Consider the following 72,089-nt stretch of genomic DNA (forward strand, 5'->3'; position numbering starts at 1 on the left):
AGACAGCTTGTGGGAGGCAGTGCTTCCTTTCCCCTGTGTGGCTACAGGGGTTTCAACTCAGGTAGCCAGGCTTGGTGACAAGTGTCTTCACCTGCTGAGTCATTCCCCTGGTGTATGCTAGTTTAATTATTTTATGATTATCTGGTCATATAGGTAACATGGTAATTTTATATATCCTCATTAAGCAATAATGAGTAAGATTCTCAAAAAAGAGAATGCCCCATAGGTTGATTAAAGATATTCATCACTAAAGGGAAAAAATTTATTAATCAGCAAGCATATCTAATTGCAGTAGGCATCTATCATATCACTGAATAGTGTACAGATGGCACCTTAGGAGGATGACTTGATGCTTGTATAATTGATTTTATGATGGTATGAAAGGAATTTACATGCAGTGGAAACAATAAAACACACTGAATTTATTAACACTGGCTGTTTTCTGGGCTGAGGCTGCTCGGATCCTGTGATGTGATAAGGCAGCAGTTCTGAGTGGCAGCTTCCATCAGCCATGAGATCCTCCTATAGACATGGACTGTCTGCAAGGTATTGCTGCTCAGCCCTGGTGTATGGTAAGCTCCATGTGCAAATTGTACTTCTCAGCTATGATGCCCTCACAGTTGATGAGCTTAGCAGGGTGTGACTCTCATCTTAAGTGGAGGAACATCTGTGGATGCCTATGGTTGGGATAAGGGTGCTGGATGGGGGCTGGTAAAATGACCCTTATTTAGTATGTGGGACGGAAGCCAGGACTTTATCTACATTTTGGAAGTGTTACATAGTTGATCGACACTCAGTGATTTCTTTCTTAATCCTGTGTCAAATTCTAATCTAGGGGCATGGAGATGTGGCTCAGTTGATAGAGGATTTGCTTAATATGCTCACATCCCTGTGTTCAAACCCCACCAGCACATAAAACCGACTATGGGGGCTTACACATGTAATCCCAATATTCAGAAGGTGAAGATAGGTGGACTAGGAGGTCAAGCTCCTGCTTGAAACTTAGCAAATTTGAGACTAGCCTTTCTCCAAAATAAAAGTCTAATCTGTGGGTGAGATTCACACCCATTCATCATGTCTAGTCCATTCATTAGACACAGCATGTGGGAAGGACATTTGTCTAACTCCTATTAATAATCTCAAATTATCACCCAAGCGACACCCTGCTCTGATTTTGGTGGAAGACAAATTAGCTTAGCAAATTATTACTAATGTTTATTGCTTTTAAGTAATCACACTAAAATCTATTTGTGGCTTTCTCAGAAAAAAAAAAGTATCTGTTTGAACAAAGGGAATAGAAAGTACTTGCTTTCCATCTGGGATGTGGAGCAGACTAATGTATGGCTGATTTCTGTATTCGTACCCATAGGCCACTTTCTACAAAAATTACCAAGCCTCACAGGTGTACGAGGAGAAAACAAACATACATTGATTGTTGTCTGTCATTTCCCTTCAGCGTGAATACATGTGATGTATTACTTCTCTTGTTGCTTTAACAAAATACACAAGAAAAACAACTTTAAAAAGGGCCCACAGTTTCAGGCTACAGTCCATCTTGGTCTGGAAGTCATGGCAGCAGGAACGTGAGGCAACTGGCCATATTGTACTCACAGTCATGAGGCAGAGGGACATGAATGTTATTGCTGAGCTCGCTTTATCCCTTTTACTCAGTCTATGACCAAAGACCACAGGTCGTTCTGGCCATATCAGAAACAGTTTCCTAGGAAGTCCCAACTCTGTGTTTTCAGGCAATTCAGATCCAGTCAGGCAGACAATTAGTTTTTAGCATCATCCAGCTAAATCTTCCACTATTAAATTGTTTTGTTGTCAAGACTGCTGACTTTACCATTCTTAAAACTGGCCCTGTCTTTAAACTGCCAGATTTTATTGATAGCTTGAGTCTAATTTCTCACTAAATTTTGTCTCATATGACACACAAGAACAAACCATTCTCTTCCTCATGGATGAGAGCTTCAAATTCATTGGTAGTTGTGATAGGTAATAGGTTTCAACTTGACAAACCACAAAACCCCCCATAAGGCAAGCCTCTAGAAACACATATGAATGATAATCTAGGTTAGCCTTTATGCATGCCTGTGAGGGATTTTCTTATTAGGATGAAATATGTGGAAATATCCAGAGACAGTCCAGAAATAAAGACATCCAAGGGAAAAGCTTATACTTTTTGCCTGTTTGCCTTTTTATCTTTCTGGCAGTTTCCTCTACTTTTGCTGCTACTGCTCCTGCCTCTGCTGTCACTATTGTTGGCTAATATCAGAACCCAGATTCTCTAGCTTTCCAGTGGAAGACTGAAGACTAGTGGCTTTCTGGGAGTCCTCTAGGCCTCTGAATTGAGACTGATGAGGTACTGAGCCTTATTGACTGAGAAGATACCACATTCTTCAATATGGATGTGGAGACAGCCATTGTTAGCCTACTCAGATCATACCCTGTAAAGCGACCTAATAAATCTCACTTTAACATATATTCCTTCTGGAGGTTCTGTTTCTCCTGGTAATCCTGTCTAATGCAGTAGTCTTCATTACTACTGACACCACTCTCTATTTCTACTGCTTTGGACCTGACTTTGACCACTGGCCTGATCTCTATTTATAACACAAGGTGACTTTCATATCCCTAGATCTTACTTTCCAGTCCTCGCTAAGTGGGAAGCTCCTGCTGGACCTGTATGACTGCCACTGCCTCCCGAGATCACTGCTCCAGCCCTGTAGACCTAGACTGCAATTGCCAGTCTATCCAGGAAAGCTAACTAAAGTAAAGGATTCGTTTTTAGAAAACATAGAGCCATAGACAAAACATTGCCAGAAAAAATCAGACCCGATTGCTTTTCTAAAGCACATCTTATTGTTTGGATAAAGATACAGAGATTCAAATAAGGAATTTGGGGTGTAGCTCAACTGACTCAATGTTTGCCTAGGATATGTGAGACCCTGGGTTCAATCTACAGGAGCACATAGAGCTGGACCTGATAAGCTCTGCAGTTCAGAGGTTGACATAGGTCGTCTTTAACCCTATAGGGATTTCAAAGCCGGCATTGCTATAGAAGACCTTGTCTTAAAATAAAGCATGGAAAACAAGAAAAAAAAAAATGCTAGTAAGTTAAGAGGAATCCCAGCTAATAGGGTGTTGAGGTAGATTGGGTAAGAAATGTCCCTCATAAGACTCATGTATTTTTAATACTTGGTCCACAGTTGGTGGTAGTGGTTGTGGAATCTTTAGGAAGCAGAGCCTTGTTGGAGAAAGTACTTTACTAGGGGAGGGTTCTGAGTTGTTGTAGCCTGCACCCATTTCCTGTTCTGTTTCTCCGCTTCCTGGATGTGAGTCAAAAGGTGGAAATGAACTCTATCCTTCCAGGATGGTAAGGCACATGAATTCATTCCTCCCAAAGATGTTTTTTTGTCAGTGGGTTTTGTCATGGCAACAGAAGAGTAATGAATACTGTTGTTACATCCTGTGCTGGCTGTTCTAACAAAATATCTTTGTCTGATTAATTTATAAAAAGATGGAAATACAGTGTTCTAATTGGAGAGGCTGGGCTGTTCAGTAGCCAGGCATGGTACTGTCTGTTTAGAGATGGTACACTCTTATTGCATCCTTATGTAGCAGAAGGGCAATAGGGCAGAATGTGACATGCAGGCTCTTCAAAGCCCTTTATTTGAACAGTAATGCCATCATGAATTCCAAACTTTTGTTACTACCTCTTAAACGATCTACATCTTAAGACTATTTTTTTTAAAAAATCAGGGATGAATTTTCAACTTTGATTTTGGAAGAAATATATAATCAAATCTTATCAGTGGCCAAGTGTGATTGCTGTGTCCAATGATAGTTCGGGCACTGCTAGTGCTCACTATCAGTGACCAGCTTTTGATTGAACCATGATGATTGTCTCCCTTCCAATCCATGGTATAAAACTAAGAAGTTGAATGGGTTATATGGGCTCAGTATTAATATAAGTCCCTTCTATATTCTTAAAATAAGCAAATAAGCCAAATCTAGAAGAAAAGTCCTATGGCATTTCTTATCTCTTTTGAGTTCATAAACCAAAACGAGAGAAGAAACAGAAATGAAGATTTCAGACATTCCTGAAGGAAGGGCAATGGGTGGATCATGTGGCAGAGGTCATGTTCACCATAAATGGGCAAGGAAAGAGGTACAGATAAACCAAGCCCAGTTCTCTAGCTGTTCTAAGGACCCACTGATGTCTATAAACACCTATTTTATACCTCAGAAGCAGCATGGCTTCCTGCCCATGGCACACTAGAAGAGGCAATCACATTATTAGATCTGTCCCAGTTGAGGAAGGAAGTGATAAGAGAAGCTAAGGATATGATTAAAAGCATTTAGAATATGGAGAAAGAAAGAGTAATCTATACTTTGGCTGAAAAGTTTGGCATATAGTACAGCAAAGTAAAATCCTATGCCTCTTTCTAGAATTCATCAGGGAAGATTGCAATTCCTAAGACAGTTTGTTTTCTAAGCTTTTTAAAATTATGTTTATTTATGTATTTACATATTTATTGTTTTGGTGTATTATCATTGCTGTTGTGGTTGTATACATGCACATGCACTTAGGGAGCTCAGAGGACAAATACTGGAAATTGGTTCCCTCCTTCTATTGTGTGGACTCTGGGTCTCAAACTCAGGTAGTTAGACTTGACAGCGAGTACCTTTACCCAGTGAGCCATCTCTCCAGTCCAGAAGAAAGATTTTATAAGTAGTATTTTTTCAAATGCATGTGACTATAAGAATACCTTATGGTATTGATTGCTCTTTTGATAGCTCTTTTGCAAATACGTTTTTTTTTGTTTTTTTTGTTTTTTTTGTTTTTTTTTATCCACCACTTTCTCATAAAAGGTGGCTGGAATAAAATGTATGTTGGATTGTCATAACTCAATAGTAAAAGCTAATGTAAGATAATTAATTTATAATAACAGTATTTGAAGTCATTCTACCTGCATCACCTCTTGGGAGGATTTTACACCATCTACTATATCTTCATAGGCTTTACAAACTTTTAATGCCAACCACTGATATTATTAAGATCCTCTTATTTTTATTTTGTGCATATGAGTGTTTTGCTTGCACTTCTGTTCGTGCATTCATGCAGTGCCTGTGGGGCCCAGAAGTGGACATCAGATCTCCAGGAACTGGAGTTACAAATGATTGTGAGTCATCATGAGGGTACTGGGAATCAAAACCATGTCCTTGGGAAAAAGCAGCCAGTGCTATTAACTGCTGAACTATCTCTCCAGTTCCCAAACCACTATCTTAAAACCAATGAAACATATTTTTCTTCACAAAGGTATGAATGGGTTATTTAATTTGTTTGTGGGAGCTGATAAAACTCAAGACTCTAAATGACATAGCCTCTGGCAGTAAGAGCCCCAAGTGAAGGGTGATTGATGCCCTAATGGTGCACTTGAGGCATTTTTAACTTGTAAACAGTTTAGTTTTCAATTCTGATTCATTTAAAGCAGGTTTATTTGACAAAATCCTGAAAGAAAATTGATGCTGTTCATTGCAGTGTGAATCACAGAGAGGGAACTCACTGTAAACAAATGCTATATTATCGATTCCACTTTAGTTTGGTTTTATTAGAGTCCTAAATTGTTGTAAAAATTGGTGTTAGATGAAGTATGTATTTGTATTCACATATTTATTTCGCCTTAATATTTTCAGATTTAGAAGTTACTCGTAATAGTTTTTAAAAATGGTAAATGTTGGATTTTGAAATAATGAGTTGGGGCTGGTGAGATAGCTCAGCACATCCAAGAGCTTGCTGTAGATGCCTGATAACATGAGTTTCCTACCCCTGTCCCACGGCGGAAGGAGAGAACCAAAGCCCATCACTTGTCCTCTGACCTGCACATATTCATACATATTCACATCACACACACAGGCAAACAAGCACGCTCACACACGTACGTGAGCGCGCGCGCGCACACACACACACACACACACACACACACACACACACTCAGACACACATACAGAGGAGTAAAACTAAATGAATAAAATAAATATTTTTTTAAGTTCTTTACAGTTTGACTCTGCTGTACTGACATTGGAACTTTTAAATATCATCTATTTCATAGAATGAAGGGCAAAGGAAATAATTCAGGTATAGAGCAGTACAAGTGTAGGCACAAAAGCAATGTTACTCTTGGGCTTTAGATAGCACAGCTCTGGTCAACTGTGCAAAGAAAAGATCTCTACTCTCCTGTGTTTGCATAAAGACTTCACTTCCAAAGGTCATCATATGTGAAGTTCATTGTATGACTTTTTAAAAGAATTAATGTATTTGCCTATTGCTTTTTATCTTTGCATTGACTCTCTAAGATTAAAACTATAAAAGAATCAAAAGTAAAAGCATGCATTAATTACTTCAGTTAACTGCTGCTATTTTGGGGGCATTGCTAGTGTAGATGTTGCACATAGGTTTACATAAACTGCTCTCCATTTCACCATTCACTGGTCTCTCCTGGGCATTCACTTGCATGAACACCAATATATACATTCTCCATGACTATTTAGTTAACTATGTAGTGTCTATTCAATTTACTCATATTGAGCTCTAGTTTACAAATGTTCATTAATTTTAGTTTATCTCAGTATTAAATTTTTATTTTCTGTAATGTTATCTATTAAGCCAAAATTTGCGTTTTAACTTTGCAAACATATTATCAGACTGTAAAAGACTTAAAATGTTTCTTTACTCATGTGTATATATTGTACATGCATGCAGTGCTCCCATAGCCCAGAAGAGAGCATTGGATCTGAATTCAGGTCCACTGCAAGAACAGCAAGTGCTCTTGACCATTGAGCCATCTCTCCAGTCCAGGTAGAATTGTCTGATAAAGATGAGGTAGAGGTCTCAACAAAAATGCTAGCAATGTTTCTTAGCACCTATTCTTGATGTTCTCCTAGGGAGGTTAATTGTGTGGGAACTCTGGTCATTAGGCTTGGCAGCAAGTCCCTTCACCCACTGAGCCATCTCATAGCCCCACACCCATTTTTGAACCAAGCGACCCGAATCTTAGACCTTTCTTTCTCTTGCAGATATGTATTCAATGTGTAATTTTAAAGCATTGACTGTAGTACTTGATGGTTTTACCCTCTGTGATCATTAATCATTTCTATGGATGCATTAAGGATTCATGTAGTTCAGTTATCATTTATTGTGACAGCTCTGTTTGCACATGAAGATCTCTCTCCTGATTTTTATTTTCTTTCACCCATCTAACTTCTGCCCATCTGCTTTGGCATCCCTTAGGCATCTTTAAAACAACACATTCTTGACTAAACTCATTTTTTCTCACTCTAGCTGATCTGATTCTCTCCTAAGTAGCCATTATCATGATGAATGGGTACCATTGCCAACGTAGTTTTTGAAGTTAGAAACTTGGAGATAATTCCAACCCTAATAGCCATGTATAATCTCTTGGCACAGAAAATCAGTCGTATCTTCTAAATACCCAGAAGCCCATCTTTTACCTTCTGTCCCCATTATTACCACCCAAATATTGTTTCTTAAATTTAACTGCATGTAGCTAAATTTCTATGTTGTACAATCAGGATGGTACTCAAAAACATGTAGATGTGTCTCTTCTCCATGCATAAGCAAAACTAATTTTCTGTGTGTCCTATGAGTGTAAACTTGTTAGCATGCTGGCATGTAAAGATTGGTTTTTAATACAGCCCATCCATTGCAGCTTTGAGCAGAAGTCCCTTCTCATCTTTTTAATCCAACTTATATCTTTGGCAGATGCAGTTCTCAGTGAGCCTTGTGTTCTCTTATACACCCTCCTTTGATGAGTTCTTTGGGCTTTGTGTCTTTGTCATTTCCAATGTGCTCTGCTACTCAAATGATCCTCCTTCTAGGAAGATTACACACACACACACACACACACACACACACACACACACACACACACACACACACATCACATATATACAAATATATATCACATATATACACATATATGTGGTGGATGGCCTGTGGTCACTTCTGAGTGTAGTGCTATTTTCTAGGTCCAGGTTTTGAACTGTGTAAGAATGAAAAGAAGAAAAAAGAAGAGAAGAGAAGAGAAGAGAAGAGAAGAGAAAAGAAAAGAGAAGGAAAGAAAAGAAAGAGAGCTGAAGGCAGTCTGCACAAGGCATGCATGTATTTCTTTGTGCTCTTGCCTATGGATGTGATGTGACTAGCTGTTTGAAGTTTCCGATTTCTTAACTCCCCTGTGATGGAGATCTCCTGTAATCTGGTTTTGTGGGTTAAAAAAAAAAACCCTATTCTCCCCTGAATTGCTTTTTGTCAATATATTTTTATCACAGGAACAGGAACAGAGATGAAATTTAGACACACTCAACCTGGATTGGGCATATTGTATTGTATTCCATCCATCTCTCAAAATTATGGAAACAAAACCTATGTGTCATCTAATGAGAAGTTAACATTTTACAAATCTACCTTTATTGTGTTGGACATTTGGGGTCAGAAATTACAATTATTATCTTTGTTTTCTTATAGACTTACTAATAATACTTTGGACATATTGAGCTTAAAATATATTAGTCAAAGGGTGGTAATGTTTTATGTATTCACTGAGACATAAATGACATAGAAAATCACTTAGCCTATTTAAGCTGCTATGAGAAAAATGTCTTAGTCTGGCTTATGAACAACAAAATGTATTTCTCACAGGTTTGGAACTGGAGAGACCTAGGACCAGAGATTTGATAGGTTCATTTCCTGGAGAATCCATGACCTCTCTTCTCATTATGGCCTCCAGTGGCTGAAGACACAGGGATTGATTATAAAGGGATTAATTTCGTATAGGATGACTCCCCTTTCCTAACTTAATCACGGCCCTGAAGGCCTCGCCCTCTGTTACTGACACAGGAAGAGTTAAGATTTCAACACAGATTTTTGAAAAATACCAAACTTGTTAGCATGATATCACATACACACAATATCTTAGAAACTGTACAAATATAGTAGTTATAATATTGTGTGTGTGTGTGCGAGTGTGCATGTGTGTGCGCACGTATGTGTGTGCATGTGTGTGTCCCATGGATCCCCTTCGATCTTTCGATCTCTAGATCCTGTTTGGGATCCTGTCAGTGGTCTCACACCAGGGCAGTTCATAAGAAGCATGTACCTGATACTCATTTTTAAGCTCTAATATTTCTAAATTTCTTGATTTTTAAGAGCTACAAACTACCTTCAAGTTGTATGGAGGTGATATGATTTAGATAAACCAAAGCACTTGGAAACGTTTATTAAAATGGTAGTTCTCTGTACTCACTTTCAGTGTTGCTTCCAACTTCTTTCAACAGCCATCCTCCATTGCTGGTTTCTAATTTCACATCTCAGCAGTCGTCATGAGGTCCAGTGTCAATCACAGCTTGCTCTGTCCACCTAGGAGACTTGCTCTCAGGGTTAGTTACCAGCCATGCAGCAGGTCAGGGTTCTAGGACAGAAACTGAAACAGCTAACGTTTCTCACACAGGAACTCATCAAACGTGAGATGGAGAACATATTCAGTCCACGCAGGAACCTCATCTGAATGTTCATTTCTCTTTCATGGCTTCACTTTGCCCAGGTTTCATTTACCCTCAGATTTTGTTATTGAGGTTCTGAAAAAGAGAACACAAATATCGTGGGTGATACCTTGAACAGGCCATACTACGTTCATGATGCATGGTCTATTAGATATAGGCAAGGGGCTTTTAATGTTTAACATCGTTTTGGTGTGTGTGTGTGTGTGTGTGTGTGTGTATGTGTGTGAATATACACATAAATACCTGTCCTCTAATTAATTATTGAGTAAGCATCCATTTATGATTCAGCCAAGCAACATAATCAAATGACCATTATGACTTCATAATCTCTTTCTTAATTCATAGTTGATAAAACTATTTTGTTTTCTTAACTTTTTCCCAACATGGTTGTGGGCTCCAATGACAGACAACGCACAGGAGTGGAAAGAGATCCGTCTTCTTCGCTGTACCCTTATTAGCACACATATATTAATTATCCCCTAGGAATTGGATGAGGAGCATATTTCAAATACATTTATTGGAGAGTGAACAGAAAGACAGAGTCCTTCCTCTCATGGAGATTGTGTTCTTAATCAATAACGATATTGTTTTTTTCTTCTTTTTCTTTTTTTTACTGCAATTTTTAAAGATTTATGTTTAGATTTATTTATTCTATATATGTGAGTACACTGTTGCTATCTTCAGACATATGAGAAGAGAGCATCAGAACCCATTACAGATGGTTATGAGCCACTATGTGGTTGCTGGGAATAGAACTCAGGACCTCTGGAAGAGCAGTCAGTGCTCTTAACCACCGACCCATCTCTCATGTCACAACTATATTGTTTTAATGTAGAATATTGATAGAGCTATTTTAATTACATGTTTATGTGTATGAATTTGGGCATTAGTGCACTTGTCTTTGGAAGTGCTAGAAGGAGGCATCAGATACTGAGGAGCTGGAGTTATAAACTGGGCAGTTGTGAGCTGCGCAGTACATGTGTTTAGGACAGTTATGTGCTTTTAACATTTTTAGAGCCATTTCTCTAGTCCCAAAATATTTTTAGTTAAATACAAACAGAAATAAAAGTCACTCATGGTTCTACTTCTTGATGTTTGCATTAGTTTTCCTTGTTTATATTATTCTCTTCCTAGTTATTTTCTATCTTCGCCTTACACATGTAAATGTTGACCTGAATATGTGTGTACCACGTGAGAGCCAATGTCCTCCTCCGGCCTTTTCAGGCACTAGGCATGCATATGTACATATGTGGGAAACATATGTACATCCAGGCAAACACTCAAACATATAAAATAAATATATACAATAAAAAGGAAGACAATCGAAAGATGAAAACTAATATAAACATTTGCTTCAATCTTTATTCGTAATGCAGTTGTTACCTTTATTTATATTAATCATGCCACAATTAATAATATAACTATCAAATAGAAGTTAGAGCCACCCCTCTACTGGGTGTACTGGGGGTTGAACACAGGGTCTGTTGCATTCTGGGTCAATGTTCTAGCACTAAGCACCTCTCCAGCCACCCTCAGACATTTCTAGTAAACTCTATGCTATTGTTATTTTGGCAAGAGCTTGTGTTCTGTCCTTGTGATCTAGCTGTGATTTGGGGCAGTTTTCCTACATTTAAGTTATTTCTTAGGAATGAGTTTGTCTTCTGTGTTTTTATTGGTTTCCACTTAGTTTATAACCCTGTTCTATAGCACTCGTGGTGAGTGGCAGGCACAGGAACAAGTGTCCAGGGACTTCGCCCAGCATCATGAATTCCAAGAGGCTGATTTCTTCTCTAGTTAAAACAAAATGCTCATTAAGTTCAAGGTTGCCATAGTGATGACTTTGTTCCTACATTACTTTATCTTTTTTTTTTTTTTTTTTTTTTTTTTTTTTTTTTTTTGTGGAGGTAAAACATGCATAATTTACCTTTGTAAGAGTTTTAAAGTTTGCACATCAGGCCCATTTGTCCTTCAAAGGAACACTTAGTAAATGTAACTGATGTCTTCAGATCAGACAAGAGGAGTCAACACACTACAGAGAGGTCCTGACCACATGCATGGCTCTAGACTAGGCAACTGGATTGGTTGCTGTGACCAGCTTCAAAGATGTTCATTCTGAGAAGTCCAGCCCATAGGCCCCTTTACCTCAAAGAACACATGACATTTACAGCTAATTTTCTGGGGGTTCTCATCAGGTCACTCTATTGTATACATTTCCTGGGTTTTTCTTGTGACCCAGCTGTGATTTGATAACTGATTTAGTGCAGTTTAAAAGTCTTTCTTAGGAATAAAATTGCTTTCTAGTTGAATATGAGAGCTCTCTGTTAATTTTAGTATAATTTTTACCTGACTCCAAAGAAAAGCAGTGTCTATTTTTATTTAATGTACAGAGCTAATTCTGAGGATGCAATCAGACCTAGTAGAAATTATTCTGAGGTGGGTAATGACTTTGTGTTTACCAATTAAAAACTCACTCTGGTTCTGTGTTTGACAGGCAAGTTCAGGAAAATTTTACGTTATGTCTGTTCATAGTGCCATTCTGATATAACTATTTTTCATTGGCCACATAAAATGAATAAAGTAAATTAAATATCTAGACAGTTATATACATGAGGGAGCATGAGCCTGCTTTGAGAGTGGTACCTCCCCACCACATGTGTCTGCATGTGCATGAACATACATGTATATACATGTATCTAGTATACATTAAACAATAAAGTGAGTTCTTGGTGCCGTAGAATTCAATGCTTACTTAGATAAAATTTAAGATTGTCACACTTCGTCTACCAACAAAGTTTATTTCTAACTATTTAATAAGTCAATATCCTACCACATCTTTGAGGAAACCATTAAGTAGTTTTTTAAAGGGGCTGGGGAGGTTGTTCTGGCATCCCACATGGTGTCTCACAACCATCTGTAACTCTACTTCAAGGGATTCTGATACCCCTGTTGTTGGCCTTTACAGGCGGCAGGTATGCGCATGGTATACATACATGCAGGAAGTCAAAACACTCAAGGGAGTTCAAAAAAATTTTTTTTTATGTTTTGAGTGTTTTGCATGATGTTAATTAGTTGTTTGGAGAAAGCAAACAACAACAACCTGTATCCATTCATAAAGCTAACTGGATAAGCAAGCTTGCTCATCCACAGTGATGGTACCCTCCTGGCTCTGCTTAGACTCTTACGTGGCTGGATAGGGTACATATATTCTCTAGATTGTATCCCGTACAGTACATTCCTTTTAGAAATCCGAGCTAACATTGTAATGTAGCTATTGTCAATTACGTCATTACATATCCCTCCGTTTACATTGAGGCATTAGGACGGTAGGACACAGAGAGTGACAAGGGAAGATCGACTTATTTATAGTTCAGCCAAACCAGGGAGGGAAAGGACATATTTCTTCCCCATGGGGTTCATGACAGGTGACAGTCTTAAGATGTCTAAGAACCATAGAAGGAAACTTTGTTTTGAGTTCCTTTCCTGGTGGCAAGGGCTAAGGGCTGGGCAGAGGCCGGTCAGCCTCTGGAGGCCTTTTGTCTTTCTTCCCAGCAGTTGCCTTCAATCTCAGCAGGGAGGGGCGCAGGTGTCACTCCTTTGAATCCCGAGCCTTTCCTCTGTCCCAGCAGGGCTCCAGTCCATTGTCTCTCAGTGTGGGAGGAGAAACCACTAGGTCGAGACTATTGGTAGAAGGGAAAGAAATAACAGGTTATGAGGCGGTAGAGGGGGCTCTGCAGTCATTTCTTTTTCAAAATCTTCTAGCCTCACAGACTACGAATACTTGCTTTTTAGTAAACAGTGCCTTTGCATGGTCACATTGCCATTGTGATTTCCTTTCAGTGCAAAGCTCAGTTTTAGTCACTATTCAGAAAACCCATTGTGTGTCTGTGGTAAACACACAAGGGCCTTGAGTAAGGGTCAGTGTCTGCGAACTGCCTGTGGATCCAGTTGACTTGCGTTATCAGGTGGCTCTCTCCTTAGAAGCTATCTGTCCTGTCAGCACCTGCTGGCTTCCTTCCCCCTCACAATGCCCTTCGGCATGAAGGTGAGTAATGGCTACAGTAAGATTGTTGAATGTCTGAAATATTTTTCCATCAGTTCTGTAGATGAAACATCTTCAGAGAAACCAAATGGTCCTTGTGGAAGATTAAAAAAAAAAAAAAAAAAGGCCTCAGCCTGGGGTCTCCTTTGCACTCACCTATTGGCTGAGAGACAGCAGACTTCAACATAGTTGACAAAATCAAAATTGCCTACAAAGGTAGCTCAAGCAACGACCCCCTCAATAACATAAACATGAAGGCTCACATTCAGGGTGAGTGTATTTGGAGCATTTTGGTTTAACTGAATCTGCACTCCCACCATGACTCTAAATACTGTATCTTATAGAATAAATAAATAAATAAAGTAACTGATGCTTTCTAAATTTATATTTTCAACTTTGTATCATCTTTAAATCTTGTAATTTATATGCCTTAAGCAATATCACTTGAAAATCATATGATCTGTGTGAGTGTATACATGTCTGTCTGCCTGACTGCCAGACCAACCTCCTGCCCACCCACTTGCCTGCCTACCTACCTACCTACTACCTACCTACCTTCCTACCTACCTATAGAGAAAGGACACTATTTAGAAATTTAGAAACAACTCTTTCTTGAGAAGTCTACTTCTATATGCTCAGTATAAATTATCTTTTTTCTTTTTTAATAAAATCACTTTATTCTAATTAGCTTAAATAAAAATATCACATAAATAATTTAATGGAGCTATTCAGTCCCATGTTCTTTGTATCTCAGTGAACTTCTATAAAGCTAAAATGGCTATTCTGAAGCCATGGAGCTTTGCTTAGGGCTTTATATTGCTGTTACATGTATGTACTTTCCTACCATAGAAAGAAAACTTAATAAATAAAGGAAGGGAGAGAGAATGAAGAAGGACAGAAGGAAGATATTGTGGCTGAATTGAAATTAGAAAGAAGTTAGCTTTACATCCCTTTTCATGACTCTTCCTGCCTTTTGTCTGCATTTCATTGTTCCTTGTGACTTAATTTAATTTTTTGTGCCCCCTCCTTTCCTACTTCTTTAAATGACTATGCTTAAATCTTAAGCCTATGCTGACTCATGTCTATGTAATCAAGTTACTAACTTTCCTTAGGTCTGACTTGTCCTGGTCATTTTCTATGGATCAGTGAAGGAACTGGCATTAGATGAGCAGACCTACCTCAGGATGGGGACCTCTCAGGCCATGTCCAACAGTGGATTTCATCCCTTTGCTTCTACAGATGGATGTCAAGCTTTGCATTGAAATATTTGCTGTTTGCAGGAAGCCATGGAGTCAGAGCCAGGAGCAGCCTGGTGGAGGTATCTCTTACCAGGTGTGTGTCCAGGGGAAATAACATCTGTCTGCCATTTCCTCAGCTTTTCTGAGAGGCAAATGAATAACAGAGAAGCTGATAGCTCAGGAAGCTGTCAGGTGGTGCAGGGCCAATGCTTTGGGCCACTCATTACCCATAGAAGGGGGCAGTGACCAAACAAAGGGAAGGACAGTGTTGAACTATAGACCTCACATAGACTTCTGTATTCTAGTTATTCTGAAGACCCCCATACTCGGGAGACCCTTCCTCAAGTCTCAGGAAAGCACGACCACCCAAAGATCACAAGAAACCATACCTGGATGCAATCAGCAGAGGCTTTATTAGGGAAATTGGCCAAGAGTGACGGGTAAGGGGTCTTTTAAAGAGCAAAACCACAAACCAGGGGAGTGGGGAGGGGGGAAGGGGTTGCCAAGGATACATAACATAAGAATAGTGAAACATTCCAGAGAAACCCACCCTGAATGGTTAGTGTCATGTGGAAATCACCCTGCATTCTTCTCAAAAATGTGGTTTTTATCATGTCATTGTGTCCTATCCTGCCATTTACCAACTACTTCAGATTAACTATCTTCACTTCTTCCTGCTATAGCCCCACCTAGGTGGCTTGCATCTTTTATCTGTGGTCAGGAATGCCTTCCTGCCTTGGGCCTCTCCCACCCATAGGCAGGCCTACTGCCTGAGGCTTGATTCAGGGAATAATGTCCTCTACCCGGAAGGCCTGAAATCTTATTTTCAGTTCTTCGTTCTGGAATCTGCACTTTTCTGCCCAGGTCTAAAGGCAAAGAATCTACACATATTTCATAAAATGGCCTTTATAATTTTTCACTCTACAATTCTAGTTCAGGGCTCTGTAAACTCCTCCATTTGCACTTCCCCTTTGCCCCAGAGATTTTCTATGTAACTCTATGTGTGTAGATACATGAAATAGGTATATGCAGAAAGCATGAAGAATGAAGACATTTATTTTAAAATCATTTTTAATAAATCATTTTACCATTTTTATAGCTTCTTGAATATGAAATCAATTATTATACTGTTGACACAAAATGGCTTGCTTATTTTTATGTGAAGAATTAGATCGTCACTGAGTATTTGACTCTCCAAGACCTAAAAATCTTCAAAAAAATTTTCAGAGCTGATTAATATTTAAATTTTATTATCATCAATGTCAAGCACACAGAATCATGGGAACACATAGTACTGATGAATGCTTAAGACCTTTAAAAAAGCATGAGAAACCCTGTCTTAATCCTAAGCCTAAAATACATTTATTGACTTTTTAACATAGTATCTACACAAACTCCACAGAATCAAGGGTAGTTTATTCTGGAGCCATTTTGAGTGGGCACGATCCTGGAACAGAACTAGCTAACAGAAATTCCTTGTTCCAATGTGTAAGTAGTTTCAGGAAATTTTATAGTTTTACAGAACAAAGAATCTTAGTCATAAATCAAGGCATGTTTAAAACATATTTGTGGGTACATCAGAGAGGTAGTTATAGCAAGATAGGAGAAGCTTCTTTATAGGCCCAAGATGCCATCTGATGCCATCCTTAGCTTTGTGGTTGGTTGAAGCTAAGTTATTAAATTCCAAAAGGTTTTCATCTATTAGGAACAAGATGGTAGTCTTGACACAGAGGTGGGCAAGGCCTGGCTCTTCCAGAGGGGCTAGAACTAGCCCAAGATAAGGTAATTAGCCTGTAGATTTGCAACATTCCGATCTCCCCACATCACAGTAGATTCAATCATTCTCTCCATCTCCCCACATCACAGTAGATTCAATCATTCTCTCCAGACATAACAGCTCTTTACAGAAGTTTTCCCTCACAGAAGGCAGTAAGTAACTGGATCAGTCATTTTCAAAATCAAGCATCAAACACAATCCAATCCAAAGATACTCTATTTGATACATCCTGAAGAATGATACAAGGAAAATTTGGAAGATTTCTGTCCTCCAAAATTAAGTCTTTACGTTCTCATAGGAGCAGAAAGCCTTTATGGCCAGTCAAAACATCACAGTTCACAGTTTGAATCTGAGCCAGGTGTTTCAGTAGAGTCTTGGCATTGCTTGGCCTGACAGCATGCACAGTGCCAAGCACCCATGCTGTGTTCAGAACCATGGCTGCAGTGGAGTTGCTTGGCACACCATGGTAAGCACTGCCCAAAACACATCTATTACATGGCACGCAAAGAAACCAGATCCTTTCATTCTTTTCAGAAATTACCATCCCCTAGTTGAGGAATTACAGTTGTATCCCATTCAGAGGATCAGGAATTTAGCATGTTTGAGTGAGTATGTATGTATGTATGTATGTATGTATGTATGTATGTATTATGTTTATATGCATGCATGTGTGTTATGTATGTGGGCAACAACTTTGACTGTATTCCTTAGGAACCTGTCCACTTTTTTGAAACAGGGTTTCCCATGACCTGGAACTTGCATGTGTGCATAAACTGGCTGGCCATCAAGCCTTCGGGATTCTTGTTTCTCTCCTTGTCAGTGCTGGCATTCCTCATGTGCACTGTCAGAACTGATGTTTATTTTTGCATGGTTTGCGGTTGTCACACAGAGGCCCTCATGCAGAGCATTTTCAGACCGAACTATCCATATCTCTGCAATTCAGGATCATTTTAAAAAGAAAATAAATTGCATTTTAATCCACAATTTGCAATTTATTAGAAATTATAAATTTATGAGGAACCAATATAATTAAGTAGGGTTTTTTTTTTTTTTTTTGTCTGCATTGATTTTTTTTTTTACTTCCCCAAAACATGTGCAGGTGTCTAAATGAGACAGAAAGCAGGTGTGGGAAAAAAATGATTATCTGGAGTCTATAGCTGCCTAATCCCATCTCTGAGGATACCACAGAAGCCATCTGATGGGATTGTTTCTCAGGCGCAAGATAAAAAGGTTATAAAGGGCGAAAATCCTTGATTTGATTTTTGATTTTTTACAGTCTTCTCCCTTTTATTTTTTTGTGCAACAATAGAATCTCAGCTCTCTGAGCGCTTTTAATTTTGGAAGACAACTGCTCTGCAAATGCAGGGTGAGGGAAGGTTCTGGCAAGTGAGCATTGAAATGCTGGGCGTCAGCTGCCACTTGCCAGAGGGAACAAATATTGTAATTGCTTCCTTTAGAATGCTGTGCTGTTCGAATGCCAGCCAGGATAACAGCCGAAGTGGGTGACATTAGAAACAATCAACGCCATGCACCTGGTTGCCTCTGTGGTGCTCAGTAAGGATGGGAATGGCTGAGGGAAGGGAAGAAAAGCCATTTTTTGAGAATGATTGCCACATGGTTAACTGAAGGCAGAGATAGGCAATGTGAATCTGAGCAATATTGACGAGTATGTTGTAAGTTTTGCAGCTCAGTGACTATGTTGCTGGATGTACGATTTGACCTAATTTTATCTGGTACTTTCCTAGCAACACGTGGCCTGCTGGTTCTCATTGGTGCCACACAGCATGGATAGGGTATAGATTAAAAGATGTTGGGTCAGGGACCAATGTTCCTCTCAGCTTTGCTGTGAGAAAATTAGCAGCTGAGAGAGGTACGGGTCTCTCTCATTGCAGGTTGTTGTTCAGTGTAACAGGATTATTCAGCTGTGATTGAATGGTATAGTATGGGGATTTGCAGTCTTTCACAGGTTGATTATGGATGAGCCAAACATTCCGATTTGATAATAAGTACTTGACAATATCCATTTATGAGATGATATCTGGACTCCTAAGTACTGAGAACCAAAGTTCCCAGGGAGAAAAGAGCCACACACCTTTATAAAAACACTCTATGGTCTCAATGTCTCATGGTCTACCAATGCAAAACCTATAGCCTCCAACAGAGAATACCTCCCCCTCTATAACAGATATTTTTCTGCTTTTCTGTAACCTGCCTACCTATATATTTTTAAAGTTCTCCCTGATTTATGGTTTTCTTTATTAATATAAGAACTCATGGGATTGTTACAAAATTGAGACATGGTATTTTTGGTAATGTAAATCTGCTCCTGGGCTATGGGAATTCATACTAGAGTTCAGGATAAAGTGTTTCTTATTTCCTTTCAGTAAAAGCTGGGTGTTTGGATCAATGGTATCTAGCTAGTTCAATCTCCCATGACCTAGGTCACTCAGCACTAGACTGGTCATTCTCTGGGCATTGGGTGTCTTGTGGCCACATAGCTATATCCTTCTCTGCCCAGATGATACAGGCAGCATTCATCTCCTCAGAAACAGACATTCTGGGTGTGGCAACTTGTCCTCATTCCTTCACACAGCAACCTATCCTTCCATGGCTTGGGTTTGCTCTTCATCTTAGTTCCTCAGCACCTTTACTTACCATCATCAGAAAACTACAGTACATCTGGATGTCAACTGATTCCTAAAACATGAAGTTCCTTTAAAGACAGCATGCCTGCCCTGTCATTTGAGCCTAGGGTCTAGCACTTTATGTAAGATGGGTACTCAATAAATACTTGCTAAAAGAAAGAAGGAAAAAAATACCCGATACTTTTAACGCTCTTTAAAGCTCAGTCTCACAAGCTGAGTGGTTATGTTATATTCCTTGGGAGGAGCAATACCTCTGACTAATCTGAATGAGACAAAGACTTTATAGGAAGGTTGCAGAAGTTTTACAGAGGTGGTTAATGGCAGCTGAATTTGTACCAAACCAACATGCGACTTTAATCCAGTGACCGGTGTCCTTATAAGAAAAGGGAGTTTTAAAGATAGACAGTAGAGAGCCAGAGAGAGGAAATCCATGTAGAGATGGAGGCAGAGATGGAAGAGATGTATCTATAGGCCGAGACAGGTTGGTCATGGCAAGCACCCCACAAAAGCTAGGAGAGAATCCAGAAACGAGTCTGTTGGGGTCTCTAGAGGAAGCTCTACCTGCCAAACTTTGTGATCGTTGAGCATTCAAAACTGTGAGAGGATAAATTTCCATGGCATTAGCTTATAAATCTCACAGTCTTTTAGAGGAAGAAGTTATGTGACTGACACACAGTCTCAGGGAGATTCATTTTTATGGCCAAGTGAGCATTGCTGTGCTTGGCTGATGGATTGCACAACCCAAGTATATGATAAAATACTAGAAACAAATGGTATTTTGAGGAAAGTATAATATTTTAAGAAGAATCAAAGAAAATTGTTATAAGACTAAAGGATTTCAGGGCCACCATAAAAAATATAATATTCTAGATATTATGAATTTATGTTTTTTCATTGTACTTATGATGATGAGATAAACTCAGATGGTGCCTTTCTTCAGAACAGTAAAGATCAGCAGTTAAGGTGTTCCTTTGCCCAGTGAAAGCTCATTGAATGTAAAGTACAAGGTTAAGCAAGGAGAAAAAGTGACATAAATATTATTAAGCACAATCTTAGCTGGTGATAATTTGCTATGCTTTGAAAATTCCCTTCAAGTGCTTTCCGTTTGTTTTGAAGGGATCTGCTGTGTCTGTTGATTTGATAAATCACCACCTTTCTACCCCCTTCCCCGTCTCCTGTATTCTTCATGGATAATTAAGAAGGAAGGAAGGAAGGGCAATGTTCAGAAAAAGATGTTTCTTCAAGGATTCCAGGCTTAATTCTATATCCAACACTATGACCTACTTGTTGGGGGACAATCACATTTTAGGCAAAGCCAGGGGGGTAATTCATGCTGAGGTGTGTGCCAGACAACGCCTGGGGAAAATGTTAAAGTGGCTCATTGAACTCAACGTTTTGACTAATGTTCAGAGGCTTCTTCTTGACATAGCAGCCTGAGCTAACAAGAGAGACCATCTGTCATTGTCTGTGCCTAAGGCTGCTCCCCGAAATGTCAATAGCAGCAACTGCATTTCTCTGAATCCAATGTTGTGTTTCCTGGCAGGAAACCCAGGTTTCAGGTTCTGATGCCCTAGTTCCTTCTCTTTGAACATTTCAGACTCTATCCGCTGCAGAGTGCCTGTATGGTGTGTCCCAGGGATGGGAGCAGGCTTACTTTGTATAGGAGTCAGCAAGCTTTTCTCTGTTTTACTGTAATGTTGGTGTGTAGAAGGAATGATGACAAGTTCTCTGGTACCAATAACTTTTCACCATTACTATGTGTTGCCATACATTATTTTATTAAGACAGGGCTCATTAATTAGCCCTGACTGGCCTAGAGTACATTGTGTAGACCAGGCTAGCCTGCAACTTCTAGGAATTTTTCTGCATCTGTCTCCTAAGAATTATATGTTTTGAAGATTATCTTTATGTGTATGTGTGTGGGTATATGCACATACATGCAGAAGCCCAAGGAGGCCAGACAGGGTGTCAGATCCTTTGGAGCTGGAGTTAGTAGGAGATTCTATGTGAGAATGGTATGTGTTCTTAATTGCTCAGCCATATCTCCTGCCCCAATAAAAGTAATTATAGAATAAAGCAAATAAATACATAGATAGACAGATAGATGATAGACAGACAGACAGACAGACAGACAGACAGACAGAGTTGAGAAGAGGTATGGAGGTAGTCTGGAGAATCAACACAAGCTTTATTGCCTATCTCTGTGGTCTTAACAGGCTATTGAAAACCTTGGCCTCAGCTTCTATGATAAAACCTTGGGTTTCTAATTAGCAGGATGCTATAAACCTCAAAATGTCTTAACAGACAGTTTTAAGATCAATTATAGGAGCTTGAGCCATGGCTTAAAGGGGTCAGATGTGAGGCAATCCAGAGAACTGTAGCTGTGCCTTAGTAGCTATGTCTCCTGAGGGTCAGAGTGCCCCATTATGAGCAAGTATCTTTGCGCATAGGTTGTGCCTTCTTTATGAAAATGAAGGTGCCAGATACTTTCCCATACACTTGCACTACTATGGGGTCTGCATCCTCAGATGATATCAGCCTCATTATAATACCACTTGCACTGTGATTTTGAGCCCTCTCATCTCTGCTTTTATGGACTTTGGGGGGGAGAACCAAGGATAGAAAGACTCTAAAAGAGAAATCTAACTCTCCATAAGAGTTTTAATTGTCAACCGGACACAATATAGAATCACATCAGAAGAGTCTCAGGAGACATTGTCTGGGTTTGGTTGATCTGTGAGTACATCCATGTGTGTGTTGAGGGGATTGTTTTGATTATGTTTATTATGTGGGAAGACACAGCCCACTGTGGGCAGCACCATTCCCTGAGCCTGGGCCTTAGACTATATGAAGACAAAGCAAGGCTAGCACTAGAAAGAATGCATTTTTTTTCATTTATTTCTATTGACTGTGAGTGTGATATTCTGTGATTAAATATGCTGTGATGTGACTAGCTGTTTTAAGTTCCCATCACTTCGACTTTCTGGCTATGATGAACTGTAAGCTGGATTGTGAGCTAAAATAAACCCTTTCTGCCATAAAGTGCCTTGTGTCTGAATATTTTATCACATTAACGCAAATGAAACTAGAATGCCCACCATGATTTGGGAGGAGAGATGCTAATTCTCTGTTTCTTGCTCCTGTTACTATGTCTGCTGCTTGCTGCCACACCTCCCATCAAGGTGGATTTATGAGTGGAATAAACCCTTCCTTCTCCTTGGTCATGGTATTTTAGCACAGCAACAGAAAAGTAACTAATACAAATACCAGATATGTGATTTGGTTTAGAAAGCAAATAAAATTTTAAGATGATGAATTCTGGATATTTCTGGACTCTCCCATCTTCAGTTTCTAAGAAGCAGAGATTTTGATAGGTTCAATTATTTAAGGGTGGGCAAAGAACACTTAGATTATCTTAACTTACCTTAGCATATTTTAACCCCTAAACTTCTAGTCTCTTGAAAGTATCCGTTCATTCATTCCTTTACTTGAGACAAGATCTTTCTTCATATCCCAGATTGGCCTTGATCATGTAATCCTCCTGCCTCTGCCTCTCAAGTGTTTGAATTACAGGTGTAGACCACCATACTCAGCTAGAAAATTCCCAAGTCTTTTTCTCTCTCTCCTTTGAGATAGTATCCCATGTGGGCCAGGCTCAGGCTGGCACTTGGTATGTAGCAGGAAAGGATGATCATTAATATCTGTTTCTCCTGTCTGTACCTTCTGAATGTTGGAATCCCTAGTGTGCATAGTCACACCCAGTTTAAGCAGTGCTGAGGATCACACCCAAGACTTCCTTCTATGCTAGAGCTCTATCAACTGAGCCTTACCTCTAGCTTTGAAAGCTTTAAAACAATGGTAACTGCTGAGACAAACCCTTGTTTCTTTTCCAAAGAATTAGGGACCAAACCTAAGCTAATGTAGGTGCACAGTGACTCTGCCTCTTCTCTCCAGAAGAGGCAGTGGAGTCTTCATCCAAATATAACCCCTGTAGCTTTTTGCCAGACTGCATCTCTCATTGAAAAGAGATAAGAACTTCATATATTCCTTTTATCCTAAAATCCCAAGTACAATGCTATCATCATGATCAATTCTATACCATACAGATTGAAAGAAATTGACTGTTCAGTGGGCATACTGTCTTTCTTTTAAATGAGTTTTCCAAAGTTATCTCTTCCCAAATACTCAAAGATACTGGCTTATCTCTTCCCAAACCTCAAAGAGTTTCTGAAAGTCAGCCTCAAAGGCACTGTTAACTGTGACATTTCTGGTCTCTTGTGCATCCCACTTTCATTCCAGCCAGTACCCAACCCCATTGTGATCTCTAATAACACATGCTTGGAAGGTCTTTATGTTTTCTTCTGGTTGCCTCTTTGGTTGCCCTGAAGAAGATACATCATTACTGCTGAAGCGGGAGTGTTGCCTGATGAAATTGCATTGCCACTTTATTTCATTTTGCATTTGTTGTTAAGCACACTGCTTAACCAGAACACTATAATTAGTATCTTACATTTAAATGTCCGTTTGTTCCCCTTCACTGTTGCCTTCAAATTTCCAGCACTCATTATTGTTCCTTGGATGTAAGTACATTCTCCTGCAATATGTTTCTGGATAAATTTGAGCAGAATTGATTTTGAGTATTCATTTTATATCTAGTTCTTTTCAGCCCAAAAAGTAAAATAAGATTTAAAGGATGTTAACAAGCCAGTCCCATCCATGGCTTTTTACTCAGGCTTCAGTATAAGTAAACATACACCACACATACACACACACACACAGAAACCCCAAAAACTTAATTAATTGAGAACAAGAATGTCAAACTTAAGGAAGCATTAGGTCATGAAACATATCAATGAAACTGATCATATACTAAGACTGCTCCTCTATAAAATCATTGCACAGATACATTTGTGATGCTATATGCTATATATGATTCACAGTCATACATAAATAGAAAAATATCAGTCATGTGATTTGTACAAAGGAAAAATAATCTAAGCCTGCACTCTCAGCTATTTGGGAGGCCAAGACAGGAGGGTTTCAGGTTCAAGGATTCATTGGGGTGTAGACAGATTTTAAGTCCAGTCTTGGTGACTTAATTTGACCATTTCAAAAGTAAAAAAGTAAATATTCCACAAAATACAGCAATAAGAAAGGACTCACCACGGTAGGGCAGGTGAAGTTCAGTGGGTAAGGACACTGGCTGCTCTTGCAGAGGACCTGGATTTAGTTCCCAGCACTCACAGGTGGCTTATAGCCATCCATAACCAGTTTCAGGGGATGTGACTTCCTCGATTGACCTCCATGGGCAATGTAGAACTTGCCACATTTAAATGCCTGCAGACAAAACATTCCTTTACACTAAATAAAAATCTACTAAAATGAATTTTAAAAGAAAATAACAAAAGGGGCCTGGGATACAGCTCCATGGCAGAGCACTTCCTGCTCATTTGTGAGACTCTAGGATCAGAAGACACAGGATGAGGCAGCCACAGTAGAGAAAGGACTCCTAAGTTCAACTCCTTAGTTCTTTAAATTTGTTTGAAATGTAAAAGGTTTGTAACATTACCACTAAGAGTACATATTTATTGGAAATGTCACATACTTACTTAACATAAAATTTACCGATTCTTAAATATTTGCTTTAAGACTTAGCTAAACCATAATCACTTCAGTACTTCCAGAATGCAATTTGATGTGAGCAAATGTTTAGCTCAGATGTGTATGTGCTGCCAAGGTGTCTCAGTGCAGGGAAAGTTCTATTTTGAGCAGACACCTGGCTTCAGGCTTAACATTTTTCTTTTTTTTTTCATTTTATTCCACTGGTACACCTTGGGAAATGTTACAGCTTAATGAATAGCACGATTCTCTGGCTTTTTCATTTTTTTGTCCCAGAGTTCATGAATATTAACCACACCACATCATCATCACTGAGGTCAGGAGCACATGTCCAGTGGGAAGTGACTCACCATTGAGCAGTCCTTAAGCTTGCCTTTTGTCCGGAGCATGGATAACCTCTGACCCTTATGGAAAGTCTGCATTCTCCATCTTGCCCTTGGGAGTTGAGATGGTCAGTTTTAGACATGTTTCTCCCTTCTTCAGCTGCTACCAGTCATTTCCATTATCTCTACTCTCTGAGAAGCCAGTGTATGTGTCAAAATGTCTTCAGACATTTGGTGCAAGAAGGAAAGGGAACCAAAACTAGAGAGACATTGTAACAGGGTTCCCAGTAGGTGATAAAACAGAAACAACATGTTACATGTTTAAGACCACAGGCATACATTCAACCTTTTTGCTCCCAGCATCATCGTATTACTGCTTATTTTTTTGAAAGCTTGTAATAAAATATATAGACAACAGTTAAAACCTTTAAGAACCACTGTCAAGAACTATTTATTGAATGACGAAAAAAACTTCTGATTTAGAAAGTTGGAAAACCTAAAATATTTATCTTTCAGGTATATATATATATATATATATATATATATATATATATATATATATATATATATTGGAGCTAGAGTTTTACTTTTGTGAGTTACCTAATGTGGGTGCTGGAAACCAAACCTGGGACATCTGCAAGACCAACAATTGCTTTTAAACACTGAGCAATCTCTCCAGCTCCAATAAGAAGATCTTTTAAAAGTCTTTTTGGTCTTTGCAATGAGATCCATCTGGGATGTCGCCCTTTAAATTGCTACCTTACAAGAAGTACCACCTCCTGCCCAATCGCTCCAAAACTGATATAGGTGGAGAACGATGACCATGAACCAAATCTGTAAATATTTGCTTAGACTTGCAGACTGACTGTAGACACTGTGGTGCACTGGGGTTTGTCACAACTAGTATGTAATTGGTAAGTAAGTAGAAGGCTAATGTTACCTATGGTCTGATTGGATGAGGTCACACATTCTGAAAGGTTCCCTAGTGTTGATTGGACAAAGCTACACATTCTGAAATGTTCGCTATTGTTGATTGGATGAGGCCACACATTCTGAAATGTCCCCTATTGTTGATTGGAGGAGTTCACAGGCCTGAAAGGTTCCCTACTGTTGATTGGATGAGGCCACACATTCTGAAAGGATTGTAATCATTTCAACCATGCTTTACCTTTTCATTTACAAAGAATCAGTCACATGTTCTTTAACTGATGTTCACATTATATTTCAGCACATTAAAAACGTACACTCAAGTTCTGAGTTGGAAGTGGTCCAGCAAGTTTTTCTCATGGTCTCCTCAACATTAGATAAAAATAAAAACAATAATGTTCTAGATATTCCATGTGGTTGTTTCTATAGAGTTATTTGATAATAAATAAATACAAAGGCACAGTAGATATTTATTATTACTCCACATTCAAAAGGAGCTTTAAAGAAGAAACTATTGGGAAAATGACAGTGCCAGTATTTGTTTTGTTTTTCCTTTTTCTGTAAGGATAGTTTCCATGATCAGTCTTCCATTACACTGATTTTTTTTCTTACATTGACTGTTTCTAATGTGCTGTCAAGACTACACATTAAAAACCAAAGTTTCAGTAGTCCCATTTCACTTCTAAAGTGCCTACCTAGGCACTACACTGTTTTGAAAATAATTTCATCCTGTCATGAACTTCCCTATCTTTTAACACAAGAAATCACTCTTATTTAATCAAAAGTATAAGTATGACAGTGCCATTGTGTATATAACCTGTGGGAAGGATTTTTTTTTATCTTGAGATTATCCTATTCTATCTTTTTATTATGTTAGAAATTTTTCATTATGCTTTGATACTGTACATCAAAAATAACAAAGACAGGAAAAAAAAAAAACAACCAAAGACAGTTGGAGAGTATAGAAAGACACTCTTACCTTCCAGATAATTTTATTTTGATATTGACAGTCTAGCAGTCTAGAGGAAGATTGTAAAATTCATGCATTTAATTGTTCAATGCCTGTTTTCATTTCTTTTAGAAAACATGTTTATTTCAAATTCAGCCTGTTCTATCAGGACTTAACTGGAATTTGTTTTTAAAATTGATAGGGGTTGTGCTTCTTAGCAGGCTTTCAACTATTATGTTTTGTCTCAAGGAGTATAAAAAAAATATTAAATATTCAGGTCAGCAACCAACACTCGTATGTGAGATTTCACAGGTTCATAAATTTCTAACCCTGAACTCCAGCCAAACAAATTAAAAATGGCAGAAAAGAAGCTGAAGTTCATCTTGGTCTATTTTCACTCTCTGAGATCTGATTCTTTCAGTATGACAAACTGAACCTAAAGGCACAAAGCTGATTAGAACCCTTGGCCACACTGTGAGAGCAGTGGATAATGCCAAAGTCATTTGAGTGTGTCAGCAATTGTGAGGAGAAAGAAAAAGACAGGTAGTTTTAATATATATATATATATATATATATATATATATATATATATATATATATATATATAATCAACAAAAGACACAAAACCCTCCAGGCCTAAAGAGATGGCTCGATTAGATTCCATGTAGAGCTACCCATGTTTAACTGTAAACTCTGCTCTAGGGGTTTACCTGCCATCATCTGGAATCTGGGTAACTGCATGCACACATGTACATTCTATTTTCCCCAACATATGATATCATTTATATCATATGAAATAAATGTTGAAAAGCTACATCTTACAGCAAGTCTGTTTATGATATAGCAATCCTGATTTTGAAAGCATTTTCCAAAATTGTGACAACTATAACTAGTATAATTATATAATTTATTATAATATATAATTATAATAATATAATTTCTTAACTTGTGACAGATAATATCTGTATCAGATATTAGCCTTTATTACCTTAGAATCCTTCCTTGTAAGACAGAGTAATACAAAGGACCCTGCTATTATTTCTTGTCTCTAACATCCTGCTAGACATCTTAAATACTGGAAATAAAAAGAGGAATTAATATATTGTTTTTTTGAAATGACCAAATGAAGAAAACTAAATCGACCTTTAAAATAAAGTGGTGTAAATAGAAAATGAGTGCAAAAAGATTGCCAGATTTGAATCTACAAAATTGATATTTTACCAATACCAGAAAGCATCAACTTCAAATTATAACATGACAGAAAAAATCCTTCACAATAGTTACAAATAATAAAAGATACCTAGGAATCAGCTTACAATAGAGAAGTATACCTCTGGGAAAAATGCTAACCCCCTAATCAGAATTCATTAGATAGATAAGTTGAGAATTGTTTATTCTAAGGAAAATTATGGCATTGTATTATAAAAGATAAAGATTTAGTTCAGATAAGTGCACACATGTAATTCAACTTGAGTCAAAATTTCAGTTATGTTATTTAAAGAGTTTCACATGCAAACATTTTACAATCTCACTAAGAATGAGATCTGAGAATCAGTCACTGGAACTTAAAGAAACTGTCATCCAGCCCAGTGGGTCCCTCTGCTGAATTTTCTAAAGTCTTAGCAGATACACTGGAGAAGCTGGGACTAGAACCAGGAACATTGTGTCCTTACCACTGATGAAGAGATATGGAGCAGACAGAGAATTGCACAGATCAAACAAACACGTAAGGACTGAATAAATAACTCCATGGTACATCACTTGCTTAGCATTAGACAGGCTCTGGTTGTATCTCAAGCAATCTCTGTCTGTCTGTCTGTCTGTCTGTCTGTCTGTCTCTCCTTCTCTCTCTGAAAATCTAAGATATTTTCTGGCATAAAGCATGTTAGCCATTTAGCACGAGTCTCATTTCCTTCATCCTGGTTGTTTCCTTTTTCCATTTAATGTGTCCCTTCTGTTGCCCTGGGTAGGCTGACTGAAGTCTCTTTCCACTCTCTCAGACTTTAGGATGCCCATTACTTCAGAAATTTATGAGTTTATTTGAGTAGCTTAAAACCAAAAGTAGTTTGGTATTCAACTAAGGCATGTCAACATATAAAATAAATTCTATAGATTTACAGGAATTGGTTAGGCAGCTCCAGTTTATACACAGTTGGAAATAAATCTCAAGGCTGTGTTGTTAATGACTTTTCCACAGGTTCAGAGGGCTTTCCTTGGCTATGTCTGAGACTTACACAGACAAAAAAAAAATTATTGTTGATCAATCACATGTTTTCTAAATTCATTCTAAATTGTTTTGATGTGTATGTATGTGTGTCCAAGCATGTGTATGAGTGATTACATGTGTGCAGACATATGTGTACATGTATGTGCATATGTGTGGACAGCCCAGAAGACAACCTTTAATTGTTATTCCTTGAGTGCAGCTCACCTTTGTTTTTGAAACAGGGTCTCTTACTGGCCTGGAATTCACTCTATGTTAATTGGCCAGCAAGTCCCAGACATTGTACTATGTTTGTTCTCTAGTGACAGAGCTATCTTCCCAGCCCTGGGAAGTTATTATTATTATTGTTGTTGTTATTGTTATATTATTATTATTATTATTATTATTATTATTATTATTATTATTATTATTGCTACTACTACTATTTAATAGTTAGGCACATGGCTAGATGGATGATTCAGTTGTTAAGAGCACTTGCTGCTCTTCTGGTAGATCTGATAATTCAGCACCCACATCAGGTCAGGCAGATCATAACCAACTATTACTTTTATCTCCATGGCATTTGACAGCTCCAGCCTCTGTGACACCTGCACTCAAGTGCACATGCACACCTACACACACACACACACACACACACACACACACACACATGCACACACATACACACATATACACACATATACACATGCAGACACACAGACACATAGACATACATATACACACATAAACATACATACACATACAGACAGACACACAGATGTATACACCCACACAAACATACACATGAATGCATACATGCATATATACAGACACAAACAGACACACACACAGACAGACAAATATGCAGATACACAGACACATAAACATTCACACACATGCATACACACACATATAGATACACACACATGCATCCACACATGTAGTCACACAGACAGTCACACACACATATACATGCACACAGACAAATGCATGCATATATATACACACATATGCATGAATGCACACACACAGAGAGCTAATTAAAAATTAATTAAATTTAAAAGGAAGTTGGTCTTACTGAGGAGCATTGGTGTTGCCAAGGAAAGGATTTCCCAGGGGTGTGAAACCTCCCAGCTCCTTTCCTTCCTTTGTATTTGTTTTCACAGCCGACATTTTCTTAGGTGTTTGAAGAGGATTTGTGGGTAGAGTTATTATTTTATATCCAAATATGAATAGAGGATTTAAAGGGCAACACCTGGCCCTTTCTGTTTTTAAAATGATTATTTTTTCAGAAAGGTTCGTTGAGACCTTAATCATAAAGCCAATGGCTCTGGTGATAGAGCTGAAGGATGAGACAGCTCCAACAGAGGCAGACGAGAAAGGGAGGGACCAACTCTGAACACTGACGTCACTCTTTGGAGATCAGCATACTCTCATGGGCACAGCCTTTTCTCCTGGAACTTAAAGGAATTAGAATGAGCTGTCCAAGGGAGATGCTTTGGCTCTAGTGTTTGATGACGAAACTCAGCTGAAAACAGTGAACTAATTTTAGATATTATAGTGGGGGTTGTACATGAAAACAAATACCCCCTGACATTATCCACTGGCTTCTTAATTCATTTATATAGAGTTTCAAGTAAAACTAAATCAAATCTTCACTATAATTTTGTTCATGTGACTGTCTCAGTGTTGCCTGTGTCTCACATTTATGATAGGAAAATAGGCAAACAAGTAACTGGTCCTTTATCCAGTTTCTAGGGTAAGGTTAGAACTGGGACACCAGAGACAGTTTAAAAAGATAGGCAAAGTCTACTCCCACACATTTGCACTTGGTCTTTTCCCAACCTCTTGTTTGGATTCCTTTGAAACAAATGTTGGAGATTTGAATCTACACAGGCGAGACTGGAAAATGATCACTGAAAAGTCATTAAACAGGAATCTATGGTTTTATTTACTGGGAAATAAAAGTTCCTTGAAGACGTGCAGTTAAATTCAAAGCTCTAGATTTGAAAAAAAAATGTCCTGGACTGCCTGGCTATTCATTATTACCATCGCCACCATCACCACCATCACCACCATCACCACCACCACCACCACCACCACTAGAACCACTAGAACCACTAGAACCACTACCACCTCTACCATCACCACCACTACCACCACCACCGCCACTACCACCTCTAGAACCACTAGAACCACTACCACCACCGCCACTACCACCACCACCACCACCACCACCACCACCACCACCACTAGAACCACTAGAACCACTACCACTACCACCACCACCATCACCACCACCACCACCACCACCACCACCATCTTCTTCATCTTCATTAGACAAGTAGATATGCTGGCACCTGACATATTTTTAGCTCCTTCATCTACACTTGAGTCAACAGGAACCTGGGACTTACTTGAAGATAAAAGCAAGCACACTAATAGCCTGTGATGGCCCATTCTAGTGACAATTAGGCTGCCAGTCATGTTTCTGAAAGGTTCCAACCATTGGAAGAGCTCTCTGTAGAGGAAATTGTATCAGGAGTTGCAATCCAAATGATGAGTTTCGAGGTTGTAAGGCTGGAACTAGAGAAAACTGCATATGAACAACAGTTTGGAAAACTAAAATGTATTGACTGTATTCACATGAATCTATGTGCCTGTGTATGTTTGTGTATGTGTGTGTGCACTTATACACATGTGTGCCATGGTATATGTAGAAGTCAGAGGACAAGTTTAAGGAGTCAGGATTATTCTTCCAAGGTGGGGTTCTGAGGATCAGCCTTAGGCCATTGAGCTTATATGGCAAATGTCCACTGAGCCCTTGGAATGCTTCATAAACTATATTTTAGAAAAAAAGATCCAAATGAAGATTTTTTTAAAAAAAAATATATATAAGATCTGTTTTTTTTTCCATGCATCTATGTTTGGAGCATTATGGAATACCTGCAAATAGTTTCACTTTGGCAGAGTTAAGTTTTCTATACAAGCTGAAAGAAATAAACGACATAAACAAGTGAATAAAACATTGGGTATTGTTTCCCAGAGACCGTTAGGTGTTAATCAGAGATAAAATCAAGAAAAATCTCCTTCTCTGTGTGCCTAGTCATCAGCTCCCTCCACTTGCTAATATTAAGTGTGAGATGCAGTACCTGCTGCAGACTTCTGTGCAACCAAACAGGAGATGACAAACATTGTTCCATGTTTCTTTCCCTCGTTCCTTTCTTTCTTCCCAGTTGGACAGATCAGAATGTGCAAGGTGGGTAGGCCATTGACAGATAACCCAATCTATATCAGATAGTTTGGAGACTATGGTTCTATTGTTAGAAGTTACACTTGTGGTCTAGGTCTATTGGTGACCTCAATGATATCTACTCTGTTTCCTGTTGGCAACTGCAGTGTTATCTACTCTGTTTAACACAGAAGCAGACATTAAATTACTCAAATAATGACTAAGTGAGCTGCAGCCATACTCTTTCAGGTATCTGAAAGTTTAGCTAGGACACCAGACTCTGAGAAGTTGGCTAAGTGCTGGAGTCTAGTCAAACAGCTCCCTGTAGGCATTACGAAGCCACATATATGACTGCTTGGAGCTCCAAATGTGACTGGCTTTTGAAAGTATGACATAAGGCAAGGGCAAACATGTGAAGTGAAGAGTAGAAACATTCAAGGCCTTAGAAATCTGTGAAAATGTGTGATCTCGAGTCTTAAACAGTGGGGGAGTTGGGCTGGTGCCTACACCATGTCAGAAGGCTTTCTGGAAGCTCTCATTAGAGAAGAACTGGGCAAAAAAAAAAAAATCAGAAAAGTAAAGGAGCAGTGTGGTCTATTTCAGGAAAGATAACTTGACTAGTAAAACCCTAACTAGAACAATTGACATCAAGGGCACAAGCCTTGCCTTCAATTTGTAAGTGTACCCAGGCACACATACACAAACATGTAAATACATACATCATCTGCCTGTCTGGGTAGCACTTTAATCACACATCCCTGTCATTCTATCTTCATGTTGACTCATACTAGACTTTCTGGTGGGAGGTTCCACTTTATGGACTGATGACTGATTGACTGACTGATTGATCGATTGACTGGGGGCAGGTGAGGAAAGCACATCTCTGCTACGGTATGTGTGTTAATGTCAGAGGACATTTTGGAGTTGTCCCTCCATACTATGTTGGTCCTAGTAATCAAATGCAGATCATCAGGTTTAGTGCCAAGTGCCTTTACCCACTGTGGCATCCAGTTGGCCACATGAACGGTTTGGCTCCACAAGGCTGTGGTTCTAGTCTTCACTAGAGGAAGCCTTTTATAGACAGCTGAGTCAGTGCTCTTCAGGAATCTGTGAGGCACAGCTTTTCATGTCAGTGAAGCCTTTTACAGACAGCTGGATCAAATCTCCTCAGGAACCTGTGGGATTTTCATGTCAGTCTGGAGGACTGAACCTTCAACAACACATTTAAGATGCTCTGACATCAGTTGCCCACTCCACCTACCTACCTCTTCATGTATCTAACTATGTAGCTGGCATTACAGCCAAACTTGAAGACTATAGAGTTTAACCCAGATTTCCATTTTGATTTAATTTCATTTTACATAGCCATTTACTCTTATTAAATGCCTAGCCTTTCCCCCCTAATTGTTGGAGTTTTGATCTATCCTTTTTTTTAAAAACAATGATTTATTTATTTTCATTTTCTGTGTATGACTCTTTGCGCCTGCATGCATGTAGTTGCATACATGGAGAGGTTACTAACACAAAAAGAGGGTATCTGATCCCCTGGAACTAGAGAATTAGGTGGTTGTGAGTTGGCACATCAGTGCTGGGAATTGAATCTAGGTCCTGTGAAGAGCAATCAGCCCTTGAAGCCACTGAGCCATTCCTCGAGCCACTGGAACACTGCAAAGATCCAGCTGAGTGTAGCATGCTCAATGGTGATTTCCTGACCTCCTTTTATCTGAAAGCACAAGGGTCCCTAGGCATCAGTTGATTGACATTCTCTGACTCCTGCTTCTGGGGAAGTTGTCTGAGTAATTGGTTTTGCTATTTTAGTGGGTTGTAACCACCTTTTGAACAAGTGCCAGTCTTAATTTTTTTTTAAGACCATTAGTGGGCTTGATGATTTATACAGGAAGCTTGATATATACTTGTTGAATAAATTAATAACTGGATTAGTAAATGAACAAATATATTAATAGATTGAATAGAGGCTGGAATTTTGTACAAAATGCCAGTTTTTATGATTCTCAAGGTACCTCTGTGTAAGTATATTACCTATACTTGTAGAGATAGATATATTTATAAGTGTGATATATATATATACCATATATGTACTTGACCACATATGCATCTATGTATTAATTTACAAATATATGCATATATACTTACATATATATGAAAATATATTGATATAAAACTGAAAACTATATAAATAAGACATTAAGTAATAGTCATTTTGAGAGGGTCTTTTAAGCCTTTCACTAAGGAATCATCAAGGGAGGCTTTGGAATCTAGTACATGCTATAGAACACTTCTCTTAAGGTTGTAGCTTACCATGTCTAGATAGCTCTTAGAGTTCTGCGCAGAGTGAAGGACTTCCCTTTCTCTAACTTTACTTGGGAGAGTGTCTCTGAGCACAGATGCCTGACATGACTCAGCACATTAGTCCCTCTCTAGTTTCTTGCCCATATGATAATTAGGTGCTGTGTGATGACCAATCAGCCCTTTTCACCGATACTCTTAAGAGCCCTTATGTACCCTACCCCTGGAACAATAAAATAGAGCTGTTTCACTGAAGCTGTCTTTGGAAGTCCTTCTGTCATACTCAAGGCTGTCTGAACCCTGCTTGCTGTTTCTACTCCCTCCACCCTTGTGGGCTGGTGGCCAATGACCCCCAAGGAGAAGGAAGGTCCACAAAAACATATTACCTCTCTCTCTCTCTGTCTCTGTCTCTCTCTGTCTCTCTCTGTCTCTCTCTGTCTCTCTCTCTCTGTCTCTCTCTCTCTCTCTCTCTCTCTCTCTCTCTCCCTCCCTCCCTCTGTCCCCTTGCTTTGATTAGAAATGAGAACAATTTTTAACAACCTTTCTCTTCCTTTTGTGGGAAGTGCAGTGTTGGTAACAAAGACTGTTATTTCATCCAAGCAACTGAAGCTGAAGCCAGGCAAAATAGCCCTTGGTGGCTGTGATGTTCTGAGGTGATAATGTAGTCCTCACAGAATAAAGATCAGTGGACTACTACTCTTCTCTTCTCTGTCCCACTGAACACTAAGTCCCCTTCCTCCATCAGACCTATAGTCTTATCTCCTTGTTCATTTTTCCATTGACTATTTGATGAACCTCTAACATAATACAACAGAAAAATCTTTCCATGCTATCCCCTTGCTCTTTCCAAGGACAAAATAGGACCTGAGTCAATTACTAACACAAAGTGGCACTGTTACATATTGGAAGATGGTAGCTATAAGAGAATTTCTTTCCTTTATGTAAGTTGCAGCACATAACCACAGACTTGGTCCCAGCAGGGTGATTTCCATATTCATCCCTCAAGGTTTGCCCTCAATCCTCTGGCCTGATTGCAAACAGACTGCCTATCAACAAAATGACTTATCAGAGAGCTAATCTGTGTTGTGATTAAGTAGAAACAGAAACATGGAGATCCACAATGGATCTTCTTCTATCCCTCAGATGTACAGCAACTTTATATTTTGTAACATGGAGAAGTCTGAGCTCTTTGCTTTTCTGTAACCGATTTTCTCAGGCATAAGCAATTCTGGTACCCACAGGCCATTTACACATTTTGCCAACCTGATCCAAGCAGGACTCAAATCCCTCATACAGCATCCCTTAGCATCAGAAATTGGCCAGCTATTTAATTTTTCATTGTTATTTATTTGTATTTTAGTTTTTCTTTACTCTGAAAGTAACTCAAAAATAGCTTCTCATATAAACATATTAATGGAAGTTAAAAAGACTAAAACAATGGAAAAATTATTAAAGTTTCCTTTTTAGTGTTTTGTACATAGTTGCTCTACCAGTGAGCTAAATCCTCAAACCCAAGGAAATGCTGGGGTAAAAAATATAAAATAAATTCCAGTGCTTCTTATGTTTTACTGAGAAGTAAGAAATAGATGGCGCAGTGGGTAATAATACTTCCTGACCAATCTGGGACCTACGTTCAAATCTTTGCCCTCCACATAAAAAGCAAGGCATAGCTGCAAGTGCCTAAAAGCTCGATATTGGAGAGTAGAGATAGGCAGATCCCAAGAGCTCAGTGACAAGCCTTTCTAGCCATTTGAAGATTTTATTTTTAAATTTAAATATATATGGGTGTATCTGTATGTGGGCTTGTACCTGCACCCAGGGAGATCAGAAGAGGCTAACAGATTCCTCTAACTAGAATTATAGGTTGTTGTGAGTTGCCTAGACTCATAAGAGTGTTGAGAACTGAATTCGGGTTCTCTGTAAGATCAGTGCATGCTCTTAACCTCTGAGCCCTCTCTCCAAGCCCTTTAATTTCATTTCTAGCATATAGAGTCTAGAGTCATATTATGCTCAGTCATTTGTTACTCTACTGTCTTCTATGGTTATTGAATATGTCTTAGGTAGATTACCTTGTCCAGGGCCATGCATGTTTAGCATGGAGTTTTAGTTCTTTTCTGAAGTACTAAGTATTCTCCACAATGCAATGAGACAGCCTTATTTCTAAGTTACTGGAGAAATACAATCTTTCTTCGTTCTTGTAAAGAATACACATGAAAAGGTATAGGAGGAAATGGGAGAAAGAGAGGCCAGTACAAAGCTGGTTCTGCTAGCATTTAAATGTTTGCTTACCATGCAGCAGATGCATTTTTCATATCTGTTACTTTCTGTGTGAGGTGTCCCTGGTATGCCATAGATGAAGAAAGATCAAGATTATTATAATCCCATTAACTGATTTCCAGCCATTAATGAACAGCATAGACCTGTGATAAGCATTGGCTATTTCTAAGTGGAGACTTTATTATTTCCTTTGTTTCTAGCAGTTTATTCAAATTTTATTTCAATCCATAGTTTTACGTGATGTTTCCTCAAGCAGCTGCATTGAAATCTAACAATCCTAGCATGCCCAGAGCCTCTAAAGAGAAGCATAAAAGGTCAACTTAAAAGGCTACTCTTAAAAGAGCTGGAGAAATGCTTCTACTGTTAAGAACACATACTTCAGGGTTCTCAAACTCAGTTCCTAGTACTCATATCAGGTAGCTCACAATCACCTGTAACTCCAGTTCTAGGATATCTTCTGTCCTCTGCAGTACTGAACTTACGTGCACACAATTTTAAAAATTAAAATTAATAACTATAGGGCAGTTTAAATGAATATAAGCATAGCTGACTATATCTCATCTTTTTATTTCTTAAGCATCATGGCGACTGACACTATCATTTCCTGCTCCACATATTTTTTTTTTTTTTGCTTTTTAAATAGGACAGGATTTCTGTCAACAGGATGCCGAAAGCACCAAGAAAGAAAACATTTTTGTCAGAGTTGGCTCTCTGATCAACAGGCTTTCTCATCAGTGCAGGCACTTTTCCCCATGGTGGTGAGCGATGGGATACTAATTTCATGCTAATTTTGGCTTTGATTCCTTTATGCCATTAATATATTCATCAGCAGTGACATGCCCTGAACTTCACAGTTAAGTCGGGGATCTCTAGAGATGGATTAATTGGGTCAATGGGAAGGAGACAGTGTGAAGCTCGGTTTTAGATGGTGAAAAGCTCATAATTAACCCCAATTATTTTGAAGATACCAGTATCTGTTTACCTTGTAGGATAGCTGCAGTGAGTGGCCTAGGAAGATTTGTAGTCATTTCTACCTCTTTGGAAAGACTCCCAGTAAAGGAGAATATTGACAACAGCTATCATCAGTGTCTGAGGCGGTTTCTTTTATCCTAGTAAAGATTCAATCTGAGTCTCTGCATGTAGTAAATGTTATACATGGTAAGGTATAGTTTTTGTTCTCAAATCTGGGAGATCACCTCCATAGCCTCAGAGCATCATTCCTGAGACAGCAACAGGGGTTGGGGTAGGAATGAGCCAGGCTATTCTAACCAAGTGTTATGCTGCAGTAATAGCCTGATAGCTACTAGTGTTGAGACTGAGATTAGCCTCTTGGGGAATCACCCATACATGGGGATACACATCAGCCCTACAGGCCGTGTCCCACATGTAGCTCACCGGTTCTGTATGGGCTGCAATAGTGACAGGCATGGTTCAACACAAGATTGTAAACTTGTTCAAAAGAGGCTAAGAATGCAGTTTCTGGGCAGAAAGTTTTTAGATAATTGGTGCCAAATGTTAAAAGGATAGACATGCTTGCAAGGTGTAGGCAGGCATCCCTGGAAGACAGCATACACCAGAGTTATCATTATGCTTTAATCTAACACTGCTCCTGACTCCTGTAGGACGGGGCATATGAAGACTGTTCTTTGAGCCTTCTTTGGCTTTGAGCCCATGTGTCTCTTGGCTCCTTCATAATAGTGTCTTTTAGGTGTTTTTACACTGTAAGCAGAGCGTAACAGCTGTTCGCAGGCAAGAAGTGCTGTCTGAGGATCTCACTTTCTAAACTCCAGGGTGTTTCTTTCTCAATGAGGGATCATTAAGCAGTGCTGGGCCTCCGAATTCACTAACAATGTTTGAAATCTATGACCTTCCTCATTCTCATATGGTTGTTATTTCTGCTCAAGACAAGGCCTCATGTGACATAGGCTGCCCTCAGAGTTGCTGCATAGATGAGGATGACCTTCAAGTTTTGATCCTATTGATTCCAACTGTGGAGTGCTGTGTTAGGATTATAGACATGAACCAAATACCCAATTAATACTTAGGAGCAAAACCAGGATTTCATATATGCTAGGCATGTGCTCTACCAACTCCCTAGTCTCTTGATCTTAATTTTTGATGATTACCAAGAATGGGTTTTAACAGACACCAGCTCAGCACATCTCACTGTGGTGTGCCCTGAGAGAAACAGAGCTGCCTTTTAAAAGAGTAGGATCATGGAGTCACAGACCTTAGCAGAAAGTGCAAAGTGATTGCTCTCAGTGTTTGTTTTTTCTCTTCTTTCTTTCTACTTTATGTATTATGTGGAGTAGCAATTCTATATAACCAAGACCTTTTTGTGGGGAGGTGTCTACAAGATCAAAACCTTGGCCTTTGGTTGCCAAGGACCAGCCTCTATTTGGAGGGGGGGGGGAGCTGAGGAAGGAGTGTTTGGAAGAGGTAGAAAAATGACTCAAAGTCAGTGATAGGTACAAGCTGACAGCTCTGTCTTCTGCTCAAGATAGCTCTCTAGACAGCTCATCTAGACAACTCAGCTCTTGCAGACCAAAGCCCAGTCTTTTATTTACGTATCAATTCAGTCTTTACCCCAGGTTCCCTTTTGATTATTCCACAAATCAACATTTTTATGACCTTAGCCTCTTGATTCTTAGAAAAGATGGCAAATACATTTTTTTCTTTTTTAAAAAAACAGCACATGAATTCAGAGATCTGCCTGCCTTGGTAAGCACAAACAATAAGCTAGATGGTTGGGATCTTGCTTTGAGATCACCATTCCCACCATGGCTGGACTAAATTCACTCTATTCCAGGCTGACCTTTAACTCAGAAACTGCCTGCCTTTGTATCTTTCTGACAAGCTGGCTCAATAGAGCATTCCCCCTTTGTTCTTTTAGGATCCTGAAGCTCCTTATACAATTCATATTGCATTCTTATATTTTGCATTGTTGAGGGATTATACATTCTTGAACAAATGTTTCACAGTTCTTTCCCACAGCCTTAATGACTTTCCTGAAGGCCACACAGTATTTGCCATTTTGCTGAGGTACATTAGACAAACCCTCACCTCTCAGACTCATGCTGCTTCTAATTATCATGGAGTCATTAACCTTGGCAGAGAGAACACTCCCCAATAACTTTGGCATGAAGAACATTTACCAAAGGAAGAACATAAAGTAAAAATATATACATCATTATACAAAAAAGCCTTACACTTAGGCATCATCAACACTCATGGAGAGCCACACTCTGCTAGTTTGGCACCCACACCACAACAAGCCAGTGTATTCTTTTTCTCATTCTTGAATTTACAGAAATAAACAAAAGAACCTAGGAATACTTGATGCAATGCTCAAACAATAGAAATTGTTAATTTTATTATATCTTGATGCCTAAATGCATGTTTTAAAAAGCATATTGTTTCTTTAAGACTAACTTTTAGGAGCTGGAGAGGTCAATGGAAAAGTACTGTATGCTCTTCAAGAGGACCTGGATTTGATTCCTAGCACCAACATGGAGACTAACAACTGGCTATACTTTCAGTTCTGGGAGATCCAATGTCATTTTCTGGTCTTTGTGGACATTGACTACATGTGATACACAGACATGTATGCAGTCAAAATATTCATACATACTTTGAAAAGTAGTTACTAAAATATCTACTTTTAATTTTAATGATATGTTTGCATATGTGTGTGTGCACATCAGTGTAGGTGTCCATAAAAGTCAGAAGAAGACATCAACAGATCCCCTGGAGCTAGAGGTGTAGGTGGCTGGGTGCTGCCTGACATGAATACTGCGAACTGAACTCAGGTCCTCAGTAAGAGAAATGAGCACTCTTAACAGCTAAGCCACTCTGGAGGCCACTTTCTATATGCTTTTGCCAGAGTAAGGGAAGTACACTCAGCTAAGGAGTCATACCAACTACAGGGACATTGCTAATAAAGTTAAGCTATAAACTGTGCCTGTGTTTGTTTCTCATGCTTACCATTTTCACTTGAAAGAATGTGGAACAGACCAAATACTACTATTCAGATATGATTAGTAGTTTGAAGACAAGGAACCGAGAATACTTAAGCATTCAAACCAAAAATAGCCTATTCAAAAAAAACTGTATTCACCACTGTAAAGTTGAAAGGCTTTTCCAGTGAGATTAACAAATATCCTCATTTGTGTATTATATCAAACATGCCAGTGTGTAGAAATTTTGTGTAAGTGAGTGAGCCAATGTCTTCCCAATGGTCAATTATAAGATATAACATAGATCATAGTGGAAAAAAAAATCTTCACAACCCAGGACAACCAATAGATTAAAAATCATCTCTCTCTCTCTCTCTCTCTCTCTCTCTCTCTCTCTCTCTCTCTCTCTCTCTCTCTCTCTCTCTCTCTCTCTCTCTGTATTATGTGCATGTGTGCCCCAGTGTCAGAAGAGTATGTCAGAGTTATGAGTGGCTGTGAGCCTGTGATATGAGTGCTGGGATCTAAACTTGAGTCCTCTGGAAGAATAGAAAGTAGTCTCAGTCACTGAGCCAATTCTCCATCCCCCATCAATAGATTATAGTGCAATTGAGTAAGAGGTTTCTAATTTTTATTTTGAGGGCCTTGAAGAGCTCACAATGATTCTGGTCACCAACAGGTGCAAAGCCAGATTTCTTTTTCCCATACAAATACCAAAATAGCACATTGCAAGTGCTTGGTTCTAGAAGCATGAATGGAAACTTTGATGTGTTTATTAAGCCAGAAATCACAGGTATTTCAAATATGTAAATCCATTGTATTATTTGGCCAATGGTATTATCAACTATGTTATTTGCTTAAGCAATGAAATTATCACAAAAAGTACGATGTTTGTTCAACATGTATTTGCCTTATTAAATAAGCTGATAAGTTAAATATTTTTAAATATCTGTTTGATATCTATTTATCAAATATATCTATTTGATCACAGATCAAGAAGTCCCTGGTTCAAATTCTTGATACTCCCTGTTGATTTCTACTTGGTGAACTTGGACTAGAGTGGTGGTTCATCAGTTAAGAATACTCACTGCTTAATTATGATAACAGGAGTCTGTTCTCATCACCCATGTGAGGTGGCTCACAAATACCTGTAACTCCAGCTCCAAAAAATTTGATACTCTCTTCTTGCTTCTGTGGGTACCTGAACACATATGTGCACATACATCCCTTCCCCCTAATACACATGTACAGAGACCTTCATGAACCCATACATACATTTGTTTCTGTCTGAACTGGCACTCTTTTATTATTAATTAATTATTTTATTTATTTACATCCCAAATGTTACCTCCTCCTGCCCTTTTGCAGAGTTCTTTCCCTCCTTTTGGCTTTGAGAGGGTGCCCCATGAAACCCCTAGCATCTCTCTTTCCTGGGGCAACAAATCTCTACAAGATTAGGCACATCCTCTCCCACTGAGGCCAGACAAGACGGTCTTCTGCTACACATGTGCTGGGGACCTCGGATCAGCCCATGTATGCTCTTTGGTTGATGGCTTAGTCTCTGGAACATCCCAAGGGTCCAGATTAGTTGACACTGTTGGTTGTCATCCCCTTCAGGTCCTTCAATCCTTCCCCTAACTCTTGCATAGGGTTCCTGACCTCAGTCCAATGCTTGGCTGTGAGTATCTGCATCTGCCTCAGTCAGCTGTTGGTAGAGCTTCTTAGAGGACAGCCATGCTAGACTCCTGTCTGGAAGTACAACATAGCATCAGTAACTGTGTCAGGGGTTGGTGTCTGCCTATGGAATGGATCCCAAGTTGGGTCTGTCACTGGCCATCTATTTCTTCAGTCTTGGTTCCATTTTTGTCCCTGTATTTCTTTTAGACAAGAACAATTTTGGGTCAAAAATTTTGAAGGTAAGTTGGTGTCCCTCCACTGAAGGTCTCTGTTTCACTACTGGAGGTGGTCTCTTCAGGTCTATATCCCCACTATTGAGGATTTAAGCTAAGGTCATCCACATTGAGTCCTAGGAGCCTCCCCCATCCTAGGTCTGTGGGACTTTCTAGAGGTTCCCCCTTCTCTCTCCCACCCTGGCAGCTGCATATTTCTGTTCATTCTCCTGGTCCTCTGGGATTCTCTCTTGTCTTTGCAGGCAAACAGATGGAACTAGAAAATATCCTAAGTAAGTTGACCTAGACCCCAAAGGACATGCATGGTATTACTCACTGATAAATGAATACTAGCCTAAAAGTACAGAATACCCACGATACACCACACAGACCCTAAGGATTTTAACAAGAAGGAAGTCTAAGTAAGGATGCTTAAATCTCACTTAGAAGAGGGAACAAAATAATCATGGGAGACAGAGAGAGGGAGGGATCTGAGTGGGAGAGGGGAGGTGGAGGAGAACAGGAGGCAGGATCCTTCACTCTTATATCAAAATAGTTCTTTTGATGGTAAAAACTCCACTAATCGCTAGCTTCTCAGATTTCCTTCTTTTACTCTTTAGTTATCAATTGTCTCAATTTCAGTTATGCAGTCTCTTAATTTAATGATTTGTTTAGCTATGTGGTGACTTGATAGACTCTGAGATTTGTTTTACCTTCTTGTACTTTGAGACAGTTTTAGACAATTTACTTCAGGCTGGTCTTGAACTCAGATCTTTCTGCCCCTGTCTTCCAGGTACTTGGATTGAGGTATATATTTCTTTAACATACTCAAGATTATAGGATTGCACAGGGCAGGTGTTTTCCTTCCATTATTAAAGTATCTGTAGTTACATACAGTGGTCCATGTACTGTTGTCCAAAGCACTGACATTTTAGGCTTGCAAATGCCATGTTATCCTGTTGCTTGACACTGTACCCAGCTGACGACTGTGACATTGTCACTGACCTATATGCTAGAAACTGAATCTTTTGGTAAGACATCACTGAGAAGCCAACCATCTCCTGGTTTCAGGAGTGCTGCAAACCCTTCTGGAGTCCTAGCTTTTCTCTATCACTTGCAATCAGACACCTGAACTTTTTGTTGACAGTGTTTACTCTCAAAGAAATTATAGCACAACCAAGTTATTTTGAAATAGTCAGACTAGTTAATGAAAATTGGAGTTATTCTAACAGTCTTGGGCCAGTTAATGAATGGAGGGAGACCTGCCAGCTGGCAGTATCTGTTGGAAGCCACACAGACACATGGCAACAGGGCTTTTCCAAAACTTTTGTAATTGGATGGAAGTGGGAATGTTTCTCAAGATTAATAAAGGTGTCGCATCATGTCCAGCTGGCAGCCCCAGTGTCTCAGCCACTGTTTAATCACATTCTGTATGAGTGCTTGGGCAACCTGGAGCAACAGCCAGAGCCAATGCATGAGAGGCAGCACCTCTTCTGGATGCCAAGGCTTCTTTCCCCTGTCATTGCTGACCTCTGCCTGAGGCCACTTCCAGAGGTTCTTTCCTGCAGAAATCCTTGTCTTAAAAAAGCAAACATTACTTACAGCCCAGGCTGGCCTGACATCCTTCATGCAGTGCCCGTCTGTTTCAGACATTCATATTGGAAAGTTTTCAAATGACAGCAGATGTCTCAGCAAGAAAAAAAAATTAATCAGCTCAAAGTATGTCATTACCTACCTAATTTTATAGTTGCAGAGGCCAGAAATTATGTTACTTTGGGTCATCATGCTGATATCCTCATTAAAATGAAGTGTTAGTTGTACTGCCAAAAGCTTATTACATAAAGATACATTTAAACCCGAGTGTCTAAATAAAAAGGTTACATTCAGGTTGGGTTCTTTAAATATGCTTTGGAGAATATTCTTTGGAGCCACAAGAATTCTGAATAGCAACAAAAGAGGGCAGTGTCAACTATAAGGGATGTTTGTGAGTCTTTATTGTGTGCCACATCTGAAGAACAACTTGAGACACACTCTAGTGTGTCCATCCTCTGTTAGCCAGCTTGTAAGTTGCAAAAGGCAGAGGATCAGGCAGTTTTCTGTGAGATTGTGTCTCTTCATAACAGAATAAGCTACACCTGTAAAGTCTTACCAAGATGGCTGTCCAAACATGAGCTGAACAGGGATGACACAATGGACATGTGTGTGTGACACATGTGTGTCTACTGTCTACTTTGTCCCTGTCTACTTTGGCATGTCCATTGGTGTCATTCTTGTTTAGTTCATGTTTGGGCAGCCATCTTGGTGAGACCTTACAGATGTAGCTTATTCTGCTATACATATACATATGTGTGTGTGTGTGTGTCTGTGTATGTGTATGAGAACCATTGTATTAGAAAATCCCACATCTACCTGAGAACATATGTAGGCATGAACTTCAAGGTGTAGCCTGGACCATCTCATACATTGGTCTAGGTTAAAGTAGAAGAACAATGCAGTCAATGGTAGAGAGCTGTTGTGGGAGATATTTAAAATGGTGTTTTCTTGGGCCAACTATCTAAACGGTGGTGGCTCTGCTTAGCTCTGGCTGGCCTGAAGCCAAGTGCTCCATAACTGGAAGTGGCCAGAGGCCACGGGTGTGCCACAGCTAGGAACAGTCAACCAGAAACACTGGCCCTGCCACCCACAAGATGCCAGCATGGGAGATGGCTCTGCCCATCTTTCAAGCTGTCTCCACAAGGCTGGGCTGGGCCCAGGCCATTCCACCATTCATGTGGACACGGTAAGAAATGAGACTCTAATGCTTAAATATTAATCAAAGGCTTTATATATTTGGTAATGCTCAATCAACAAGATGTCCACATAATTATAGATATTTCCCAATTAACTAACCTAGATATAAATTGTTACCCAGGACTGCTCTCAGTACATGTGTGGTCATCCATAGTGCTATATCTCTGCCTCTTCCCCGCCTCATTCCTCCTCTTCCTTCTCCTTACTCCTCCTGCCTTAGCTCCTTCTACAGAGATCCATACTTGTGGATAGGATTTATTAGAGCTGACCATGTACTTTCCAAGTTTATACTTGTTTATTTGGTTTCCATTTATCAAAGGACAGATTTTATTAAGTATATTTTCTGTATTCTTGATGCTCAGGTGGTCTGGGGTCTTCAAAATTAAAGAAAGAATCAACCTTACAGGAAAAAATGGTCCTGAAAGTAACAAACCACTTAAGAAAACCTCTTTTCTATTTTAACAGTTTTGAGTCTGTGATATTGATGATCCATTTACCTAATTTTCACAAACCAAAAAAGAACTCTCAAATACTTCAGAGACAGGTATCAGTCCATGAGAGATTACATGTATCCCCAAAAGGTACCTCAATTATTTGAATCATCCTGCATTGCCTTGCCCTCCATGCTAAAACCCCAATAAGATCATAATCTGGTCTTTTACTTTCCTGATTCTCTCACCAGATCAAAGGTTAGTGATCCTGTTATGACTCTGTGTGGTACAGTGGATCTTCTCTTTAGGACCCAAATGGAAAATTTCTCTTGCATCTAATTCTTGTTTCTTTCTGTAACTTCTTCAATGACTTTTCTGTATCTAATATTTGCATTCTTACATTAAGACAAGCAAATGGGTGTTCACTTTTAATGAGCCCAATGCACCATGCCTGTTCTTTCATTCTCATTTGCGTGCAAAACCAAAGTCTGTGCACTGATCCCTGGGACACAGAACATGCTACACTATGGGGAGATATTGATTTAGAGAATGTCCCTAATATCAAGACCTGATAATAGAAAGATGACCCTGGTCCAGATAGGTCACATTTATCCCTGTTAGTCATCATCCACAGAGAAATACAGTTTTTTTTGTGTGTGTGTGTAAAATTCTACAGAAAAAGAAAGTGAAAGAATTCTGAAGCCAAAAAGAATTCAGCCATAGGAATAGGAGAGTCTATTGTGACAGGGAATGCCGATGTCCATCAGAGCTAAAAGAAGCTCTCAATTGATAGCAGACAAGAAGGGAACTGTTTTCCCTTAGCTTTAAGTTATAGGAGCTTCATGCATCTCTTCATGAATATTTAGAAAGTGAATTCTCCTCCCAAACAAAAGTGCTGACTTACTAATTAACAGATTAACATTAGCCCTAAGAAAGCTGAAGTAGGTGAAACAGTTCCATTCATGAAGCCTTCTGAATTGAGATACTATGAAATGATACATTAGTGCTGACTTAAGTGCCTAAATTTGTGGTAATTTATATAGCCCCAGTAGATAGTGATGTACATGTAGCTGTCATAGGTCAAACCCACCCAAAGGAAATAAATATGATTTCTCTTAGGGGGAATGCATTATTTGGGCATGATTCGTTAAACATCATGTAGACAGATCATCTTGTTTTTTTTCCCTAAGTACCTGTGATGGCTTGAATAAGAATGGCCCTCATAGGCTAATATATTTGACTGCTTAGTCATAAGAGAATGGGATTACTTAAAAAGGATTAGATTAGGTGGGGTGGCCTTGTTTTAGTGCATAAAACCTTGTTGGAGGAAGTATGTCACTATGGTTTGAAGTTTCAAAAGTCCAAGCAGGTACAGCCTTTCTCTCTCTCTCTCTCTCTCTCTCTCTCTCTCTCTCTCTCTCTCTCTCTCTCTCTCTCTCCCTCCCTCCCTCCCTCTTCTGTCTCTGTATCTCTCTGTGTCTTTCTCTGTCTGTCTGTCTGTCTGTCTGTCTGTCTGTCTATCATTCTATGGGCATAAGGATGTAAACCCACAATTAAATTCTTTCTTTTATGAGTTGCCTTGGTCACAGTGTATAGCAATAGAACAGTAACTAAGATATTAACATTTGTGCACATTTAGAAGGAAAGTGTCTAGCTGTGAGTTTAGTTATACCACTTTGGCTCCCAGTGGGTTGCATGTGCACATGCGCCCAGGAACTATCTGAATTTTTGCATGAAAGACACACACACACACACACACACACACACACACACACACACACACTCATGTCAGTTAATTTTTTACATGCTGAGACTAGCTCAAAGGTTGGGCACTCCTAAACCTTTCTCTGATAGCAAACATTCCTCTCTGGTATTCCTGAGAATCCTAAACCTTCTCCTGCTACTTGTGGCCCAATGGGGAAGTGGTCAGTAGCCACTTACCAAATTCTCACATGGCTGGTTGTTTTTCTCTTCTGAAGCTCTTTCATCCCATCCCTCACCCCCAAGTCACAGTGATTCCCTGTCTTCCTTTCTCCCAGTTCCTAGCCTACACAAATCTAAAAGTCCTGCCTTAGTCTATCAGCCAAGCCACTGGCCGTTGGCTCTTTATTGATCAATCAAAAACCAATTGGGGACAAGGACCTTCAGTGTTTGGACATGCAGATTCCTGATTTTGGGGATCAGATTAATTCTAAGCATTGGAACCAATCCCCAACAAAAGTGAATGTCTATGAGATACTAATACAGTCAGTGACAATGTACATTAGTAACAGGATCTTTTTCCAGGCAGAATTGTGGAACATGTCTTGAGATAACAAGACTCAGTTTAGTGTATGAGTCTTTGCATGACAGTTATCTTGAATGCATGATTCAAGATATTGTGTTTTAAAGAAGCTGGACTCTGTTCCACTACACAGAGATGAGATATGGGCTCCCAGCTCTGATATCTTTTGGTGTCAGACACAAACATCTCATCTAACTTCTCTACAGGAAAAAGGAAAGATCCAGAATCAGTAAGAAGACATTATGGAAGGAATTTTCAGGCAGAAATTAGGAGGCTCAGTGTCTCTTCCTAAGTTGCTGACAGGAGATGGAGCTATCCAGGGAAAAGCTGGAGAGGTAGACAGAACAATTATATACCATAATCCTCTTTGGCAAGAATGAATTACAGATGGACTTTCAAGATCTGCTTTGGTAATTCTTTGTGAATAATGTTTGTGCTCTGTAATGGTTTTCTTTTCCCTTTCTCTCTTGTAATTAATGAGTTTTCCTTTTGAAAATGCCAATCGTTTGTTAAGGTCTAAAAGAAAAGCAAGAAAAGGGACATGTAGATTTTGCTGTGTTAAAAATTTAAAAGGATATAATTATATCTTAGAAAGTATGTTCATTCTATGTCACACATATGAGCCCCAAAACTGATGGACACTTGGGAAAGTGGTTATGGAAAGAAATAACAGCTTGTCTTAAGGCAAGAATTATTGAAGTTGATGAATTATCACCAGAAGATGACCATGAGAGTATACATTCTTATTTGGACAGAATATTTGCGTTAGTTAGTTAGTGTTTATAGTCAGTGTTCTTGAAATGGAGGAATGAATGGCCATTAAGAATAACTAGGGATCCTTAGGTTACAGCTCATTTCTTTTGTATTTAAAGAAATCTAGATAACTTTTTACTATTATTTTAAAAAAATTTTGTGAATATGTATATTTGAGCTTATGCATATGGGTGCCTGCAGTGGAAAGAATAGGGAATTGGTCCTCGGGAGCTGGACTCACAGATGTTTGTAAGATACCAGATGCAGGTGCTGGGAACCAAATGTGGGTCATTTGCAAGAGCACCAAGTGTTCATAACCTTTGAACCATCCTTCCAGCTCCACAGTCTACTTCTGATTCACATAAGCTGGGAAAAGATGTCCAGAAAGAAGTGGGTCCCCAAATTTGGAAGCTCTCATCGAGTTGGTAATGACTTGTGTTTTTATCATGATTAAAAAGACTTTCTACTTCTTGAACCATTGGGAAAAGTCTTGAGAGGGGCTAATTTTCTAGTGAGGCTGCATTAACTTAAAAATAAAAGTTACTCTAGACAAAGCTAATAAATCTTATAAATAAGCACTGGAAATATAAAATTTATCACAATTAACTGTGAACCCGAACATAGTCTGGTGCTCTTTAAGACACGCAGCAGTGAACAATATGAAATTTGAAATTTCTAACATCTAGTTAAAACTTACCAAGCATGTAACGAGGTAGGAAACTAAGAACTGTAACTCAGAGATTAATCAATAGAATCAGAAACAGCAGGGGCAATGGAGGAGGAGACAGCAAGCTTTAAAGAGCCCGTGTTGATTTAATCTTCTCAAGGAAGGAGAGATCAGGTGAAGACAAAATAAATTATGTGGGATTTATAGGTTATGAAGTAAACTATCTGTGGGGAGCAATGGGACTCAGTTGGTAGAGGGCTTCCTAGCACATACAGAGCACCAGATTTGATTCCCAGCACTGTGGAACCTGTATATGATGGGGCACTTAACAGTCATGAGGTAAAGGCCAAAGGATCAAGAATTCATAGTCCTCTTTAGTTATGTAGTGTGTTCAAGCTTGATCTAGACAGCATAGGAATGAATGATCACTAAGGAAATAATAAATAAATTTTCCAAAATGAAATGTACTAAATAGGATCAACAACACACCAAGCACTGCAGATGACCATCAAGCATTTTCATGTAGCATGAAGATGGTCAGTGAGATGGTCCAAGGAGTGGGTGTTGCCAAGCCTGATGACCCAAGATTGATCCTCAGATCCAATATGATGAAAACAAAAAATTTATTCTCAGAAGTTGTCCTCTCACCTCCAACTCACTCACTCACTCACTCACTCACTCACTCACTCACTCACTCACTATCTAAATACCTATTGGAAAGAAAAGATGTTCCAAGATAAACTATTCAGATAAAACTCAAAAAAAAAAAAAAAAACCCATAAGAGAGAGATAGCATGAAGAAAACTTTATTAAATTTTGAAAGTGACAAACTTATTCATAAAAAACTATTAAATGTGGCTCAAGGGGAAAAAAATTCCTGTCACCTGAAATGCACATGAATAGTGAATGAGAACATACTTCTCCCTAAATCTGTCCAAGCCATAGGAAGATGGAGAGGCACCTTTAGAGACTTAAAGAAAAAAAAAATAGAGCATTAAAGGAAAAACAATAACACAGTTGGGGCTGAATGACATATGTGGAAGTAGACATGAAAATGAGACAGAAGACAGGAAAATCCACATGGAAGTCTGCTCCTGAAAGGTCTCGAAGAAGCGCAATGTTATTTGGATGTGGAATCAAATTAGAAGCATATGTTGCAAAACTATAGTGCAGCTCTAAAAGTTAAAATATGAACTTCTAATCCCACAGTGGAAGTAAAGTTAAATCACAAAATGCACTCTACTGAAGCCAGAGATGATGGCCAATGCATATCATCTCAGTATTTGAGAAACAGAGACATGGAAATGAAGAGTTCAAAGCCATCCTTGGCTATATGTTGAGTTCAATACCATCCTGAAATACATGAGACATTGTCTCCAAAATAACACACTGAGCCAAACAGCAACAGAAATCAATTAATTGATCCAAAGAAAGGAAGAATGAATAAAAAAATAATTGTAATAAATAAAAGCAAAACATATTAATATGAATTAAGCTATATTAAAAAGTAAATTACATAATTAATTCTAGATATATTAAAAAGTAAGTTCCAAAGAGTATACTTGGATGGGTTAATGGCTCCAGCTACATATGTAGCAGAGGATGGCCTTATCTGGCATCAATGGGAGGGGAGGCCCTTGGTCCTATGGAGGCTTGATGCCCCAGCACAGTGGGATACTAGGGCAGTAAGGCGGGAGTGGGTGGGTAGGTGGAGGAGCACCCTCATAGAGGCAAAGGGGAGGGGGAGAGAGGGAAGTGGTGGTTTTGCAGAGGGGAGACCGGAAAGGGGACAACATGATATGTAAATAAATAACCAATTAAAACAAACAAACAAATAAATAGAATAAATTACAAACTCACACGAGGAAAAGTTAGAACTGTATCTTATCTCCAAGAGACTTAATTTATTTTATTTTTATTTTGTTGTTGTTGTTGTTGCTGTTTGAGATAGGGTTTCTCTGTATAGCCTTGGCTGTCCTGGAACTCACTCTGTAGACCAGGCTGGCCTCGAACTCAGAAATCCACCTGCCTCTGCCTCCCAAGTGCTGGGATTAAAGGCATGTGCCACCACTGCCCGGCGAGACTTAATTTATAATTATAATAATCATAGTATTATAAAAACTACCAAAGATTTTAATTTTGATTTGATGTGCATGTGTCTGTGTAGGGATTTGTAAATGAATGTTAATACCTACAGAGGCTAAAAGAAAGCATATGATCCCTTGGAGTTACTTGTGGTTGTGATTCACCAAATGTGGGTGCTGGGAAATGAACTTGGACCCTCTACAAGAACAGTATGAGTTCTTAACTGCTGGTCTGCTCTTCTGACTCTGTTTCCCATTGGCAGCCCAGCAGATCCTAGAGGGAAAGTGAGGCAAGTCTGGAACAGCCAGAAGTAGAAGAGAACTCAGATATCTGTGATCATAATGAGAACAGACGCTTGGGGGACAGCTTCAGCAAGACACCTCATTTAATGAGAGTACCAAAGGCTGCTTAAACACTTGGAGGGCAGCTAGAGGGACTTTTGGGATGAGTGTGAATAATTGTCTGGGACCAGGGTGCTGGGAGTGCCTCATTTCTATGAGAAGGAATCCCAGGAGCTGCCAAACATGAACTTATAAGGGGAGATGAAGTTTAAACTGGCTACCAGCCTATATTACCTACTGGGATGGAGCAAAATTGGGGACATGTGGCTACAAGTTCCAGGGAGATGCAGACCTGGGGCAAGGAGGGAGCGATCCTATTCCTGCAAATCTCAGTGTGAGATTTCCAGGGTTTAGACATGCCTTGTTCCTACTTTTTCTCTGGGCTGGCTCCTCCCAACCCCACAGCTCACTGGGCCCTCACCGAGCCACCTATCAAGCCTGACAAAAGACTCAATTTAGATGTAAATAAAGTAAGCTAAAAAATGAATGGCAAAAAAAAAAAAAATGATATAGTTGGATATACTAATGAAAAGAGCAGGCCAGCTGCATTTTTATACACAAACATTTCTCTGTTGTATTTTCTCTATTTAGTCTTGAAGTCTCTATGGAGCTCAGCAAATAACTTTTGTTCTGCTCTGATAGGAAGCCAGAATTTGGGTCCTAGAGATAAGCAAAGTGCCTTTCATGGGATTTGCCTTTGTCCTTTGCAGATGGTCTATCACCATGTGTCCAGCATATGGACAGTTGCCCCACTTCTAGGCAATTTGTTTATATTATTGTTGCCATCTTTCCCCTCAAAACTGTGGAGAACTTTGACTGACAAGAGAGAATTATGCAGGCATTGCTCAGAAAAGGCAAGAAGGACAACTAACAAAAGCAATACGATACAAGTCTAAGAGGTCAGGGGCAGTGTGGCTTATCACACCAAGTGGGAAAGATCTTCCAGGAATCCTGTCCTCAACTTATGGTTGGGGAGTTAGAGAAAGTGGGAGATCTTAGTGTCAAGTGATGGTTAAGGCTGTATGTTGCCTTTATTGTGTTTAGATATGTGCCTTTTATTCCTGATCTCTCAAAGCCTTTTGTCATGAAAGGGTGTTGGATTTTGTCAAAGGCTTTTTCAGCATCTAATGAGATAATCATGTGATTTTTTTCTTTTACTTTGTTTATATGTTGGATTACATTGATTTTTTTTTTTATATGTTTACATTGAACTATCTAGCCCTGTGTCCCTATATCCCTAGAATGAAGCCTAATTAATCATGGAAGATGATGTTTTTGATATGCTTTAAATTTGGTTTGCAAGTAGTTTATTGAGCATGTTTGCATCAATGTTCATAAGGGAAATTGGTCTGAAATTCTCTTTCTGGGTTGAGTCTTTGTGTGGGTTACATATCAGGGTGACTGTGGCCTCATATAATAAATTTGGCTGTGTTCCCTCTGTTTCTATTTTGTGAAATAATTTGAGGAGTATTAGTATTAGCTCTTTTTTTCTTTTTATTTATTTTTTTTATATTTTATTTACATTTCAGATGCTATCCCCTTTCCCCATTTCCCCTCCCTAGAAAACCCCTATTCCATGCCCCCTTTTCCTTTTTGCTTTTACATATTTTTAAAAAATGTTAATCAAAGGCTTTATAAGTTTGGTATTGCTCAATCAGAAGTGTAACCCAATACCCAACCTAGATATATCAACTATCTTTGACTGGTGGAGACACGTGAACATCTGCCTCCATGCCCCCCCCCTTCTCTCTCTTTCTCTTTCTCATCACCTAGCTTCTCTCCTTCTTCTTCTCCTCCTCTCCTTACTCCTTCTCTCCCTCTCAGTACTCCTTCCCCCTTAGCTCCTCCTACATATCACCCTTCCTGTTAAAATAAAACTTTTCTCTCAAAATACAGTTAGAGCATAGTTATTCCTAATTGTATCAGTGAGGTACAAGATAGTCCTAATACCCAGTCCATCATTTTGTTGACTAACCAGAACCTCTGTCATCTGTCCTAACTAAAGTACTTAGTTTTGAACCTGGCTTTTTTTCTTGGCTTTAGAATGAATGTCAGCTGAAAACCATCCACTCAGATCTTTTCTCTTAAAGTAAATAGCCAGGATTGGCTATGAGACTATAGGTCTTCAACCCCATCAGAAATCCAGAATGACTGAGTTAACTGAAATTATGGGAAGCACTAAGCATAGCTTCTAAAACTTAGCCAATTTATAGAGACTGCTGAACACCTGGAAAGCCCCTATACTACTGAACGTTGGAGCATCAAATCGTCAGCTTTCTGGCCCAGGATCATCTGACAGAACTTAGTGATGCAGAATTATTAAGGGCTGATTAATCTGTCTAGGCAGATATAATCAATCGACTATTTTGCAAGTGTGTCCTTTTCTGGACAGTAATTTGTCTGTAGATGGAAAGAGGCATTTCTTGCTTAGTGGCTGTCACCGCACAACTGGAGTAACTCCAAGGATGCTCAATTTCTTCTTAGAATCCACGACAGGAAGCTGTCAGGAGCAGACAGGTCTCTAATCAAAATGAACATTAATATAGAAATATTTGTAACGTCAATTCTATGGACTTCTGATGTTTTGAAAACCAACTATCCATGTAAGGTAACCTGGACTGTTGTCTGTTCACTCCTCTCAGCTATTTCTAAATAAAATATGGAAAACACCCTAACAATAAACTCAGAGCCATGAATTTGCTATAGTCCCTTAACTCACAGGCTAACCATCCTAAATCAGTTAGAAAAGTTAAAGAAGGACTGGGTCTAAGCCTTGTATTCCTAAATGTGTTATACAGGCACAATGCCCATGTGAGTATCAATATTCATCTCACTTTTACATCAATAAGAAGCTCATACCAATGAAAACCTTAAATTTGAAATCAAAGTAAATTTTGTACCATTTAAGAAATTATAACTTCATCTTGATATTAATTATACAGATTTCTACCAATAGGTTATGGCTATGCAATAAATCCTAGCTAATCCTCCCTGTTCCAACAAAACCACTACTTTTCCCTAGAAAGACAGCCCAATATTAACCACCTTAGTCCCCAAGCCCAGGGAATAGGGGCACTGACTCTTCTTTAACTTCTTCAAGCTGATTAAGGGTGTTGAGATATTAGAAGAGGGGTGGGGGGAAGAGTAAATTGATAAGCCTCTGAGGCTGTGTATTCATTGTATCCAGATGGAATTCCAGGACATCGGAAGTTTGGGCAGGTCTGCTCAGTATGCTTGATGAGTAGATACACCAAGGCTGTGTATTCTGCAATATACAATTCTCAGAACAAGTTTTAGTATCAAGAAAAAAAAAATTTTTTTTCCTAGAGGGCTGACACTTTTTTAAAGATGTTGGTTCTAAACTTTTCTTTTTTTTCCCTTTTTAAAATTGGTTGTAATATTTACATTTCAAATTTTATCCCCTTATCCCATTCCCCCCATCACCCAGGAACCCCTTATCCCATCCCCCCTCCTGGTGCTTCTATGAGGGTGTGATTTTCCAGTTTCTATGATGCTGTTTCCATTAACATAAAGTGCCTCCTAAATTTCTAAATCCTTCCCTTTGTGCTATTAAATCTCCTAGTTTTCGTTTTTTTCTTTCTTTTTCTTTTTTTCTCCTTTCCCCCCTTTTTTCATCTTTCTTTTTTAAAATTGGGTATTATATTTACCTTTCAGATTTTATACCCTTACCCCACTTCCTCCCACCACCCAGAAACCTCCTATCCCATTCCCCCTCCTCATGCTTCTATGAGGCAGTGCCCATATCTACCCCCCCCACTATCCCCTCCCTACCCTCATATTCCCCCCCCCCACTTTGTGTTCATTTTTATTTTGTGAAATAATTTGAGGAGTATTAGTAGTAGCTCTTTTTTAAAGTTCTGGTAGAATTCTTCAATAAAATTTTTCTGGTTGGGAGAATTTTAATGATTGCTTATTTTTCCTTAGGGGTTATAGGTCTATGTAGATTGTATACCTGGTCTTGAGTTAGCTTTGGTAAGTGATATGTATCAAGAAAATCATCCATTTCATTCAGATTTTCCAATTGTGTGGAGTACAGGTTTTTGAAGTAAGACCTAACGGTTTTTTAATTTCCTCAGTGTCAGTTGTTATGCCTCCTTTTTTATTTCTGATTCTGTTGATTTGTATACTGTCCCTCTGCCTTTTATTTAGTTGGATAAAGATTTGTTTATCTCGTTGATTTTTATCAAATAACCAGTTCTTGGTTTCAATGATTTTGTGTATTGTTCTCTTTGTTTCTAATTGATTGATTTCAGCCCTGAATTTGATTCCTGCTGTCTACTCCTCTTGGGTGTGTTTGCTTCTTTTTTGTTATAGATCTTTCAGGTGTTTTGTTAAGTCATTAGCATGAGATCCTACTAATTTCTTTATGATGTACTCAGTGCTATGAAATTTTCTCTTAATACTGATTTCATTGAGTCTCATTACCTTGGTTATGTTGTGCAATAGTTTTACTGAATTCTAGAAACCCTTTAATTTCTTTGTTTATTTCTTCCTTGACCAAGTGGTCATTGAGTAGACAGTTGTTCAGTTTTCATGTGTTTGAAGGCTTTCTGTTGTTTCTATTGCTGTTGAAGTCCATGATGGTTTGAAAAGATACAGGGGGTTATTTCAATTCTATCTGTTAAGACTTGCTTTTTGACTGAGTATATGGTCAGGTTTGGAGAAGATTCTATGAGGTGCTGAGAAGAAGATATATATATATACATATATATACACATACACATACACATACATATATGTATATATAATATATATGTATATATACACATATATATAATATATATTGTATATATTGTTTGTATAAAATGTTCTGTGGATATCTGTTAGGTCCATTTGCATTATAATATCTATATGTTCAATTATTTTTCTGTTTACCTTCTGTCTGAATGACATGCCCATTGGTGAAAGTGGGGTGTTAAAGCCTACCACTATTAATATGTGAATTTCAATGTCTGATTTAAGCTTTAGTAATGTTTCCTTTATGAATGTCAGTGCTCTTGCACTTGGGGAATAGATAATCAGAATTGGGATGCAATCTTGGTGGATTTTTCCTTTAATGAGTATGGAGTGTCCCTTCCATCTCCTTTGATTAATTTTGGTTGGAAGTCTATTTTATTAGCGATTGGAATGACTATTCCAGCTTGCTTCTTGTGTCTGCTTGCTTGAAAAACCTTTTTCCAGCTCGTTACTCTGAGATAATGTCTATCCCCGATGTTGAGGTGTTTCTTGTATACATCAGAATGATGGATTCTGTTTTTGCAACTGTTTTGATAGTCTGTATCTTTTTATTGGCAAATTGAGTCCATTGATGTTGAAGGATAATAAAAAAACATGATTGTTAATTATTGTTGTTGTGGTGGTGGTGTGTGGTGATGCTAGTGGTGGTAGTGTATGTGTCTGTGTGTGTATGTGGTGTGTTTGTGCTTGCCTTCTTTTAGTTGTGCTAAAATTATATATATATAATATATATATATATATTATATATATATATAATATTAAAGAGTAAGATTATTTATTGCTGAGTTTTTGTGAATACAGTTTAGCTCCACCTTGGGTTGGAGCTTTCCTTCTAGTACCTTCTGTAGGGTTAGATTGGTGGATAGATATTGTTTAAATTTGTTCTTGTCATGGCAATTTACCCTGGCAATACTGCTTTTGTTATGAGACATGTTACTTCATAGTTAAATCTCACTCTTGGGCTCTACCTAACTTTATCCACTCAATTGTTTATATTCACAAAAGCATTAATCATCATAACCTTATAAATTTTAATACTTGATATTATGTGATCCCATTTTATGTTAGTTTTTGAAGAACTACCAGTTTCTTCCTAAACTTTGCCTTTCATACAATGAGTATTTTGAATATAGCTTTGAACATTTAGATGAATTTGGGGATATTTGCTGTCTTCTCCATATATTTGGATTTACTAAGTTTTTCATAATAGTATTAAAAGTGTAATCCACTTGACTGAATCTAGAATCATCTGAGAGATAGGTCTTGTGTTTTCATGTTGAGGTTTTATTGAATCCATTAATTGATGTATGAAGACACATCTTAAATTGTGGGCAAAATCATCTCATTGGCTGAGTTCTAGACTGAATAGAAATCAGAGATGTATTTGAGCATGTACATATATTGCTCTCTATTCACAATGATAGGTGTAACATAACTACCTGCTCCCAGCCCCTGATACCCTTACTTCCCCACCATGATTCACTACAACATGAACTGTGAACTAAAATAAATGCCTTCTTACTTAAAGCACTTATACATGTTATTATATTTATATATTTAATGATAAGTGATCTTATAAATTAGGACATTTTGAAAAGTTACTTTTATGTTTGTATTTATACATAAAGGAAATTTGCTCATCCCTCTGACTTTAATATAATGGTCATATGGAGGTCTAGGCTTGTGGTAAGACTAACAGTGGGTTATTCATGTACACTGGGTCACTGAAGCTACAAGTGCAGTTGAGACCCATCAGAGAGATTCAGAAGGAGATGGAAGTGATTAGAAGTTTTAAACTTTGGGTGTCATTTGTATAGAAAAGCAAGTAAGGGAAGTCTGTATCTCAAATACAGAGAAACATTAAGCAGGAGAGCAGGAGGTAGGCGAGAATATGTTACCAGAGACCAAAGGGATTTAGTCAGATCATGATAGCAATGCTGGCCCTGACTATTTCAAACACTATTTGGAGAGTTTTAGTCTTCCTTAACCACTTCATGCCTTAACCACACACCAAACCAGCATTTCTACTACAGAACCTTCATGTTCAGTCATTGCAGTGATTGCAGCAAACAAAATAATATGTCATGCGTAGCTTGATATAATTAGTGGTGGTCTTTCTTTGTTGATACTGTTTTAGTGGAGTGATGGATGGATGAACCAGTATAGCTAAGTAAAAACTGAATCAGAGCCAAAAGCTAAAAGAAAAAGAGACAATATACTGTGGTCTAATGAAGGCTGACTGTAATGTAGTTGACAGCTTGAATATTTGATCCACATGTGGAAATTTCACGCTGGTTCAAACTGTCACAAAGCAGCTAGGAGCTGACCAGAGTGCTGAATTTGTTTATCTTCTCTCCCTTCCTAACAAGATTTACCCTGAACACACACCTAGGAAAGAAAAAAGAGAAATATTAGAAATGTCTGTCGATTGTTTTTGGTAAGATAGCCATTTTTTACTATGTTAATCCTACCAATCCATGAGCATGGGAGATCTTTTCATCTTCTGAGATCTTTTTTGATTTCTTTCTTCAAGGACTTCAAGTTCTTGTCATACAGATCTTTTTTTCACTTGCTTGGTTAGAGTTACACCAAAATATTTGATATTATTTGTGGCTATTGTGAAAGGTTTTGTTTCCCTAATTACTTTGTCAGCCCATTGGTGTAAAAGAAGGCTACTGATTGCTTTGAGTTAATTTTATATCCAGCCACTTTGCTGAAGTTGTTTGTCAACTGTAGGAGATCTCTGGTAGAATATTTGAGGTTGCTTATGTATACTATCACATCATCCACAAATAGTGATACCTTGACTTCTTCCTTTCCAATTTGTATCCCATTGATCTCCTTTTGTTGTCTAGTTGCTCTAGCTAGAACTTTGAGTACTATATTGGATAGGGAGAGAGTGGACCCTATGGAAGAGTTAGGGGAAGGACTGAAGGAGCTGAAAGGTTGGCAACCCATAGGAAGAACAATAGTATTAACTAACTCAGACACCTCAGAGCCACCAAAGAGCATACATGGGCTGAACTATGGTTCCTGGCACATATGTAGCAGAGGACTGCCTTATCTGGCCTCAGTTGGAGAGCATGTGCCTAATCTTATAGAGACCTGATGATCCAGAGAAGGAGGATGCTGGGGTGGTGAGGTGAGGGTGGGCATATGGGTGGATGAGCACCCTCTCAGAGGCAAAGGAGAGGTAGGGATGAGTGCAATATTTGGAATATAAATGAATTATATAATTTGATAAAAAGCCACATTTTCCATTTCACATATTGATTCTTCAGTTGAAGGACATCTGGGTTGTTTCTTTTCTTTTTTTTTTTTTTTAGATCTTTCATTTACACTTCAGATACCATCCCGTTTCCCCATTCCCCCCCCCCCTTAGAAAACCCCTATCCCATGCCCCCTTTTCATTTTGCATTTATACATTTTTTTAAGAAATGTTAATCATAGGCTTTATAAGTTTGGTATTGTTCAATCAGAGGTGTAACCCACTACCCAACCTAGATATATCAACTATCTTTGACTGGTGGAGATACATGAACATCTGCTTCCCTGTCTCCCCCCTCTATCTCTCTTTCATCACCTAGCTTCTCCTCTCCTTCTTCTTCTCCTCTTCTTACTCCTTTTCTTCCTCTCAGTACTCCTCCCACCTTAGCTCCTCCTACACATCACCCTTCCTGTTAAAAGGAAACTTTTCTCTCAAAATACAATTAGAGCATAATTATGCCTATTTGTACCAGTGAGGTACAAGATAGTCCTAATTCCCAGTCCATCCTTTTGTTGACTAACCAGCACCTCTGTCATCTATCCTAACTAAAACACTTAGTTCTGAACCTGGCTTTTTCCTTGGCTTTAGGATGAATGTCAGCTGATGACCATACACTCAGATCTTTTCTCTCAAAGTAAATAGCTATAAGTTTTCAACCCCATCAGAAATCCAGAATGACTGAGTTGACTATAATTGTGGGAAGCACAAAGCATAGCTTCTAAAACTTAGCCAATTTATAGAGACCTCTGAACACCTGGACACTCGCTCTACTTCAAAACGTTGGAGCATCTGTTCTTCTGCCTTCTGGCCCAGGATCATCTGACAGACCTTAGTGCTGCAGAATTATTAAGGGCTGATTACTCTGTCTAGGCAGATATAATCAGTCGACTATTCTGCAAGTGTGTCCTTTTCTGGACAGTAATTTATCTGTAGAAGGAAAGTGGCAATTCTTGCCTAGTGGCTGTCTCACCACAACTGGAGTAACTCCAAGGATGCTCATTTTCTTCTTAGAATTTAACATAGGAAGCTGTCCAGAGCAGACAGGTCTCTAATGAAAATGAACATTAATACTGAAATGTTTGTCATGTCAATTCTAAGGATTTCTGATGTTTTGAAAACCAGCTATCCATGTAAGGTAATCTGGACTGTTGCCTGTTAACTCCACTCAGCTATTTCTAAATAAAACATAGAGAACACCCTTATAATAAACTCCAAGTCATGAATTTGCTATAGTCCCTTAACTCACAGGCTGACCATCTCAAATCAGTTAAAAAAGTTAAAGAAGGACTGGGTCTAAGCTTTGTATTCCTAAGTGTGTTATACTGGTACAATGCCTATGAGAGTAACAATATTCATCTCACTCTTATATCACTAAGAAGCTCATGCCAATGAAAACCTTAAAATTTGTAAACAAAGTAAATTGGTGCCATTTAAGAATTTATATCTTCATCTTGATATTAATTATACAGATTTCTACTAATAGGTTATGGCTATGCAATAAACCCTAGCTAATCCTCTCTATTCCGACAAAACCACTACTTTTTCCTAGGGAGACAGCCCAACATTTACCACCTTAGTCCCCATGCCCAGGGAATAGGGGCACTGACTCATCATTAGCTTCTTCAAGCTGATTATGGGCGTTGAGATATTAGAAGAGGAGTGGGGGGGGGGGGAGCAAGTTGACAATCCTCTGATGCTGTGTCTTCGCTGCCTCCAGATGGAATTCACGGACCTCAGAGGTTTGAGCAGGTCTGCCCAGCTTGCTTGTTGAGTAGATACACCAAGGCTGATCATTCTGCAATATACAATTCTCAAAACAAATTTTAGTATCAAGATAGTTTTTTTTTTTTTTAAAGAGGGCTGACATTTTATTAAGGATGTTGGTTCTAACCGCTTTTCTATTTTTCCCCTCTTTTATTGGATATAATATTTACATTTCAAATTTTATCCCCTTACCATATTTCCCCCACCACCCAGGAACCCCTTATCCCATCCCCCCTCCTCCTGCCTCTATGAAGGTGTTACCCACCTACCCCCAGCCTCCCTCCCCACCCTCAGATTCCCCCCCCTCAGTGCTCAGCCTTCAGGGTACCAATGATCTTGTCTCCCACCTATGCCCAACAGGGCCATCCTCCCCTACATATACAGCTGGAGTCATGTGTCTCTCCCTATGTGCACCTGGGCTGGTGGTTTAGACCCTGGGGAGCTCTGGCTGGTTGGTATTCTTGCTCTCCTCACAGGGCCACCAGCCCGTATGGTTCACGGTTCCCTCAATTTACTCTCTAACTACTCCATTGGGAACTTTGATCAGATTAATGGATAGCTGTGGGTATCTGTCTCTGGGTATGTCCGACTCTGAGAGACCTCTAAGGAGACAGCCTTATCAGGCTGCTGTCAGCTTTCCCATCCTGACATCCCTATCAGCGTCTATTTTTGGTGACTGCCTATGGAATGAATACCCAGACACAATGGTCTCCCTACAACCCCCCCTTATGATTCTGACCCACACTTTGTCTCCATATCTGCTCCCTTGGTTATTTAGTTACTCCTTCTAAGAAAGACCTAGGCATCCTCACTTGTTCTTTCTTCTTCATGAGCTTCGTGTCTTCTGGTAGTTGAATCTTTGTTGTTTCAAACTTTTGGGCTAATCTCCGCTTATCAGTGAGTAAATACCATGTGTGTTCTTTTGTGATTGGGTTACCTCACTCAGGATGATATATTCTAGTTCCATCCATTTACCTAAGAATTTCTCGAATTCATTATTTTTAATAGCTGAGTAATATTCCATTCTGTAAATGTACCACATTTTTTGTGTCCATTGTTCTGTTGAAGGATATCTGGGTTCTTTCCAGCATCTGGCTATTATAAATAGGGCTGCTATGAACATAGTGGAGCATATGTCTTTGTTATTTGTTGAGGCATTTTCTGGGTATATACCCAGAAGTGGTATAGCTGGGTCCTCAGGTAGTGCTATGTCCAATTTTCTGAGGAACCGCCAGACTGACTTCCAAAGTGGTTGTACCAGCTTGCAACCCCACCAACAATGCAGGAGTGTTCCTCTTTCTTCACATCCTCGCCAGCATCTACTATCACCTGAGTTTTTGATCTTAGCCATTCTGACTGGTGTGAGGTGGTATCTCAGTGTTGTTTTGATTTGCATTTCCCTGATGACTAAGGATGTTGAGCATTTCTTAAGGTGCTTCTCGGCCATTTGAGTTTCCTCAGTTGAGAATTCTTTGTTTAGCTCTGTACCCCATTTTTTAATGGGGTTATTTTGTTGTTTGGCGTCTAATTTCTTGAGTTCTTTGTAAATATTAGATATTAGCCCCCTATCAGATGTAGGATTGGTAATGATCTTTTCCCAATCTGTTGGTTGCCGTTTTGTCTTGTTGACAGTGTCCTTTGCCTTACAGAAGCTTTGCAATTTGATGAGGTCCCATTTGTCGATTCTTGATCTTAGAGCATAAGCCATTGGTGTTCTGTTCAGGAACTTTTCCCCTGTGCCTAGGTATTCGAGGGTCTTCCCCAACTTCTCTTCTAATATTTTCAGTGTACCTGGCTTTATGTGAAGGTCCTTTATCCACTTGGAGTTGAGCTTTGTGCAAGGAGATAAGAATGGATTAATTTGCATTCTTCTACATGTTGACCTCCAGTTGAGCCAGCACCACTTGTTGAAAATGCTGTCCTTTTTCCACTGGATGAATTTAGCTCCCTTGTCAAATATCAAGTGACCATAGGTATGCGGGTTCATTTCTGGGTCTTCAATTCTGTTCCATTGATCGTCCTTTCTGTCTCTGTACCAATACCAAGCAGTTTTTATCACTACTGCTCTGTAGTACAGTTTGAGGTCCGGAATGGTGATTCCCCCAGAGGTTCTTTTATTGTTGAGAATAGTTCTCGCTATCCTAGGTTTTTTGTTATTCCAAATGAATTTGTAAATTGCTCTTTCTATCTCTATGAAGAATTGATTTGGAATTTTGATGGGTATTGCATTGAATCTGTAGATTGCTTTTGGCAGGATAGCCATTTTTACTAAATTAATCTTGCCAATCCAGGAGCATGGGAGATCTTTCCATCTTCTGAGATGTTCTTCAATTTCTTTCTTGAGAGACTTGAAGTTCTTGTCATACAGATCTTTCACTTGCTTTGTTAGATTCACTCCAAGATAATTTATTTTATTCGTGGCTATTGTGAAGGGTGTCATTTCCCTGATTTCTTTCTCTTCCTGTTTATCCTTTGAGTAGAGGAAGGCTACTGATTTGTTTGAGTTGATTTTATATCCAGCCACATTGCTAAAGTTGTTTATCAGGTTTAGGAGTTCTCTGGTGGAAGTTTTAGGTTCACTTAAGTATACTATCATGTCATCCGCAAATAGTGAAATTTTGACTTCTTCCTTTCCTATTTGTATCCCTTTGACTTCCTTTTGTTGTCTAATTGCTCTAGCTAAGACTTCCAGTACTATATTGAATAGGTAAGGTGAGAGTGGGCAGCCTTGCCTAGTCCCTGATCTTAGTGGGATTGCTTCAAGTTTCTCTCCATTTAGTTTGATGTTGGCTACTGGCTTGCTGTATATTGCTTTTACTATGTTTAGATATGGGCCTTGTATTCCTGATCTTTCCAAGACTTTTAACATGAAGGGATGTTGAATTTTGTCAAATGCTTTCTCAGCATCTAGTGATATGACCATGTGGTTTTTCTCTCTGAGTTTATTTATGTAGTGGATTACATTGATGGATTTCCGAATATTGAACCATCCCTGCATTCCTGGGATAAAGCCTACTTGATCTTGATGGATAATTGTTTTGATGTGTTGTTGGATTCGGTTTGCGAGAATTTTATTGAGTATTTTTGCATCAATATTCATAAGAGAGATTGGTCTGTAGTTCTCTTTCTTTGTTGGGTCTTTCTGTGGTTTAGGTATGAGTGTAATGGTAGCTTCATAGAATGAATTGGGTAGTGTTCCTTCTGTTTCTATTCGATGGAATAACTTGAAGAGGATTGGTATTAGGTCTTCCTTGAAGGTCTGAAAGAATTCTGCACTGAAACCATCTGGCCCCGGACATTTTTTGGTGGGAAGATTTTTAATGACTGTGTCTATTTCTTTAGGCATTATGGGACTGTTTAGGTGGTTTATCTGCTCCTCGTTTAACTTTGGTACCTGGTATCTATCTAGAAAATTGTCCATTTCCTCCAGATTTTCCAATTTTGTTGAGTATAGGCCTTTGTAGTAGGATCTGATAATTTTTTTAATTTCCTCTGTTTCTGTTGTTATGTCTCCCTTTTCAGTTCTGATTTTATTAATTTGAATGCTGTCTCTGCGCCTTTTGGTTAGTCTGGCTAAGGGTTTGTCTATCTTGTTGATTTTCTCAAAGAACCAGCTCCTGGTTTTGTTGATATTTTGTATAGTTCTTTTTGTTTCGACTTGGTTGATTTCAGCCCTGAGTTTGACTATTTCCTGCCGTCTACTCCTCTTGGGTATACTAGCTTCTTTTTGTTCTAATGCTTTCAGGTTTGCTGTCAAGTTGTTGATGTATGCTCTTTCCACTTTCTTTTTGTGAGCACTTAGAGCTATGATTTTTCCTCTTAGTACTGCTTTCAATGAGTCCCACATGTTTTGATATGATGTGTCCTCATTTTCATTTAAATCTAAAAAGTCTTTAATTTCTTTCTTAATTTCTTCCTTGACCAAGTTGTCATTGAGTAGAGCATTGTTCAGTTGCCAAGTGTATGTCGGTTTTCTGATGTTTTTGTCCATGTCAAAGACAAGTCTTAATCCATGGTGGTCTGATAAGGTGCTGGGGATTATTTCAATCTTTTTGTATCTGTTGAGGCCTGTTTTGTGACCAATTATATGGTCTATTTTCGAGAAGGTACCATGAGGTGCTGAGAAGAAGGTGTATTCTTTTGTTTTAGGATGAAATGTTCTATAGATGTCAGTTAAGTCCAATTGGTTCATAACTTCTGTTAGTTTCATTGTGTCTCGATTTAGTTTCTGTTTCCATGATCTGTCCATAGCTGAGAGTGGGGTGTTGAAATCTCCCACTATTATTGTGTAGGGTGCAATGTATGCTTTAAGTTTTAGTAAAGTGTCTTTTATGTATGTGGGTGCCCTTACATTTGGGGCATAGATGTTGAGAATTGCAAGTTCCTCTTGGTACATTTTTCCTTTCATGAATATGAAGTGTCCTTCTTTATCTTTTTTGATTACTTCTGGTTGAAAACTGATTTTATTTGATATTAGAATCGCTACTCCAGCTTGTTTCTTGGGACCATTTGCTTGGTAGATTGTTTTCCAACCTTTTACTCTGAGGTAGTGTCTGTCCTTTCCACAGAGGTGCGTTTCCTGAATGCAGCAAAATGTTGGGTCCTGTTTACGTATCCAGTCTGATAGTCTATGTCTTTTTACTGGAGAATTGAGTCCATTGATATTAAGAGATATTAAGGAAAAATGAGTGTTGTTTCCTGTTATTTTTGTTATTGGCAGTGGAGATATGTTTGTGTAGCTACCTTCTTTTACAGTTTTTGGAAGATTACTTTCCTGCTTTTTCCAGGTTGTAGTTTCCCTCCTTGTGATGGAGTTTTCCACCAATTATCCTTTGAAGTGCTGGGTTTGTGTTGAGATACTGTGTAAATTTGGATTTGTCATGGAATATTTTGGTTTCTCCATCAATAATGATTGACAGTTTTGCTGGGTATAGTAGTCTGGGCTGACATTTATGTTCTTTTAGGGTCTGTATGATATCAGTCCAGGATCTTCTGGCTTTTATGGTCTCTGGTGAGAAGTCTGGTGTAATTCTTATAGGTCTGCCTTTATATGTTACTTTGCCTTTTTCCCTTACTGCTTTTAGTATTTTTTCTTTGTTTTGTACATTTGATGTTTTGACTATTATGTGGCGGGAAGTATTTCTTTTCTGGTCTAAACTATTTGGAGTTCTGTAGGCTTCTTGTATATTTATGGACATCTCTTTCTTTAGGTTAGGGAAGTTTTCCTCTATAATTTTGTTGAGAATATTTACTGGTCCTTTAAGTTGGGAGTCTTCCCCCTCATCTATTCCTATTATCCTTAGGTTTGGCCTTCTCATTGTGTCTTGGATTTCTTGTATATTTTGGGTTAGTAGCTTTTTGTATTTTGCATTTTCTTTGACAGTTGTGTCTATGTTTTCCATGGTATCTTCTGCACATGAGATTCTCTCTTCCATCTCCTGTATTCTGTTGGTAATACATGTGTCTATGACTCCTGATCGTTTTTTTAAGTTTTCTATCTCCAGGGTGTTCTCCCTTTGTGATTTCTTTATTGTTTCTACTTCCGTTTTTAGATCCTGCATGGTTTTGTTTAATTCCTTCTCCTGTTTGGTTGCATTTTCTTGTAATTCCTTAAGGAATTTTTGTGTTTCCTCTCTAAGGGTTTCTATCTGTTCTTTGAGAGTGTTATTTATGTCTTTCTTAAAGTCCTCTATCATCATCATGAGAAGTGATTTTAATTCTGAATCCTGCTTTTCTGGTGTGATGAGGTGTTCAGGGCTTGCTATGATGGGGGAACTGGGTTCTGATGATGCCATGTAACTTTGGTTTCTGTTGCTTACGTTCTTGCGCCTGCCTTTTGCCATCTGGTTAATTCTAGTGCTACCTGTACTTCTGTCTCTGATTGACGCCTGTCTTTCCAGTTGTCTCGATTTTGTTTGGTCTTCTAGGAGTCCAGATGTCTTTGTGGTTTTTTTCCAGCTGCCCTGATTACAGTGGTATCTCTAGGATGCCTCAGGATATGGTACCTCCAAGGTAGCAGTCCAGCTAGATGTCTGCTGTTCTGGGTGCAGTGTCTCCTCTTGGATATCTCAGGGTATGTTGTCTGACACTCTGAGTTCAGTTGTTCCTCTGTGGCTCTGGGTTGAGCGGACCTTCCAGTATGTCTCAGGTGGAATCCGGGGTCCACACAAGTGCAGACCTGGTAGAGGTCTGGTCTGGGACTCAGACCCTGCAGGCCTCAGACCGGAGGGGGGGGCGAGCAGCAGAAGGAGCGTGCTAGCGCTGGCTATGGGTTCTATGGATCCCCCAGAATGTGTCTGGGGGGCTCCTAGGTGCACTCACTTGCAGGCCTCAGACTGCTGGAGGGGCGAGCAGCAGAAGGAGCGTGCTAGCGCTGGCTATGGGTTCTATGGATCCCCCAGAATGTGTCTGGGGGGCTCCTGGGTGCACTTACCCGCAGGCCTCAGACTGCAGGAGGGGCGAGCGGCGGACGGGGCGTGCTAGCGCTGGCTATGGGTTCTATGGATCCCCCAGAATGTGTTTGGGGGGCTCCTGGGTGCACTTACCCGCAGGCCTCAGACTGGAGGAGGGGATCTGGGTTGTTTCTAGTTTCTGTCTATTGCAAGTGGCACTGCTATGAATATATATATATATATATATATATATATATATATATATATATATATTCACCAGAGTTAAGAAACACTCATTTTCTTATTGGGAGACAATATCAGAAGACAATATCAGCTTTTGAGGCATTGTTTTCTGACTATATTACACTCTAAATTTGGCTAAATGGAATCTTCTCTACATATCTTGCTATGCATTCTGAGACCAGAAGCACAAATCACCTGAGTGGTTGGCAGGAACCATCCTGTGGAGCAGTAGGTGAAACCTGGCCTCAAGAGTTGATTTTTCTGTTTGTGTATATGTTTTGTTTGTTTGTCTGTTTTGCAGAGAAGGCTGAACAATATTTAGGGTCATGAAGCTATGGGGGCCTAGGAAGAAACGTGCTTCAGATGTGAAGAAGCTTCCACAAGTTCATGTGTTTCAGCACTTGGTCCCTGGGCTGATGGCAGTGTTTCAGAAGGCTATGAAATTATTAACCAATAGAACCTTGCTGGAGTATGACAGGAGTCACCATGAATGGTTGTTGAGGTTTTATAGCCCAGCTTCAGTACTATCCACCATCTGCTTTCTGAATATGGATACAGTGGTGCTAGATACTCCATTCTTTTGCACCATGCTTCCCAATGATGCTCTCAACATCCTCAGATATAAACTCACATAACCCCATCCTCCTTCAAGCTGCTTTATTATCAGATGTTTGACCATAGCAATAAGCAGTAAGAAAACCAGCTAATGCACACACTACAGAATGCTGGCTATAATTACTAAAGTCCCTAGGAGAGTCAAGCTAGTAAAGCCTGGAACTTAAGTAGCACAAGAAGAGTTACCTCATTCTTTCAAACTTTGAAGCCAGGCATTGACTTCTCTGTAGCTATGGAAGTCCTGCAGGATACTTTCTTTTAATAGAGAGATCGAAGTCCATTTGTTAGTGCTGCCACCTTTATCAGTGACCTGAGCTGGCTTTTTGCTGAACTCATGGTGACCTCTGCAGTGCTTGCTGCTGCATTTGCCCTTTGATGCTCTAGAGATGTTGCTTCCCTTAATTCTCATGAGGCAAGCTATGCCCACTTTAAACTTGTCTCCTATAGCTTCTTAACCTTCATCCATCTTAGCAGAATTAAAGAAAGTGACCGTCCTGCTCTGAGTTTGGCTTCAATTTAAGTAAATACTTTGAATGCAGATTCTATGCAGACCATAGCCACTATGATGTTTCCTTAGTGTCAGGGTATTTGGTGGTTTTAATATTCCACTGGAGTAGCATTCTTTTAAAGATATGTTTTGATTATTATTTTGAAGTTTTAAGTGTATGGGTTTGTTTATGCATGTGAGTGCAGTTGCTCAAGGGGGACAGACAAATTGGATTTCCTCAGAGATGAACTTGTAAGCCACCCAGGGTGGGTGGTGGGAATTGAATCCTGGTCCTCTGTGAAAGCAGCACATGCTCTTAATTGCTGAGATCTCTCTCCAGTCACTAGAATAGCATTCCCCACACCCCTCAATTTGTTGTTCCATGTAAGGACAATGTGGCAAACATTTAGTGCTAAAGGTCTAGTTTTTGCCAGTATCAGCCTGCAACATGCCTTCTTGGGTAGTATAATTGTGTTATTCCTTGACTCCTCCTTTTATTCAAATACCTGGAGTGTATTGTATGTTACTGACCTAATTTTTAGAGTATATGAAAGCCCAAAGTGGAGAAAGAAGGAGAATCAGTTGGTTTGTCATTAAAGAAATCAAAGACATGTAACACGTTTTAAGTTCGTTATTTTATTTTAATAAGATTGTTTATTATTATTACTGCGTGTGCATGTACACACATGCATGTGCACACATACGCATGCACATGGGTTGCAGCTACCTAAAGATGCCAAATGAGGGTGTCAGATTTTTTTGGTCACTAGATATGGATGATAGGAACCAAATTCTAGTCCTCTTAAAGAACTGCAAGGGCTCTTGAACACTGATTCATCTGTCTAGCCGTTTTATGTGGATACAGGTTGTGGTATCTCCAACCACTGAGAATTATGACAGCTAATTTTACTAAAGACAAATATCCATAACATATTTAATATTAATATAAAGGTTGAAACATCAGAGTGATGTTAAATAGCATCTTCTGGACATGTCAGAGCTGTTGCATTAATGAACTCACAGGAGCTGTGGTTGCCTGTACGAGACCTGAACAAGATCAACTCTATCCATTCTAGCTATGGATAAGTGCCCACAGTTTTGCCCCAAGCTGAAAGAGATAATGGCAACTAATGGTTCCTGGAGGAGAAAGTCAGTTGTCTTCAGTGGTATGGCCTCTCGTAGGTTGTTCATCTTTCAGTGACTGTCCCTTGTTCCTACAAAGGCAGCCATGATCAAACTCAGTGGACTGTTTTAAAAATAGTATCCAGAATTTAGGGGCTGAAGAGATAGTTCAAAGGTTAAGAGCATTGGCAGCTCTTCCAGTGGATCCTGGTTTGATTCCCAGCATCCATATGACAGCTCACAACTGTCTGTAACTCCAGTTCCAGTGGATCTAACACTCTCACACAGATATAAAGGCAGGAAAAACACCAATGCATGTAAAAAGAAGTAAATAAATCATTTAAAATACTTTGAAAAATAGAGGCTATGAAGTTGGAAGGACATAGGGGTAGGGTCTGGGAGAAGTTGATAGAGAAGTTGGGTGGATATGCATAAAATATATTGTGGAAACTAGAGAGACCACTCAGTGGATGGAATACATACCATTCTTGCAGAAGCCTCAAATTTTGTTCCCAACACACATGCTGGCAAACTTACAACTGCCTGTAACTCTAGCTCCAGGTGATCTGTCTCCCTCTTCTGGCCTCTGAGGCACTGTGCTTATATGCACATAAGCACAATTAAATCCCTTTTACTTTCCTCTGCCTCACATCTTCAAAATTTTGGTGATAATATTATATTTTACTCGTATGTATCAGTAGTAAGAAGAGCCATAAAAATTGTATTTGTATAATGGATTGCATAGAGTACATTAAAAAAAAAAAAACCCAGTTCTTCTGATGCTTGGCAACACAGAGAATAAATTTTCCTTGCAATCCAAGACCCTGGGCTGCAGGATGATCAAAGAGACCAAAACAACATGGGTTCATTAGTAAGAGATCTGAAAGCAGAGGTTTTGAGTTTTGATCCTGAAGTTTGTATTTTCTCCAACTTCCTGCAGTGTTGTTTTCTCATCTAAAGAAGTCATATAGATCCAAAAGAGCCCTGGGTGTTCTCATGTCCCAGTGTCTCATCTTTCTGCCAACTACAAACCTCTGCCATGGCTGGGTATTTGTATCCTGACTCTGCTCTTTCTTTCAGTGTCTACTGCCATATTATCTGAGAATCATTTCCTGATCACTGGACC

This window comes from Arvicanthis niloticus, chromosome 8 (genome assembly GCF_011762505.2).
Source record: "Arvicanthis niloticus isolate mArvNil1 chromosome 8, mArvNil1.pat.X, whole genome shotgun sequence".
Classification (NCBI taxonomy): Eukaryota; Metazoa; Chordata; class Mammalia; order Rodentia; family Muridae; genus Arvicanthis; species Arvicanthis niloticus.